Source organism: Lepidochelys kempii, chromosome 6, assembly GCF_965140265.1.
Source record: "Lepidochelys kempii isolate rLepKem1 chromosome 6, rLepKem1.hap2, whole genome shotgun sequence".
Classification (NCBI taxonomy): Eukaryota; Metazoa; Chordata; order Testudines; family Cheloniidae; genus Lepidochelys; species Lepidochelys kempii.
This window is the reverse complement of record NC_133261.1, coordinates 27,235,328-27,307,416: the sequence shown is the minus strand read 5'-3', so window position 1 is coordinate 27,307,416 and position 72,089 is coordinate 27,235,328. Positions and strand designations below refer to the sequence as shown.

At 43.9% G+C, this 72,089-nt stretch overlaps 1 long non-coding RNA gene across 3 annotated transcripts; it reads left to right on the top strand.

Moving 5' to 3' along the window:
* Positions 1–24,498: 24,498 nt before the first annotated feature.
* LOC140912598 (uncharacterized) lies at positions 24,499–65,278 on the top strand. 3 transcript variants are annotated; one of them, XR_012159324.1, is made up of 6 exons: positions 24,499–24,781; positions 28,453–28,572; positions 34,324–34,502; positions 47,725–47,939; positions 63,146–63,265; positions 64,181–65,278. It is a non-coding gene; the product is annotated as an uncharacterized lncRNA (long non-coding RNA). The 3 variants fall into 3 exon arrangements; XR_012159323.1 differs by lacking the exon at positions 24,499–24,781 and adding an exon at positions 26,555–26,642; XR_012159325.1 differs by lacking the exons at positions 24,499–24,781; positions 47,725–47,939 and adding an exon at positions 26,555–26,642.
* The last annotated feature ends 6,811 nt before the right edge of the window (positions 65,279–72,089 follow it).

Genomic DNA, 72,089 nt, shown 5'->3' with positions numbered 1-72,089 from the left:
TAATGTTTCCATCTCATTAAATGCATCCATCAGTAATGGTTCGGGAAGGAAATGAACAGTGAAAAAACCACAACCAAAGCAGAACACAATGCTTTCCAGCAAATCCTAGCTGCTTATACATTTCAATATATTGATCACATGTAAATATTCCATTGCATATCTATGTTGGGGAAAATACAATTCAGCATTTAAACAGGTGACCACATGCACATCCCAATCACCTCCTCATCTCAGCTTTTTGCTTATAAGGGCCACCCACTGGAAACAATCAGAAGTGTGGAAGTACACCCGCATGCCCAAATAGTTATCCAGTTAGTAGCTCCCCGCAGAGAACTACCCAATTGCACATTTATTCATGCAATATTGCTACTTAATTCTTAATTTTTTTTAAATAGATCTATTATCCATATTGATAACAGAGGAACTACAGCAGGGCAACCTGTTCACAGAACACAATTTATTAAATAATGTAACAGCTTTTTCTGGCACTATTTTAGCCAGATCCTTGAGCACATATCTAATCTTAAGCACACAGGTAGTCCCGAGTAGCTTTCTGAACTGGGGCCTCTGTTTTCAAGTTATCCAGGAGCAGACTTTCCAGATGTGTTTGATATTTAGCTATTCCCCATGAACGGTTTGTGAGACCACATGTCAGCCTATGGGTTGTTTGTAAACTGTTCACCTATTGCTCAAACATACCTCATTTGCCATTCTTTATTTGTGCTTCACATGGTATCATTTCTCATCCTTGATTGGATGCTTCCCAAATCCACAAAAAGCTTTCAAAATGGTTACATGAATACTTCCGGCTCAAACAGTCACATGAAAATAGTATGTGTTTCGATGAATAGTTACAAAAGTTTTTGCAACACTTTTCCTTTCCAGGAGTATTTTATTGAACAAAATTTTGCCTGCTCCATCATTCACCAAAGAAAATTAAAAGGATCACAAATACTGTCCAAGTAAATTCACGTCTGTAACAAGGTGCTGCAGGGCCTTCTTGGCTCCTGCTGATAAAGTCACTTGGAGACCCTGGGTGCAGTAACCACTGGTGCAGTTTATTTACAGGTTGTGCTCCCACCACCTTTTCACCATACAAGTAGCCCTTTACCACCTGCAGGGAGGACTTCAGTCTCCCCAAACCTGTCGAGTGGGACCCGGATCTCATCTTCCAGGGGTCCCCTTACAGGGAGTTTGGTGGGGCCCTTCAACTCCACTGAGGGCCCTGGGGCAGATACCTCCTCTATCTCTTCCTTGTCCCATCCTTCCTGGCTCAGGCTGCGTTGTCTAGGGTTTTCAGCTTCAGGGACCCCTTTCCCCTTCCTTGGGGGGGTCTCCCCCTTTTCTTACCGTGGGTTTCCTCCCCCGACCTCCTTTCCCTATTGGTCAGGGGTTCCAGTCGATGCCCACCACCACTGGGTGTGGCAGGCCCAATACTACCCCAACCTGTTTCCAATGAAACCTGCCCCAGCCCGTAAGAGGCAGCTGGGCCATGGGGCACTGCCTCTTATCCCTGTGGATACATTCCAAATTCACTTTGGCACCAGGAATCAGCCCCCTCCTTACAAGACAACAGGCCGAGACCGTTTCCACCAGACCACGCTGGGGTCTCCTCCCCACCATCACAGAATGTTGGACAGTTTCCACCCCTTCCCCTGCCCTCCAGAGTTGGTCCACCCACAAAATTCAGCAAAGACACATGCCATGTCCGGGTAGTCCCCCTTTTTATGTCCTGGTCACCTGCAGTGCCAGCAGACGAGTGGCCTGGTCCCAATGGAAGCTCTGCAGTGGGTCTCCCGTTTTTTCCTCCGGACCCTTCCCAGTCAGGGGTTCTCTGGATTTTCTCCCGGTTTTCTCTTCCTTATATGAGTGTCCCTCCTTCCTGGGGAAGTCTGCCTCTGCATACTCCTCTGTCAGCTTTACTGCTGCATCTACCATACTTGGTTGGAGTCATCTCACCCATACCCTTATTTTCTCACGGAGGCCCTGTAAAAACTGTTCCAGGACAAGCATGTCCATGATTTCCCCCACTGTCTGGGCATCACGTCTCAGCCATTGGGTGGCCCAGTCCATTAACTCCTGGGAAAACTCCTGGGGCTGCAAACCCCCTGTCCACTTTGCCGTCCAGAACCTCTGGCAGTACTTTTCGGCTGACAGCTCCGCCCGACCTAGGATGGCCACCTTTACCACATCATAGCTCCTGGCCTGTTCCTCAGTCAGGGCCAGATAGGCCACTTGGGCTTCGCTGGCCAGGTAGGGAGCCAGCCGCAGGGCCCAGGTTGCCCTATCCCATCCTGCTCCCACATCTGCCCACTCAAGAGTGCCTAGGAAGGCATCGGGGTCATCTGCAAGGCCCATATTACAAAGTCCCAAGCCCAACACCCACATGCCATCCCCTACCATGGGACTCGCCATCTTCTGGAGGAGCTGCTGTTGTATGCTGACCTGCTCTCGTATAAAGTCTTGGAGCCTCTTCTGCCGCTCGGCTTGCCAGTTGAGCAAGACCTGCCTCTCCAGCTGGTGGGACTGCTGAAAGGATTGCATACCCTTCTGCACCTCTTCCTGCTGCTTTACCAGCCACTGCAGGATCTCCTCCATCTCCAGGCTGCCAAACTCTTGCTCTGGCACAAGATATCCCAGACAAGCCCTCACGTGTAACAAGGTGCTGCAGGGCCCTCTTGTCTCCTGCCCCTGTTGGGCTGATAAAGTCACTCAGAGATCCTCGGTTCAGTAATCACCCATGCAGTTAATTTACAGGTTGTGCTTCCACCACCTTTTTGCCATACAACTAGCCCTTTACCATCTGCAGGCAGAAGGGGAGAGCTACCTCCCTGCTTCCACTCCCTGCCTTTTCCCTTTCTCCCTGCTCCCTTCCCCTGAGGCTTTTATACAGCCCCAGCCTAATTAGGTGTCAGCTGTCTCTGCTTCCCCAATTAGGGCCAGGTGGTCTAACCAGCTCCAATTCACTGCCCTTAATTGGAGCTGGAGTGACAGAGGGCTGGCTCAGTAGTTCCTGTTCAGCGCCCTGTCACAATGTCTTTTATTTGCATGAATATTTGCAAATACTTCTCCCCCCCCCCCCCACAAGCATTCTAAGTGGCATATACTTTCTGGATAGTGTACTCTGGTTACAGTGAAACGCCGTTTGTAGTGAAACAGAATAAAATTAATGAATTCTTTCAGTGCATTGCAATGTGTAAATTCCAGTTAAAATATATCTCTGCTTCTGCTGAATTTATTGTGAGAACGACACAACTCCAGCATGAGAGTATTCTGCTGTAACACATGCTGTTGGAGGGAGTTCCAGTGTTGTCTGAGTAGGAAGGGTGCAAGATAAATGGATGAGGGATCTCCTCTATTAAGATGAAAAATTCTGGCATCCTCATCACAAACACGAGGACCTTCTCAGATCATCACCAGCTGCAGATCCATGATATGTTCTCTGGCAAAATCATAAGACATGAATGCCTATAAATGCAAAGTCTGGAAGAGGTGGTCCCAGGAATGGTGAGAATGCAGATAAATTCCAGTTCAGTCTCCCAAAGGGAGTCCTTTCAGGGAAACATTGAGGATTATTTTCCTAGGGGTTGTGGGATTGCAATTCCAAGAAGTAGCACAGACTGCAGAGTGAGCCATAGGCCCAGCACAGAATCAAGCTGATTGACACTCTTTATCCTAAGCATGGTCTTTGCCACTTTGGGCTGAATACTCAAATGAAGTGGGGCTCCTAACTTCATTTAGGCTCCTCATTTATATTGAAATCAACTCCTTTTGGGCCTTCAGTGTTTTGTTTCTTCATGCTAAAGGCAGCTCCTCCCATACACAGAGACAGCTATATTTTACCACTGATTTCAGCATCTTACAATAGTGAGATCTGATTTTATTGTAAGCAGCCAGGGCAAAAGGCACATTGTTCTCCCTGGTTTCTCCCACTTTCACTGAGTTCCAGAAGTGTCAGAACTAGGGAGGAATTGCTTTGAAGATTGCATGTAATTACACTGGTGAGGGAGAAGGGAAGGCTGTGTTCTCTTTACAAACAAATACATAGCAGCCCTTATGGGCCATAACAAGTGGTTTCTTGGATCAGACCGTACCCAGGTGTCTCTCAGACTGCAGTTACCCGAAGCCAGGCGTTTGTGTAGCTTTAACCTATGTTGAGGTCTTTCCTCCAGTGAAATATCAACATCCATAAAGAGGAAACATTCTGAGTATGTGGATCCCAAAGGAAACTCCAAGGACACATTATAAACCATGCGGTTTGTAAGTATTCTCACTTTAGGACCACATGCTGTACTTAATTATGCTGTTATAAATCCAGAGCAACTCTAATGAAATCAATGGAATCACTCCAGATTTACTCTGAGACTAGAATCTGCCTTTGCAAATTTGCCCAGCTCTGTGATAGTTTCACGCATACCTCAGATGCAGTCCTGGCCTGTGGCAATCGTGGCTTGTGGCAAAGCTAAGTGGCTTTCTGTGATCAACAGATACAGGGTTACCTAACAGTCTGGTGCTACGTACTCTCACTCACCTGAATAGTTCTTGCTCAGCTAAAACTTCTCATTAACAGAAGAAGGCCTCCTGGTTGAAAAGTGGCAGTTATCTTTACACTCAGCATGCTAACCCTCTTCTTCCATTGGATGCGGCCTCTTGCCTTGCCCCCTATTTTCTTTTTTTCACGTATTAAAAACCCCACTCCTTATCCGTCTACATTTACACCTCTTCTTTTTAATGCATTGGGGCAAATTGGCTTGAATGCATTTCTTACCTTAAAAATTGATTGTCCTACTGCAGTCAATGAAGATAGTGTGGGGAAAATGCATTCATATTTTCATTGTTATCGCTAAGGACAACTATAAATAAACCGTCCCTTACAGTATTTATACATTATTACATCATATTGCCATTTAAAAAGAAAAGCCATTGAAAGTGCTGAATAATGTAAGAATAATTGCCTGTACATTAGTTCCGCTGTCATTGCCATTATGTTTGGGTCTGTGACATTGCCATATTTGTCATTCCACCCAATGTTGCGTGGCATCCATGGTGACATTATAATATCTGTGTGCTTTGTGTAATAAAATGCAGTGGCTTTCATGGTATACTGGGATTAGCTATTATATAATGAGAAGGCTTTTCTGGAGAAGTTAGCCAACGTATGTTCTTTTTTCATTGGTTTCTGTTGGGCTGAATTTCTATGTACTGAAGGAAACTTGTTTGGATCAAATAGCTTCTCAAAATAGCTCATGTAAACATACTTACTGAGCCAGATTCTGATACCCTTATTCACACTGAATAGTACCTTATTCCATGGTTATTATTTGTTTGTATTACAGGAATGCCTGCAGGCCCCAACCAAGATCAGAACTCTATTATGTTAGGCAAAGAACAAACACAGAGTGCGAGACAGACCTTGCCCCAAAGAATTTACAATCTAAAGAAACAAGACAGACAAAGGGAGGGAGGGGAAACAAAGAAATGAACTGACTTGTCCAAGGTCATGCAGCAGGTCAGTTCAGAGCTGGGACTAGAACCCAAGTCCCTTGAAACCTTTATTGAAGTCCATGGGGTCCTTTGCAAAATACTATTAAAGCCAATTCACAAGATCAGAATCACCTCCATTGCTTTTTTTTCTTGCCTTCCTGCTTCCTTTTTTTTGTCTAGGGATGTGTGTTTCTTATATGACTTGGTTATGCTATGGTTAAGTTGCCTTCATGCTGAGTCTACAGATTTTAATTTCCTCACTTATGACTAGCTTCCCTTTTTTGTTTTTATGTTTTATACACCAAAACAAAAACCTTTGCTAAACTTTAATGCCACAGTGCAAGTTTTTATGGCAAGGTTGTTCAGCTTGACTATGTTGTAGTCATTATTACTTAGTGGCTCAACTATAGTCACTTTCTGAACTAACTTCCGTGGTACTTAAGACTAAGCCGAGAGCAGCCTCTCCTCTTGTGTGTTCTGGAAATATCTATTCCAAATGTATTCATTTAAGATGCTGAGAAATCACTTCTCTGAACCTTGCCCTAACATGACATATGACCATTTTATGTATAAGTTACTGCAGTCATCTTTTATTACTGCTTAGATTTAGCTGCCTCTTTGATCTACCTTTACAATACACATTCAATATCTTTCCCCCGATCTGGGAGGCCAGAAGTATAACCCCCTATGAGTATGTTTGTATTCTTAGGGTTTAGGATTTCATAGATTCATTCATAGATTCATCGAGTTTAAGACCAGAAGGAACCAATAGAACATCTAGTCTGACCTTCTGTATATCATAATCTGAGGCCATTATTGAAGTCATCAAGAGATTGATAATTCACCACTTCCTTTGGCAGTTTGTTCCCAAGGTCAACCACCCTCACTGTTAAAATGTATGCCTAATATCTAATTTGTCCAGCTTCAGTTTCCAGCCACTGGTTCTTGCTATGCCTTTGTCCACTGGATTAAAGAGATCCTTAGTACCCTGTATTTTCTCCTCATTAAGATACTTATACACTGTAATCAAGTCATATCTCAATCTTTTTGATTTGCTCTTTGATTGAACTCTTCTTATGACTTTCACTGTCAGGCATTTTGTCCAGCCCTCAAAAAATTTTTGTGGCTCTTTTCTGCAACCTCCCCAATTTTTCAACGTCTTTTTAAAAATGTGGACACCAGAACTAGATGATATTCCAGTCTCTGTCTCACCAATGCCATATACAGAGAAAAAAAATCACCTCCCTGCTCCTATTCATTACTCCCCTGCTTATACATTAAAATATTGCATTAACCCTTTCCACCACACCATCATACTGAGAGCTCATATTCAGTTGCTTATTCACTATGACCCTTAAGTCCTTTCCCAGAGTCATTGCATTCCAGGATGCAGTCCACCACTCTGCAGGCATGGCCAGCATTCTTTATTCCTGGATGTGTAAAACTTTCCTTTTCGCTGTATTAAAATGCATGTTATTTGAATAGGCCCAGTTTACCAAGTGACTCCGATTGCTCTGTGTGACTGCCCTGTTCTGATCATTGTTACCACTCTGCCAAACTTTGTGTCATCCACAAATTGCATCAGCACTGATTTTACATTTACTTCCAGATCATTGATGAAAAGGTTGCCTAGAACCAATTGCTGCAGAACCCCACCGGAAACACCCCCATTAACAATTACTTTCTGAGATCCTCAGCCAGTACTTAGTCCTTTTGACATAAGCTTTACTGATGCAGAATAATTTTACAATCAGAATGTTAGGTGATATTATGTCAAACACCTTACAAAAATCTATTATAGCTACACAGTGACCTTTATCAATCAACTTGTTGTTTGATATGGCTTCGACTAAATGATCCTCTCCAGTCAGAAATTTTATCTCATTAGATTTTAAGGACTATTTTAGGTAGACTGCTTCTCTCTGAACTGCAGGACCCAATCTGTCCTCCTTATATACTTTATACCCACTTAATACAGTTTCTTGTTGATCTCACTGGTTTTTTTTTTTATTCCACCATGTTTCCATGAATACCACAAGGTTTTCTTCCATTGCCAGGCATGCTCGTTCTCTAATTTTTACTTTTCAGATTATTTTACTGGTACATGGACATTTAAAGTAGAATTAATGTTAATTAAAATTGGGCGTCCAAATCCCCTTGGCAGTTTTGAAAAATCTCTGCCTTAACGTTTGTATTTTTGGCCACGTGCCCTTTTTTGATTGAACTCCTTTAGCTGACAAACTGTTATTTTGTTGGAATATACTTCTGGGATCTCAACTTGACCCTCCCGCAGTTCAGCTGTGATTACTGCCCTGTCCTGGGTCCTTTGTATCACTGAGAACCCCAGCATGTCTTAGCCTGATCTGAGTGTTCCTCAGGGCCTATCAGCCTCTCTCAGTTCCTCATGTACATAATCCGCCCCAAACCTTGTTAATCTTCTGCACCAGAGTCCTAGCTCCTGTTTGGTTAATAGAAAAGGAGTACTTGTGGCACCTTAGAGACTAACCAATTTATTTGAGCATGAGCTTTCGTTAGCTACAGCTCACTTCATCGGATGCATGCCAAGATCTGTACGAGTTTTTTCATGAAGTTGATAGATTTCCACTCCATACGGCTAAATTCAGTGCCTTGCACAATGACAGGTTTCAGAGTAGCAGCCGTGTTAGTCTGTATCCGCAAAAAGAAAAGGAGGACTTGTGGCACCTTAGAGACTAACCAATTTATTTGAGCATAAGCTTTCGTGAGCTATAGCTCATTTCATCGGATGCATGCTCAAATAAATTTGTTAGTCTCTAAGGTGCCACAAGTCCTCCTTTTCTTTTTGTGGCTACAGACTAACACAGCTGCTACTCTGAAACCTGTTTGGTTAATGTGGAGGATCTGCCTTCTTCAAAGAGAACAGAGGGTCCTGTAGGATCTGCCATCCCTCAGAAGTTACCAGTAAAGGATTTGCCTTCTCCAAAAGTTCCCCACTTTCCAATTAACTTAATTCCCTCCTCTTTACTCTATTTTCTTATCACAGGCCTTGACGTTTCCCCTATTTAGCTATGTGCATGGAACAGAAGCAGTTCAGAAAAGCTACCATAAAAAGCCTGGACTGATGTCTTTTTCCTAGGAATCTAAATTTAGCTTCCAGGACCTCTCTCCACACTTCCCAGTATCATGTATGATGACCACAGACTTCTCTACAGCACTAAGCAGAAGCTGATTTTGACATCTAGTGAGATCCTTCACCTTGGCATCCAGTCACCAAATCGTGTTCTTCATTACCCCATACACAGATACTGTTACTTCTAAAGATTGAATCATCTGTCACCACAGTCTATCTACAAAGATAGAATCCTCTGGTGCTACAGCCATCTCCATCTCCTGTGGGAGCCTCTTTGGTGCATTAGATCTGATCAGACTTCTCAGTGTCTATTGGAAGGCAATTCCTGTCTAAGAGAATTTCTCCTCCATACCTCCTATTATGCACAGTCATAGAATATCAGAGTTGGAAGGGACCCTCAGGAGATCATCTAGTCCAACCCCCTGCTCAAAGCAGGACCAATCCCAAATTTGTTTTTGCCCCAGATCCCAAAATGGCCCCCTCAAGGACTGAACTCACAACCTTGGGTTTAGCAGGCCAATGCTCAAACCACTGAGCTATCCAGCAGGTATTCTTACCGTAATATCTGAGTGCCTCACAATCTTAAATGGATTTATCCTCACAACACCCCCATGAGTTAGGGAAGTGGTATTATCCCCAGATGGGGAACTGAGGCACAGAAAAGCTAAGTGACTTGCCAAAGGTCACACAGGAAGGCTGTGGTTCAACAGGGAATTGAACCTTCATCTCCTGCTAATGCCATAACCACAGGACCATCCTTTCTCCTCAGCCTTCAGATAGCCTGGGGAAGAAAAGAGTTTAGAGATGGGCCAAATGCCATGAAATGTCTATGGGGACCTGGCTCCAAACTTCTCCAGCCTTTGAGGGGCCTTGGATTGGGAGTTCCAGTTCAGGCCCATCTCCAGAAGAAAGGGTTGTAAAATAGCCATGAAGAAGCCAAGGCAGAAGTGTTTTTTCTCCTTCTGCCGTTCACCTGTGCCTTTGAAACCTCTGCAAGATCATTTCCAGAATTCTAGGCCTGTCACTCAACTCCCTTGCATGCTTGGGACATCACCACTTCTCCTCCTCCCCGACTCCAGAAAAGTCCAGCTACAGCCTTGACCACGATGCCCAAGGGGCTTTGGAGTTTGTCTGAAACAAAAGGAAAACATTGCGAAAGGCAGTGGTGTCAAATAATGCTTCCATTTAGTAGGAATTTTTCTCCCCTTGCATTTCCAGGCAGCACCTGCTGCGTGAGGCTGCTGGCCAGCTCCACTGAGCCTCTCTAGTAAAACAAACAAAAGCATCAGGAAAAAAAATCCTCTTTATAACGCCTGTTATCCTCAGGCTACCTTCCAACACTCTCCTTTTCTCCCCCATCCCAATCACTCCCTCCAGGGAAACTGACTATTACAAAGCCAGAAAGCCTTGTACAAATGGCCAAATGACTGATGCACAGCTCTCATCTTACTGAAAACAAGACTATTTTCTTTCCCCCTCTGCCTTGTCTAAGCCGAGAGACGTTTTTATTGATGTCCCGGCCAAAACAAGAGAAATGAAATGTTATCACTTCAATAGCAACAGCAGAACAGAAACGGGCCTGAAACAGACAGAATGAAAAGGGCTGAGGAGGAGGCATAAAGGGGAGTGAGTGAAGCTGAGCCCTTGGTGATGTTTATTTCCTAATGATCCATTCTCTCATCATAAATGTTTATATGCTCCTCCCTGTGACTTGTAGCTGCAATACAATGTATTAGGTAGTTAGTGATTTGGGCAGAAGATTATGTTTTGGAGCTTGGTGGAATTGTTGGAGAGTTATTCTTATCTATCCAGTGTCTGGGCACCTGCTCATCCATTCACTCTGCTGGAAATGTTGGTTAGGATCTGTGCTGTGCTAAGGAAAGAGGTGTCCCTATTCTTTCAAGCCACAGAAAGTTAAAGAGAGAACTGGTGACCTGACTCTCTCTTCACAATCTCCCCATGAACTCCACCATCTTGACTTCGGCTCCCACTTTAGCCTTGGAAGAAAAAAAGAAAACTTGCAGCATCATGTGTTTGTACTTTAGGCACCATCTTATAATGAGCTTCCGCTAAACAAAGTAACCCTGTGTGCAGCATGAATACAGAGTCATAGATTTTTAAAGGGACTGCTATGCTCATCTATTCTGACCTCCTCAATAACGTAGGCCATAGAATTACATCCGACGAAGTGGGCTCTAGCCCACAAAAGCTTATGCTCAAATAAATTGGTTAGTCTCTAAGGTGCCACAAGTCCTCCTGTTCTTTTTGCGGATACAGACTAACACGGCTGCTACTCTGAAACCTGTTGTTATCCGGAAAGTGGATACAAAAAACCATTGGAAAAGAATGTGGAGAGAAGGTCTCAGAACTGTGTGGTAATTGAAATCACCTGCAGACATTTGAGAGGGGAGAGTGGAAGCACTGACTGTATTTTCCTGCTTCAATAGGCTCTGAGATGATATAGTTACAGGGATATTGTTATGCAAACGAGGACAGCAGCAGCAAGGGAATAAACAACTGCTAACTGGAGTTGTGGGTTGTTTCTTCATTGGTCTACTTTGGCTCTTATAAACTAAAGTTGACTCTGTGTTCATCATATTCAAAGATACCAACTGAGAGCCAGATCCTACCCTTCCTTCCTTCCTTCCTTCGCTAGGTATAAAGCCCTATCTAGCTAATCATTGGCACAGGGAACTGCTAGGGCAAATTGATTTGTGTGCCCTTTGGCTCTCACTCTCTTTCTCCACCAGATCATGGTTCTAGCCTGTCTGGGTCTCTGTTAATCTTTACTCTGCTCATCTGTGCCCTCTTGATCCATCCCAAGATATTTCAATAAGGCACCAAGTCAAATTTTCTGTGCACATTCTCAGAACTGCACTTATAAAAATATTACCCCCTGCTTTGTGGGGTCCATAAGTGGTAGCGGGTGCAGGAATGCATGCATATGTTTGGTGAATCTGAGGTTTGTGGGAGTGTAACACTGATAGCTCTGGCTAGAGCCACACATGTGCTTTTCAAGTTTCTCCCCAACCATAGCTCTCTGGCCAAAATCTATGTGAAACGCACTGCGGGAGTGTTAGTTACAGGTCCCAGTCTGTGCCCGATCCACAGAGGATGTAAATCTGCTACAGCCCCAGCTAGAGGAGCTTGGTTCTTTGGTGCATAGAGGAATCTGACACTCAGGCAGCCACTTGCATTTTCTTATTTTCACGCGTGCATCTAAAAAACTAAAACCAGAAACTCAGGCCCCACCCAGACACTGACCAGGGTCTGACAGCAGGGCCTAGCCTTTGAGAAAGGCTGCCTTGGGGAGACCCTTTATTAGTACATTCACCATGCTGAATATTGTGATATCATTGTTGTACGATCTGAGTCTAGAAATGGTGTTCAGTGCTGGTGCTATGACATGGCCACCACCCCGGGACATTGCGTGGGAGGAGTTAGCTATATTCCCACCCTCCCTGTGGTCACCACATACCCCCCCCCCCCCCAGTCAGCATCTCTAGATTTAAATCAACACTGGGTGTCCTTCTGAAAGAGATGCCCTCAGTATTGCCAGCTCCAAATGTTCAAAAACCATGAGATCGTCTTTAAAATCATGAGATCACATAAAGATAATAGAATTGGGTGTTCTTTTTATTTGCCTCCTGCCTTTTGAGCCTTTAGGGTGCACTGGGGTCACATTTTGAAGCTTTCTCCCCAACCATGAGGGCTGGACACTTACTTTCTCTTTAAGAATGAAGGCTGAAATCATCACTCATCTGCCTGATTCCATGAGCTGGGGCTTTACAGAACACAATAATTATCACGAGATTCATGACAAAATCATGAGAGTTGGCACCAGGTAAACAAACATTAGCCTGTGTTTTGTTTGTTTGCACCGCCCCTCAAGTCAGACTTAGCACATTTACCTTGCTCTGCAGCTCTGTAATTTCAGGCTAGGGTTAGCATGTAACTAGTGTGACAGGGTCGGGTCATATGGCTGTAGGAGAGTAATAGAAGGCAGATATATTAGCCCCAGGTTAAGTAAGTCCCTTTTCCCTGGGTAAGATAACAGGGAAGGTTCCAGAACAATCAGGAACCTTCTGGAGACAATTAAGACAGGCTGATTAGAACACCTGCAGCCAATCAAGAAGCTGCTAGAATCAATTAAGGCAGGCTAATCAGGGCACCTGGGTTTTAAAAAGGAGCTCACTTCAGTTTGTGGTGTGTGTGTGAGGAGCTGGGAGCAAGAGGCACTAGGAGCTGAGAGTGAGAACGTGGACTGTTGGAGGACTGAAGTGTACAAGTATTATCAGACACCAGGAGGAAGGTCCTATGGTGATGATAAAGAAGGTGTTGGGAGGAGGCCATGGGGAAGTAGCCCAGGGAGTTGTAGCTGTCACACAGCTGTTCCAGGAGGCACTCTAGACAGCTGCATTCAACAGGGCCCTGGGCTGGAACCCGGAGTAGAGGGCGGGCCTGGTTTCCCCCCTGCAAATCCTCCCAACTCCTGGTCAGACACAAGAGGAGTTGACCTGGACTGTGAATTCAGAAAAACGGCCAGGCTGAGGGCTGCCAAGGTAGAGCAGGAACTTTGTCACACTAGTCAGATTGGGGCAAGCCCTTATTATTATTGTTCTGCTTGTGCTGTGTGAGCCTCGTGCACAGAACACGCCTCAGAAAACCCAGCTTGAATGTCAGAGCCGCCTATGGTGTATTTTATTCCACACACTGGCTGTGGGAGGGTTTGCCCAGCGGAAGTTAGTATAACAAATGCCCAGTAGGACTCCATTGCATTAGTGACTCTGGGGCATTGACTACAATGAGATACTTCATATGGTTGCCTCCCATACCAGAAATCATGGTAGGGAATGCTGTAAAGAGGTGAATACTTCTCACCCTTTTCCATATTGTGACCCATGTTACAGTAGAAAGGAGGTTCAGGACTGCTCCCTTTCTTCCCCTTAGCCATAAAGCAAGGGAGGCCAGGTGCAACTCACAGACTGAGAACCCACCTTGTATGGCCTTCAGGGGTCACTAGTGAGAATGCGATTGGATTACTGGCTGTGGGGAGCTCACGGTTGTTCCCGTACCAGACTCCCCCACAAGAAATAATTGTAGACAATACTAGGGATACCGCCTGTCCAGGTTTTCCCAGGACTGTCCCTTTTTTGAGGTAGCTGTCATGGGAAATCTCTACAGGTGCTCAGTACGCACTGCCAGCTGTCCAGTTTTATGGGCTCGGGCTCATCCCAGATGTTCCGTTTCTTTGTACCTCAGAGGTGGCAACATTAGACAATATCGATGTACCTCTGTTTCTGTGGAGGCACCAGTGAGTACAGTTCCATTGTATCCCAAGACCCACCAATTCCAAAGCTCACACAGAGGACCTACAGAATTCTCTTCTGAACATCATGGGGCTATGAAGCCCAACACCAGGAATCTGTAGGATTCCCCATCTATACCAGAGTCCTGAACCCTATCCAAAACTCCCTTGTGAGGGACAGAGGGTCTTCCATGAAATGTCTCTCCCCTCTCTTGTTATCTTGCTTTCCTTGTCAGTCAGTGAACTGTGAAACAGCAGAAGAGAGAAAAATGAACTCTGACCTCATTTTTTCTACAATTAGCCAGAACTGGGCTTTTATTTTTTATTTTTTCCTCTCCACCTTTTAAATGATTAATAGGATAAGTTGGTCCTTAGCTTCTGCAGCGAACCGGGTGTGCTGACAAAGCATTACATTGCCTCTTCCAGGTCACCCAGCAGCAGGCCACATCTTTGTGAAAACACAGGAATCGGATGGAGGAATTCAGAGACTGACATGCAGGAATTTTTGCCCTTCAGACCCTGGCAACTGTGTAGTCTGCTGCGGTCTCCAGGCATTAGTGACTGCCGCGGGAAAGGAGCAGATGGTGAACCGCAACCTGCGAACTTTTCAAAACAATTTTTTTTCTTTTTAATGTGCAGCCAGTGACCCTCATTCTACTTTACATAGTCATGGTCTCTGGTGTGCAGTAAATTGTATCGGATGACAAAACACAGGCCTGTAAACACCCTTCAATTTCAGTGCGCAAACAGAACCTCACTCCAGTTAACCCAGCATCTGAACATGGAGTTCAGGCTATTTCAGTACAGCACATACACTTTCCCCCACCTCAGAACATATTCAACTTCTGCTGATGTGTGACCCAAGCACTTACAGTTCCAGGAGGGATGAGTTAGCTCCTTTCCTGGATGGTCCCCTTGACGTTTGTGTTTGTGATGCATATTGCTAGATATCACTGACCAGTAGCACCGGAATGCCCCCAGATGGTCTGGAAAATTCCCAAGCCACTGGATGTTCAGGCAACTTGGGCAGAGCCAAACTCCAGCTTTGGGGACCCCCCCCCCCATGGCATCCCACTCCCATTTGAACCTCCAGGCAGCCACCTGAATGGCTCCCACACGAATGTTTGAAAATGGTGCCTTTAACTTCTCTGTGCAGCAGTTCTCCCAGCTGTAAACAGGAAAGGTGGTGTCTTCGCTGAAAATAATCTGAGAAGGTGGGCTAGGCTGCTCCCACACTCTGTAGCCACCTGCCACCTGCATCAAAAGGCCTTTCCATGGGAAGCCGTGGCTGTCCTATTGACTGACACATTTGAGATGGCACTGGACAAAGCCCTGAAGAAACACATTGTATGGAACAATCCTACATTGGCCTCTAGTGGATGGCTTATTAGTTTTTCCATCTCTTCTACTTGTCTACTTCTATGGCTGCAGACAATGCATCCTTCAATTTTGTCAGTTAAAAAAAACAAACCCACAGCTTCTTTCCAGGCAGCTTCAAACAATTCTAGCCAAGTTGGGATACTTTTCCCAAAGGGAGAAATTTACCCCTGTACAGAGGGCTACATACCACTTAGGTCCTTAAAATAGCGCTTTTATAGGACTGAAGCGGTGCATATATAATCATCAGTGGGCAGGATTGAACGTGCGGCCTCTGGAGCTTATGCATGAGCCTCTACCGCATGAGCTAAAAGCCAACTCGCTGTTAGCTAAGGCTGTAGAGCAGACTCATTTCATCTGTTTCTCTACGTGGTCTCAGTGACACTAGATGGGACAGACCACCAGACCCAGAAGGTGTGTGGATTACACATTGGTCTTGTGTGGCTTGCTATATAGGGGTGAATTTCACCCCTTCAGAAAAATATCCCAACTTGGCTGGAATTGTTTGAAGCAGCCTATAAAGAAGGGTCAGCTGCTGTGCTTTATTGTTTTCTCTTAGGATGCATACCAAGGCCAGAAGAATGGCTGGGCTTTTGCCCTTATGAAAACTCTTCCAGCATTCTATAGTAATGGTCCAATACCCACTGCTTTACCATAACGTTACTATAGTCACCATTGCTGTAGAATTTTGTACCTCTCCAGTGAGTGATGCTGCCTCTCGGTGTAGCCCAGTGTCACTGCAGGATCTCACTAAATTACATGTCCCCAGCAAGAGCTGGATGAGAGGGAACGTGCTGTTGCATGGATTCTGGACACATGTGCCTACCAATGAGGCACGTGGGGGTGAAGCTTTGAACAGGGGAGAAAAAGGGTGAACGACTCAATAACTTCAGAGCCAGATCCTCAGCCGGGGCCTGATCTAAAACCTCTTGAAGACAATGGAAAGACTCTTACTGATTTAAGTGGGCTTTGGATTGGGTCCCTGGTATAAATCAGCAGAGATCCATTGACTCCAGTGTCGCTGCACTGATAATCACCAGCTGAGGTTCCGCTCCTCAGTGTTTTTAGCTTTCCCTATTTTTTTGAATGGCTGGGAAGTGTCCCCACAAAACAAAGATGGGAAGCTCTGGAAAAGGAACTTCCCATAGAATTTATGCTAACCCCCAGTTAAAGGGCTGTCATCACCCGTAAGGGGTCGGGAGTGGTTCTTTAGCTCTGGACAAGCATTTTAATTGTTGATGGATTCTTGAAATCTTTTCGGAAATGAGTGTAGGTGAAAGGCATCAGACTGACACAGCACAGGAGACTGACTGAAATCCTCTGTTTATCCACCTATCCGATATAATATGGGCAGTAACTGTGTAAGCCCTCAGTATCACCATGCTAATGTGCCCACACTCTGGTCTAGAGAAGCAATTATCTGTTCGGTAATTCAGGCTCTATGTTCAGTTCTGAGATACATACCTACTGCTTGCCGACCTATCTACCCGTCTATCTCCCATGCCATTAAAGCCAACAAACACCTCTGTTAGGCACCAGTCCTACAAGGTGATGTGTGTGTCGTAGGAGACCCACAACTCCTTCAATTTTCAACAAAGGCCATAAGAGTTGAGACAGTTCAGTACCTCGCAGAATTAGGCCCTTAATATACTATACATTTAGGGCTCAATCTTGCTGCTGCTGAAATCAATGGCAAGACTACCACTGATTTCAATGGGAACAGGCTCTAAATTAAGATTTCTTGGCTGAATTCAACCCTCTAGTCTACAGATGAAAGCCTCTGTCATCCTGTTCATAATTCCTGAGCTTTCCAGTCCCCGAGCTCTGAACTGTTTCTAAGTTGAGTGTTTTTAAGAGATTTCAAGGAGGACTGGCCTGCTCTTAAACCTTCCTCTGAAGCAGTGTTATCTGTCCAGACGTTCAAGAGGGGAGGAATTTGATTGAAACCTTCTTCATCACCTCTAACAAACACTCCCATTATCTGGCAGATGCCTCCCATTCCTCTCACTCCACAGCTGGGCAGCTGTGAGGAACATGCCAAGATACATGGGGTGGGGTAGATAAGGCATTCTGTGGAGCCAAGGCAGAGGGAGAAGCAATCAGTGCCCCAGCACCGATGAGCTAAAGTAACAGTGATGGGCTGTTAATTTACATAGGGCATTTAACTTGTTTTAATGCATTAAAACCCAAGTATTTAACTTTCTATTAAATGCTTATTAATTATTATTATTTATTACAGTAGTGACTGCAGGTCCCAGCTCTGACAGAGGTCCCATCATGCCTCGCATTGTGCAAACACATAGTGAGAAACAATCCCTGTCCTGAAGAGGTTTAACAGACAAAGGGTGGGAGGAGAAACACAAGCCCACAGAGGTGACATGACCTGCCCAAAGTCACCCAGTAGCTCAGTGCCCCAGTCCGGTGCTCTATTCACAGGTGCAGTATGGTCCAAATTAATTCCATTAGACACAGAACTTCCATCATAGCCCTCCCAGCGCCATTGCGTTCTTCAGCTTGTGCAAATAAGAAAACACAGATAGATAAAGAAAGATGCACTTGGGCAAATGTTACATTTTTAGGACATTGGTTCTTCAGATTAGTAAATTTAGAAGAATTTTGTATAGATTATCTAAAGCTGATATATATAAAACATATCAGTGATATCATGAGTTAAGGGTCATTGCTCCATAGATTTTGATGCTGAAGACTTGAGGTTTGGAGAATTTATGAGTAAATGTCCCAGAGGTGCTCACTAACTTCCTTCCCATTGCATTCTGGGAGCAGGGGAAGCTGAGTCTAAGATGAAAGTGAAAATGATAGTCCTGAGGGGATCTCGGTGAAAGAAGAACCCTCTTTACCAGAAAGGAAATCAAGAGCAATGGGAAGATGGGTAGAAAAAGATACCATCCTATTGTGACTAATGATGTCGAAGAAATCAGAACTGGTACATAGCCTCTCTCTCTCCTCTCTTTTGCTCCAGAGTAAATAATCAGGTGTAACTCCACTGCAGTCAATAGATATATGCTAGAGTACAAAACTGGTGTAAGTGAGAAGAGAAACAGGCCCTCTGCATGAGATGCTGTCAAGTGCTATATCAGCCCCTGGGTATATGTCCACACTGCTATAAGCAAATACCAACCTACAATAGCCTGACTGAAATTAAAATGATCTCCTTCCCTCAGGGTATAATCTTTATAATGGAGCTTGCCAATGAGCACTGTGGCATCATGAGAATGTGTTTGTGAGAATTAGCTGGAGGCACTAGTATTCTTGTTTTTACATTTGATGAAATATTCTTTCATTAACAGATGTTCAAACTAGGATTTTCCTTCCGTGTTATTTTCATCTGTAGCACAAGGGAATCTAATCTGCTCATTTACAGGGTTAGGAAGGTGGAATCCATTCAAGCAGTCCTGGTTGGCTGAAACATCTTTGACTGTTTTTAATTTTCTATAGAATGTATAGTATCTCTCTGTATAATGTATTATTTTGTTTTGAGGGTCCTCTGAGGACACTTGACACTTCGATAGGGTCAACTCTGCTACTATTAGACCTACCTGACTCCATCAGTGGGGTTATCATTACAGTAAGGTGTTTCCCAAGGCAAGACGGAGTGGCAGCGTATGAAGGGGCTAGTTAAGTGATTTTCCCAAGAATTTAAAAACTTGGGAAAAGAACACAGGAGCCCTGACTCACGCCCCAATCACTAAACTGCACTCAGGCCACGGGACGACGGTGGCACTGTAGTTGTACTGCAGTGTAGACTCTCCTTACAATGACGGAAAGGGTTTTTTTCATCGCTGTAGATAACCCATCTCCCTGAGCGGCAGTAGTGAGGTGGAAGGACTCATTCTTCCATCAACCTATCTGCATCTACACTGGAGATTAGTGCAGAGCAGGTCTCGTTCCTTTGCATACAGGAAAATCAGAATGACCCATTGTTTTTCTGCACTAATTCACATAAGCCAAGGTGGAATCAAGGGAATGTTGAGTCAGTTCTTGTCCGATAAAATAGGAGGAGAAAAAGGGAGAAAAGAAAGCATAAAGCTGGTTATTATTACTAGCACAGTAGCTTAAGAACAGATTTCCACAAGAGCTCAGGGCCACAGCTGGGGCCAGATTTTTGAGAGCTCATACCCTATCCAGGATCTAAATCAGACTTAGCTTTCCAGATGCACTCAGCACCCAGCTGCTCTCATTGGGGCATCTATGGCCAGCTTTTCCAAAGACCACAGTACCCAGCCTGCTGCTTTGACAACCTAGCTGCTTGTGGCTAAACTGGAGCTGTGCTCTCCTGAAAACCTGGTCCTGACCATGAAAATTCAGGCCTTAGTGTAGAATGACTTTTTGTTTTTTTAACACACGAGTTCAAGGTAGACAAAACCAGTTGGGATGTGTAACTCTGGCCTAGACTGTAAATTCCTTGTGTCCCAATCTGATATTTTTGTTTAGCGCTGAGCACCCTATTAACATTCAATTAATGTGAAATACTGTAATGAATGGATTTCAAAAGCTTCAGCAGTTTGGTGTAGTTGAGCAATCAAAACTTTAGAGGCCAAATCCTCAGCTGGTAACAAACTGACATAGCTCCATTGAAGTCAATGGAGCGCCTTTGACTTATACCAGGCTGAGGATCTGACCCTAGATGTTTATTTGAACCTTGTCTGAACTTCTTCGGCCTAGAGATCAAGCTGCAAATCTTAACAGAGTTAAGCAGGGTCAGAAATACTGGTTTCAGCAGGGTCAGAAATACTGCAAGACAGCATTCCTCAGGGTATTTCAGTGCTCTTACCTCCAGTCAAGTCTCAGAGAGGGCAGAGGAATGTGAAAGTTTTTTTTTTTTTAAATGTTAACTGAACTTTTCAAACTTGAAAGAAGGGTCAAGTTCAGAATGGTTCAAGTTTCAGGTTAAGGTTGAGTGCAGATCTTACTCTATCTGAGCAGGTTCATACATCCCTGGTTCAAATATAACTTCATGATTATTAGTCAGAAGTAATAGTGAGCTTCTGGACTGAACTTAGCCCTCACTGAACATTTGACTGTAATAGAAAAACCAACACTCAGTTTGGCAAATTTGCCACTATCAGCAGTCTGGTTCCAGTAGAGGACTAAGACTGCAATTTAGCAGATCAGGGCCACAGCCCCCCAACTGGTGGCACATCACTAGATCCTAACGTACATGTAGAGTTCCAGGCTGGTGCTAGGGTCCGATCAGGGCCCAAGACTAGCAATAGCAAAATGCAATAGCAAGTTTGGACTGTGATATCTTAGTGGATCTATGTGGGGCTTAGGACTGGAACTGCAGGAGAGATTGCACTTTGGATTGATATCTGTTGGTGGAGCTGTAGGTGCCCAAGGTTGAAACAAGAGGGATGCTCCAGACTTAGGATGTGGGTACATTGGCAGGACTGTGTGGGGCCCAGGACTAAAATAGCAAGGGCATCACTGATCAAGCTTCCCTGACCTACTCAGCTCCTCCCACACTCTACTTATTTCTAGCCAGTGTCCATAGCCCTTTCCCCTCATCTGCACTGACAATGCTTCTGAACTCACCTATTCACAAGCCAAATAATAGATCTTAGAGAGGGAGAATATGCTACCCGCAGGATACTTGAGGTGCTGCTTTAACAGGCTGCTTGCCTAGAGCTGTAGAGAGACAGAAACAGCTTTTTCAGGGAGAAGGTGGTGATTCTTATTCAAACAGCTCCCATCTGTGGGGGAAACAAAAAACCATTAAGGAAAGCGAGCTTAACCATTAATGAGGATGGGCAATGATTAGGAATGTGGCTAAGTTCTCTGTAACTTAAAAGCCTCTTTCTTGTCTCAGTGTAGTTGAATTATTTTTGGCGGGCCGGGGCTGGTTAAAGTGTTTTCAAGAGTTAATGAGCCAGAGGAGAGCCGTTTTCCAGGGGGCACTGTTTGGAACCCTCAGTTTTAGCATCAGGAACACATACAGGCAATGGTGTTACAGCACTTGGCATGGTGTGTGTGGGGGGGGTGGTTCACGGTTTGGGGGAAACAGTGGTCACACCATTTCAGTGTCGGGGGGGACCTATACTTAGACTAAAGATTTTCGGTCAAACCCTCATCTATGGCTAACCCCTGCGGTGTTAAGCAAAGGTGCTTTAAAACACTCCATTGCACTTCCTGGATCCTGCTGCTGCCTCCCCCTGCAAGCCAGCACCCATGCACCATGTTAGAGCAGCCTAATGGATACCCTAACTTACATCAGGCTGCAACAGCCACAGGGGCTGAAAACATAGCAGAGGACTGGTGTGATATAGGAGAATCCCAAATCATGGCAAGAAACAAGTGCTTTATGCCATTTGAAAGGGGACAGTCTCACTTCCCCAAAGGGATACACCCTAGAAGAACCCAAGATAATGCACTTTAAAACTGTGACACCTCCCCCCCCACCCACCCACCCTGCTCCTGAGCCCTGTACAGTGGGACTGCTGGTAACCAATGCACATGTGCTTACAGGGATATACGAAATAAGTCCATTATATTTTTTAAGATCCCTAAAACAGTTTTTCTGAAGCATGTGGCACAGACGCTATACCTGATGGTGTGGTGTGGTAATATGGTCATACTGGCATTCATTTGGCATGTCCTGCAGAAACCACCCTGGCTTCAACACTCACGAGTATTATGCCCATCCTGAAGTTATGTCAGCAAGACTTTTTTTTTTTTTTTAATCGTTCGTGATAGATAAATAGATAGATCCGAAACTCCCCGAGCTAGGCTTCACAACTCCCCGAGCTAGGCTTCACAACTCCCCGAGCTAGGCTTCACAACTGGCCAATTTTTCTGTATGAGGCCAAAACCCAAATCCAAGATATGAACTCTCCCAAGTTTAGATCTGGACAGATACGGCTGGATGTGCACGTGTATGTCCTATTGTAAATATACTATGTACATGCAAAATACATAATCTCCTCAGCTATCCCTGAAGTGCACTGAATGGGAATGTTACTGCTGTTTAACTGTGCATAGCAAATCTACCGACTACATAACAGGAAGTAAAGAGGAATGACACATCCAAGGGGGTAATTGATGTAGGAAGAATGTAATTAAATTATCCAACTGAGAGTTGGCTCAGACACCAGGCTTGGTTGGCTAATTTACCGGTGGGCAACAGGAAATGATTGAAAATGTTTTCGTTGTTCTGTTTTGTCAGGCAGGGCAGGAGGAGCCAGTGGTGGCAACTTGCACTGTGGTTTTGAGAAAGTTACCACTCAGCACATTTTACCTCATATTCAGTTGTCTAAACTCCAGTCAGCTGTGGGGAGGGGACAGATAGCACATTTCTAATGGATGCTGTGGCATTTGTTGCTGTTCTGCCTTCCAATGGGTGGCCAGAGAATGTAACCAACTGGTGAAAATCCCTATTAAGTGGCTGGACTCACTGTATGGGCATATTCTGTGCATTCCCAAAGCTGAGCCTGCAACCAGGATGCTTGTGGGTGACAAGGAACAGCTCTCCCAGGAAATTCCCTCTGGCCCACCTGTCTCAGCTGCAAGTGTCTGATCTTAAGAAAAGTTATCCATATATTTTCTTTTTGTGTATGAGTCCACAACAGAGTTCCCTTTCCCCATCATGTCATCACTTCCTTAATGTGACCTGCCCTGGCTATGGAATGGGTGGAATTTCTTTCAGAGCCCATCACCATCACGCTTTGCTGAGGCACTGTAGGGCAATACAAGTTGCTCCAGTGAGGACACTTGTAGCCCCTGCTAACCCAGAGTGAAGGAGGCAAAAGGTTGGAATCAAACCCAAGCCTTCATTGGACACTTCAGTTTGTTAGCTACAGGGTTACTTGGCAAGCCTCGGTATACTCCTTGGTATTAAAGCAACACCAGCAAGGTGTTCTGCCCTCACTATTATAGCTCGTAGTTATAGGAACACAGGAATTGCCAGACTGGGTTGGACACATGGTCCAGCTAGTCAGTATTCTGCTTCTGACAGTGGCCAGTGTCAGGTGCTTTAGAACAAGGTGCTAGAAGCCGGTTGGTAGTTAGTTATGGGATAAAGCTGCCTACAGGGAAAGCTTCCTTTGGATCCCAATAAGTGACTGGCTTATGTATTGCAGCATGAGGTTTTTTTTATCCCTTATAAAACGAATTAACCTATCTACTGTAACTATGGATGAAGTCAGAGACACTGTGACCCAGGAAGCAAATATTTGAAATTACGGCGGATGGTTTTGGGCTGTGATTTGGGAAAATGTGAACTTCATGCAGGACATGGAGATTCTGTCCAGTATAATCATTTTTTGTAAAAGGTAACAGTAGTTGACACTTTTCCTCTTCAAAGTGCTCTAGAAACACTAACTAGTTAATCCTCCCAATTCTCCTGTGGAATAGGTGGCGTTATCTCCATTTTTGAGGCAGAGAGGATAAGTGGCTTGCCCAAGGCCATAAGAGAAGCATTAGACCTGAGATAGGAAGTCAGCGTAGCCAATCTCCAATAGACAATGCCTCGCTCTCTCAACGTGTGGCACAGCTTGACAATGTTTCCACCAGTTTCTTTGTTCTTTGTTAGACACAGGCCCCTTCATGCACCCACTTGGGTGATAGAGAAACAATAATGGGAAACATCACTGGCAAAAATGAGGGCCAGTTCCTCAGCCAGCATAAATCAATGTAACTCCATTGTCATCAATGGAGCTTCACCAGTTTATTCCAGCTGGGATTTCTTTCAAGTTTTCACAGACTTGGAACAACCTTTCCCCACAGAAACCACCTTGTGGCTGACGTACTTTGAGAGAATCCCTTATGGAGTGAGGTTATGGTCAGTCAAAGGTCTCTAAGCATGACTATTCTGTGTTCCATATCAGACTACTCCCCTTCAGTGATTTCTGTCCAATATCAAAGTTGCTCAGTGTTTATAGGTTGAACCAAGGTTTTTGTAGCCAGAAGCATTGCAAGTTTCACCTGGTATCTGAAAGATAAGATAGGTTCCTTCCAGCCATGTATGTAACTCAGAAGCCTGAATGTATTTCCAAATGTTTCCAAACTATATGAAACTTTTTGAGTCAGCAAACTTGGACAGAACTTTGCAAATGATTGACTTTAGGTTTAGTTTACATTCTGAGCAAAGGCACAGGGTGGTTCTTATTTTATTCATTCTCTTTTAATCACCCCTTCTGCTCTGCAGTCATCCCCCACAGTGAAGGTGCCAAGATCAGGACTTAGCTAGTAGCTTTATTGATGGGGAAAGCAGACTGGCACACAGCTCCCCCTTCTAGCATTGCATTGGCTCTGGAGTGGTGACTTGAGTGAAAACCTGTTTTTGCAGTATTTGGAGCAGTTTTCATGTTACTCAAAAGGCACAGAGGGAGCAGATGCGGAGAGTGTGTAGTCAATTCTCTGATCACAAATATGAAACTTTCTCCAAAGATGCCGACTTGACTTTGTGAAGGAAGGCAGAACTGACCAGCTGCAACCCTCCTGCTCACCCACCATTGAACTCAGCTGACAGATGGCTTGGCATTTTTTAGGTCAGTGAATCAGCCTTTCCTACCCTCACCGCTTTCCTAATATGTAACAAATATCAGCTAAACACCATGCCGAAGCATACCATAGAGTCCTTTTTTAATCCTAATACACTTGAGTTGTTTGAACATACTATTGCAAAACAATCCTAGTTCTTAGACATATGTGTGCTACTGTGTAGCTCCCGGCCCTAGCACCTTGGCAGGTGATCTGGTCAACTTACGTGAGCAAGATTTCATCAGTAATTTTATGGGAGACCTCAAAGGAAAATCCAGTTGCTGCAGGAAGCATTGCTGGTAGCACTCTTGCCTTTGGGACAATGGTGAACTAAACAGTACAGCTAATGGTAAGAAACCCCAGATCAGAACAAACCATAACAGCGAACACCCGGCTCTTGACAAAGGATCAGATTCCCCAGTGCAGCCACTTTGCACCATTCTGTTGGTATCTTCTGGCCCTACAGCCCAGGAAGGATTGCTCCAGGCAGGGGGTGACCCCACCCTCCTGTGACTTAGGGCAGCTGTACACTACCGGTTAAGTCAATCTAACTTACGTCGCTCAGGGGTATGAAAAAGCCTTCGCCCTGCCTTGAGTACTGCAAGTTCCGCGCTGTCCACACTGGTGCTATATCGGCGGGAGACGCTCTCCCTTCGACATACCTTCCGCTTCTTGCCACGGTGGAGTAATTATGCTGATGGGAGATTGCTCTCCTGTCGGTATAGTGCGTCTTCACCAGACATGCTGCATCAGTGCCGCTGCGCCGATGTAGCGCTGTGGTGTAGACTTGCCCTTAGAATTGATGTCACCACTTCTCTTCTGTGCTGGGAGCATAGCAGAGGAAAGGGGGCTGACTTCAGTGGCAACTGTTCTTAGAACCACTGAACATCAGGTGCAAAACTTCCCGTTGCCCTGGACTGATTTTCATCCAGCTAAATGACTGTGATTTGGAGAGAGAACCCAGATGGGAAAAGGAAACCTTTCCGTGGCAGGTTGATTTTGAAAAACGGCAGCTGTTTGAAGCAGCTGAAGAGGGAGACATTGGGAATGTTAACAGTTGTGCTGCTGGAGAGGGAGAGGTAGGCAGAATGCAGGTGAGGCTGCCATAGGAACACTTCCTCAGATGGATGACACTGTCACCGATGTGGTATCTATATCAAGTGTGTACACTGCTGCAATATCCTTTGAGATGCAACATGGACGTAAGATAATATTGTTGATAATGATGAGAAGTAATTTACCACAGTAATCTGCAAAATCACATTCACTGCTGGTGTTTACCACTGAACTTCCTAAAAACGTTGGTGCTGACTTGAAAATCTAGACTTTGTCATTGATTATTGGCTGGCTGTTTATTTGTTTTTCTTCTTGTATCCTATCCTAGTGCTAAATCCTGCAGTCAGGGCTGGGTTTACAAGTAGGTGGCATAAACCTAGGGTGCTGAAGTTTTAGGGCCTTCCCACTGGCCCCATGCCAGCTGGGATTAGCGGCAGCCAGGGTTGGAAGCCACGGCTCCAACATGGTTCTAGGCCAGCTTTAAGAGTAACCCATTATTACTGCTCCACACTGTGCTTCTGGTGTCGGACCGTCTAGCAACCAGCCCTGCCCGAGTCCTTCATCTGTGACTTTAATAGGAACTTTGCTCAAGCAGGGGCTGCCGCAGACCATGGCCTGAGATTTCACTTCTGTTGGTGCAAACAGAGTAAATGAATAACAGGAAGCGGAATTGAATCAAAGTGAGTGAATGTAGAGATAGGGCTTGAACCAATGATGTGCTGAGCAGCCTCCTCTCCCATGGGAGCCATTCGACTTGCGGGTGTGTAACAGCCTGCTGAATTGGGCACCTGCAGAATGCTCAAAGGCTTTGGGGTAGGGAGAGGCATGTTTATATAGTTATACACTGCTGTTTATACAGTTCCTGAAATGGCTGGCCTATCTTTGTCTGCCAGACTTTGGACTGTGTGTTTTGGGCTAAGAGTTCTGTGTTTTCCTTGTGGGTTAAAATTAGAAAGAGGATAAAAAGAAAACAGCTCTCAAACACAGATTAGCCAGAATGAAACCGTCAAGCTGCTATGCTGGGGAGCATTGGGGAGGGGGAAGCTTTGCATCATCGGTAGCAACAACAAGCCATTGGTCTTCTGGCACTTGTATCCACTCCAGTGTTATTTACTCTGGAAAGACCTATCCGTTTCTTCTATCCCTAACTGAACACAATAATGAACAAATAACAATAGCATAATGCAAATGATTATTACAGGCCCCTGCTAAGTTTGTGCTAGGCACTCTACAGACTCATAGTGAAAGAGCGTCCCTGCCCAGAAAGCTTACATTCTATCTTTGGTAGAATATGAGTGACTAAACAGAGGAGCAGTGAAATCAAAGGGTTAGAATAAGACAGTATAACCTGTGCCTACATCATCCCAGCTCCTTAAACTACGAGAAGATTCTCAGCCTCAAAAATGTGCCAGTTTTGACAGTCCCAGCACTGGGATGAGGAGAAGAGGAAAGATTTGATGTCACTGTGGGTTTCCGGGACCCACAAAGAGCAAACCTGCTGTCCAGCTAGGCCTTTTAGTGTTGGGAGGAGCCAGCCACAAGGAGCCCAGTCAGATACTCAGTGGACTAGTGCAGCAATTCTCAACCAGAGGCCTGGGGCCCACAGGGGGGCCACGAGCAGGTTTCAGGGGGTCCCACAAGCAGGACCAGCATTAGACTCACTGGGGCCCAGGACCGAAAGCCGAAGCCCTGCTGTGCAGGGTTGAAGCCCAAGACCCTGAGCCCTGCCACCCAGGGCTGAAGCCAAAGCCTAAGCAATTTAGCTTCGCAAGGCCCCCTGTAGAATGGGCCCCCGGGCAAATGCCAGACTTGCTGTCCCTTAACCCGGGACCCATCAAATGGGAACAATAGATCTTTCTCACAAAATGCATTAAAGGTACTTAAATACTATAGTTTATGAGGAAAGGGCAGTTAGCTATTTATTTTTCTCTCAAGATATATCTCTTTGTCACTTTTTCTTAATCTCCCTCTTTTCTCAGTTTTTCATTCTTTCTTTCCGCTAGCTTACCCCCTTTCCTCTTTCTTATTCCATCTTCCTTGTGCACCTGTCACAGGCTCGCAATCTTAACAAATCAACTCTTTCTCTGACCACCTAACTGAAGTGAATTTGATTCTCAGGATATTATGGTGCTGGTGTCACCCCAGGGCCAAGAGAGATAAGCAAAAACAAATACGGTGGTAGCTTCCCGCTTAGACCTCAGTGCTGACTGCAGCACCCCTCCATCTCCAGCTCTGGGCCTCCTTACGGGGCTCTGCCGGTACAGACCTCTACATACTATTCCAGGTCGATCCATCTCTTGAGCAGAGTAACTACTCATTGTACCAGAAAGTGTCACGTTTTGTTAGTCCTTTCTAAAATAGATATTTTCCTGTCTGAATGGAATAGCATTTTCATTAATAAAGCACTGGTTATATGCAAGGCAACCCATTGGTTTCTCCAGTCAACACACAAGTGCCCCAGGCATTTGGGGCATGGCCTTGGGGGCTTGACCTCTGAGCCAGTATCACTGTTTAAGCAAATGAGACGGCCTCCTCCCGGCTGTTACAGGGAGATAGGCCTTTTGTGAGACCTTGGCTTGACTGTCCTTCCGGTGATCTTGGAACCAGATTTTTTTCCCTGCAGCTGAACAAATCAACACCAGGGTGAGGATGTGGGAAGAGAAAGGAAAGTGGACATAGGAGCAGACTATGCTGCAAAACATTCACTTTCACCACGGTAGCAGAAGACTCGCAAGCGTCATAGGTGAGTGAATTGGGGTAATTAAAGTAGGCTGCTGTTGGCAGGGGAAGCTGTGCTGTCCCCCCCAGTTAATAGCAGTAGTAAATAATAAGAGTTTGCACTCCCTGCCCCTTTCGTTTGATCTGGGGACCTCCAAGGGCTTAACAAAGGTGGGAAAGTGTAATTGTCCCCATGGAATATTGATCATAGTGCTGTCAGAGGACATTCTCCGGATTAGACATTCTCTGTGTGCTTGAGGCTGTTCCTGAGAGCTCAGTTAATATAGCAGCCGACTGAAAGGAAAAATTTTCTCCGTGGGGAAGCTGGTGCTTGTGCTGCTGGTGAGAAGTGGGAGGTAGGGTTCCTGCTGTTGGTGTTGCAAGTGAGCACAGGTGAGATCAGAGATGTGGGACTCACAATATGCAGGTGCGTAGGCGGGGCTCCTGCTGCGGGTTGGGGGGGGAAGTGGGACTTATCATGCTGGAGGAGGAGGCAGGTCTCGCATCATGGGTGAGGTAGGTCTCGTGTTGCGGCAAAAGGCAGGGCTCATGCTGCAGGTGCGGTGCGGGAAGTTGGGCTTGTCATGGGCCTGATCCAAAGTCATTGAAGTCAGTGGAAAGGCTTCCCAGTGCCAGCAAAGGTGGGGAAGCATGATTATCTATGTTTGCCATGCAGATGCCATGCAAGTAACTCCTGAGGTTCAGCAGCACCTGGCTGGAACCCCATTCACAACGCTGAATATAATCACGGCGCTTTCTGTGTTCTCTTTACAGACTGCAAACGTATAGAACATGACCATATAGATGACCTTCCAGGCATGCTGTAAAGCCTCCCTTTTTCCCCACAGGCATCTGGAGAAGACAGGGGTTTGCAGACAGAAGAAGAGGGTTGTATGTTGGAGATGGATACAGGCGCAGTCTTGCAGTTTTCCTGGGGGAATAGAGGGTTATTGGCTAACTGAAGAATTGTGTGATTGGATTTTGGAAGGACTGAATTAGGATAGTGAAAATGTAAAAGATTGTAGTTGTGTGTGTTAATCAATATAAGATGCCCAGAGCTTAGGCTAGGTTCTGGATTCATTGAACTGATTAAGTATTATAGCTGGTGTTGGTCGCTCCCACTATAGTTAAACAGTTTTCACTGTAACCCTTTGAATTCACAGAGTCCTTTCCTAGATTCACCTTTGAGGCTGAAATTTTCCAGACTTGGTCTCTGCCAGAAGGTGAACTTTTATTCTAATTTGAAGCTGTATGAGCTTTTCTTCAAGGCACCTTGTGCACTCGGGAACCCCTTTAAACGGGTGATCTTAGAGGCCAGGGAGAATTCCAGTGGGACAGCCCTGCCAGGGCATGGAAGCAGAGCCGCAAAGGGGATAGGTCCATGCAGGGGCATGGAGAGTCTCAGCAGATGATCTACACCCCAGTGTATGGTTTCAGAGTAACAGCCGTGTTAGTCTGTATTGGCAAAAAGAAAAGGAGTACTTGTGGCACCTTAGAGACTAACCAATTTATTTGAGCATGAGCTTTCGTGAGCTACAGCTCACTTCATCGGATGCATACTGTGGAAACTGCAGAAGACATTATATATACACACAGAGACCATGAAACAATACCTCCTTCCACCCCACTCTCCTGCTGGTAATAGCTTATCTAAAGTGATCATCAAGTTGGGCCATTTCCAGCACAAATCCAGGTTTTCTCACCCTCCGCCCACCACCCCCCCCAAACTCACTCTCCTGCTGGTAATAGCTCATCCAAAGTGACCATCTCTTTAAAATGTGTATGATAATCAAGGTGGGCCATTTCCAGCACAAATCCAGGTTTTCTCACCCCCCCACCCCCCTCCAAAAACCACACACACAAACTCACTCTCCTGCTGGTAATAGCTCATCCAAAGCGACCACTCTCCCTACAATGTGCATGATAATCAAGGTGGGCCATTTCCAGCACAAATATAGGTTTTCTCACCCCCCCACCCCATACATAGCCCAGTGTATGTTGAGGATTTGACAGGGTTTTTGGCCTGGACCCCTAAATACTTCTGTAAGGAGAGGTGGACAAGTGATGCCCCCTAAAGGAAATATGCAGAGGAAGTTCTATAAGGGCCTCGTGGATTTTTCTGGCCCTCAGTCCCTAGGACCCATGAATGTCCAACAGGGGTCTACTCTGTGTCCCTCCCCTCCCCCCCAGTTAAAATCATGAGTAGTCACTGGATCAGGTCCTGTGAGAGTCACTATAAAATCTGACATGCTTAGAAGAATATTAGACCTACCAACTTAGTTTAGATGATGGGAAGTAGTAAGGGCCATTTTTATGTATGTCACAAGAAAACACAAAGGTACCAACATGGTGTTACTTGACTAGCGCTGTAGTATTTTGTATACATATTTTTTTCTGGTTAAATATTTTGCTTAATACACATTGTTTTATTTTTCTCATATACTCTAAGAATACAGGCTGTATGGTGCTGTTGAATTAACCTTGCTGTTGGCACCTTAACTTCCTGCTTATTTGTGATTTTTAACTGTGCATACTGCACGTTACAGTAAACTAACTGTTTGCCTTTAATATATATTGTATAAAAAACTACCTTAAAAGAACATTAAGACTGCAAGGTCAAGTACTCAGAAGGTAGGAAGTGCCAGAATTAAGGTTGTCCATAGCCACTAATTGTGTGTGCCCAGAATACATAGGGTTAGATTTTCAGAGGATCTGAGCACTCACAGCTGTAACTGAAGTCAATGGGAGCTGTTCTTTGACCGCAGAAAGTGCTATCAAAAAGCTAAGTGTTCTGAAAAATAAAAGCCTGCATGTCTCCAATTGGGCACGCAACATTTGTAGAAATGTCTGATAATTTTTGCCTTAATCTCTCTGTGCCTTAGTTCTCCAGCTGTAAAGTGGGGAAAATTATAACAGCTAATCTCACAGATCTGTTGTGAGGATAAATTAATTAATGTTAGGGTCAATGCATTTTGATAGTTTGGTGAGAGCACCATAGAAATGCCACAAAGGAAATGAATAATTCAGTGCAGAGTTTGGACAGTGTAAAGAAAATAAGGCCTGGGGCCACATATTGAACACAGAGCACAAAAAAGTCTTGAATAACTACCCATTTGCTAAATAAGGCAGGAGTCCTGTGGAAAAAAATGGCATGTGATTGTGTAATTAAAGACCGTAACATAATGCATACACAGAAGGAAGCAACCTTAAGCCTGGCATTTCCTAACTCTTGAGCACTCATCTTTGCAACCTTACTGTTCTTTTAATTTAGTTTTTTAACATAATTTATTATAGAATATGCTGACTCCTCATGTGGCACAATATGTTTTGAATCTATAAATTCACCATTAAGATTTTGTATGAGAGTGCAATTTGGATGTGAATGCCTTATGGAGTGCAGGAGTGCATTATTAATAGCATTGTAGGCGATGTGAAGGCGGCAAGCAAAAAATGCTAGAGATTTTCCCCCTAACTTCATATTTCTGTGCTTTTAAGGTTTCTGGTGGGCAGGGTGTGGTGTGATGAAACCTTAGCTTGTCACTAAATGTAATTTTTGGTTGTGTTAATACATATTTATGACAGAATATGCCGACGCATCACATATACAATATATTTTAAATGTCATGCAAATCAGCCAGTTTGGTGACTGGAAAATACACATTGCATATTTGAGAGAGAGGATGTCTAAGGGGTCTAGAACATCACCATTACAAGATCACAGTTTTCTGAAGCTAGATTAAAACTAGAACCTGAGATAAGACAATATTTTTCAACTGAGACACATTGATCCTGTGACATTGTTTGGTGACAGTGACTTTATCTCTACTACAGCAGTCAGTTTTGATCACTGCATTTGATGGATACTGGTGGAGTAGAACCACAATTTCTCCTTGTCAACCAGATCAAAAGGGCTTCAGGGGGCACTGGATCAGGTCCTGTAAGAGCCACTATAAAATCTGACATGCTTAGAAGAATATTAGACCTACCAACTTAGTTTAGATGATGGGCAGTAGTAAGGGCCATTTTTATGTTGGTCACAAGAAAACAAACTCATCCTCACACCATCATGATTTTGCTTCACAAAGCAAAGCAATCTTAACAACACAATGAGAGATGACATTGTGCTGGTCTGATATAATGTTAAGGGAATGTCATAGAATCATAGAATCATAGAATATCAGGGTTGGAAGGGACCCCAGAAGGTCATCTAGTCCAACCCCCTGCTCGAAGCAGGACCAATTTCCAGTTAAATCATCCCAGCCAGGGCTTTGTCAAGCCTGACCTTAAAAACCTCTAAGGAAGGAGATTCTACCACCTCCCTAGGTAACGCATTCCAGTGTTTCCCCACCCTCTTAGTGAAAAAGTTTTTCCTAATATCCTAATGTCCACGACTCTGCACACCATTTTTGGAGTACTCTGGACTGCCCCATTTAATCTGTCATCTCACAATATTGGGGAAACATAGTAATCCTTAACCCATAAGAACATGTTGAACCTCTGCTGCTCGACCCACTTATGAGGCCTGGCATAAAATTTAAACACACAGAATTCTGTCGCAGATGTAAGCACGTTGTTTCTAGGAGCATAGAAACATCGGAATGGCCACACTGCATCAGACCCATGGTCCAGCTAGTCCAGTAACCTATCTCTGACACTGGCCAGCACCAGATGCTTCACAGGAAGGTTGATGAAGACCCTACACTGGGCAGATGTGGAATAATCCAAATCTCTAATAGTCCGAGATGGTCTTAAACCCTGTGGCATGAGAGGTTTTTTTTTAATCTCTTTCTAAAATTATTGTGAGTGTTAACTATATAAATCCGGATATTTCTGTTACCCATATAAATGTCCAGTCCCTTTTTGAATCTAGCAAAGTTCTTGGTCTCAACTACGTTCCTACTATTTTTGCTCTAGTATTACTATTTTTATAGTGCCATAGGCATGCTTGGCACTTTATAGGTGTCAAGTAAATTCTTACCCTGAGGAAGTTACAACTGAGTTGAGAGTTTGAGAATCCAAGGACAGAACCATACCTTCAAATCAGAGAAGGAGAGATAAAGGTGAAGAGAGAAGGAGAAGCAGAGGGAGAAGAGTCAGAAAAGAATGGAGGGCAAGTGAAACAAGAAAGCAGGCAAGGAACAGAAATTGAGGGAAAGCCACGGATTTTACCCCAAGCTGCCAGCACATTAACATTGAAATCTCGACTTGGATCTGGATCTGTTGACACAAACCAGATGCTTGCATAGGGGTTGGAAGCAATTTTACCTGTTACATTCCAAGTGCTTTCCATGTTAGCAACATAAACTTCATGGCCTGGAGTGATTGTATTACTTCTGCCTGTCCCTTATCTGCTATGTAATCTCATGGCCTAAAGACATTATGTACTCTCTAGCCTCTCTCTGATAAAAATAAAGCATATAAAAACACACACACACACACACACACACACAATCCCAAGCCAAAAATTCCCTTAGGGGAACATGTTGTGACTAGATAAGAGCAGGCTAGATGGCACATAGCTACCTCTTGTGCTGATTGGGACAACTGGTGAGGAGGGGTGGAGGACAGAGAATGGAATGAGGTGGTTGGGGGACAGATAACGAGAGAAGGAGTAGAGAGGATGGGAAAGAAACTAAAGAGGGAGGCAGAATGGAGCAAGGAGAAGGGAGCCAAAGGAAGCTGATGGGGACATTATTGGTCTCTTGGAATTGTAAAAAGTGGCTTTAAACGTAAGTATAGTGGCTGAAAAGTAACATTTAAAAAACTGACATTTCAGGAGCATGTGCAACTGGCCCTTCTTGAGCTATCACTGGAATATGAAAGCAGGACCTTCAACACCAAAAGGATGAGCCTCTATCAGTTGAGATAAAGAAATACATCCCATTATAGGCACGTATAATGGACTCATTATGTGGACCTGCTACTAGAAGGCAATAACCCTTGTGGGTTACACAAGTATGTAACAACTTTCCCTGATGTTCTTTGTGCCACATCCTAAAACCAATGCTTTATTATGTGTAGTGCATGGATCTGGTTTGGGGGCAGATACTCCTGAGTTCTAATTCCAGCTCTGCCACTGATCTCCTCTTGGGCCTTAGGCAAGTCTCTTAATTCTGTGTGTCCATATCTTCTGTTGGAAAATGAGGATAATCTATACACTTCAAAGAGGTGCTGGGAGGGTTCTTTAGTTAAGGTTTGCATAGTTCTTTGAAACATGATGGACTAAGTGTTACTGAGGTGGAGGGGAGGAGAATGAGAGGTAGGGACGGAAGGATAGATGATAGAGAAAGAGATGGAGAAGGATAATGAGAGGAGGTGGGTTGAGACAATGTGAGGAAAGAAAAAAGAAACATGGATAGCTCAGCACCTCTGAAAATCAGGCCACTGGTCTATGCCTGAATTTCCACACCTGAGTAATAACACATGGCCAGATAGCGCCTTTGGATATCAATATGCTACACTAAGGTTTACTCCCAATTTAAGGCCCTTTTGCACCACCCAAGCAGTGTAAAGGGGCCTTAGAGTACCTGAGAATCAGGCCTATTGTGAAGCTTAATTGGCCAGTAGTTGGACAGTGACTTTAAAATGTAAAGAGCCATCAAAATGCTTATTACTTGATCATGTATCCCTATAATGTGATTGTCAATGATCATACCATTAGCATAAACTTTTCCTAAAATAGCAACCCTGCTCACTTTTGAAGTGTGCTTCATTCAAAGGCAGGTAAGCACTGTATTGTCAAACTCATTCCCATTCCCCTGCTCTAACCTCTAGACCAGGTGCCCTCTCTCATTTCCTATAGTAATTGAAAACATCTGAAAATTCTTCCTTGGCCCTCCCTCTGCTTTGCTTTCCTTTCCTTTCCTTATTCTTCAATATTTTAAGGAGAACATTAATCTAAAACTTGGATTACATCCTTATTTTATCACACTAACAGTCACCACCATGCAATAACTTGAGTTGCAGTTTGCCTGCTCTTTGACAAACCACCACAAGAGAAGAAGACAGTCCCTCAGTGGGATCTCAGCCGCATGCCAGTGGGATATTTTATATTTATATACTTGACTCAACCGGTGGGAGCATGTAGTTAACACAGAAGACAACTATTAGTGGACAGAGCTATGTGAAAACATTCCCACCTCCTACTGGTTTCACTGATGGGGGATGAACAATTTTTTCACATATGTTCTTTGCATAGAAAAACACTTCTTGTTTTTGTCTTGAGCTGAAAATGCAGAAGGTGTGATGGTTTTGCATGGATCAGTTTATGGACCTTCCACTGCCCCCACTCCCTGCTTCCATGCACTTATTAATATTCATATTGCAGTGGAGCATAGAGATTTCCACCACTATCAGGGCCCTGTTGTACTAAGTGCTGTATTTACCCGGCAGAAAATGTCAGTCTGCCCCAAAGAGCTTACAATCTAAGTAAACAAGACAGACAAAATGTGAGAGAAAGAAAGGATTTATTAGCCCCGTTACAGAGTGGGAACTGAAGCACAGAAAGATCAAGGGACAGATTTTCAAAAGAGCCCCTTTCCCAACTAGGCACCAAAATAAATGACCACTGGGTGCTGAGCTCTGAAGACCTGGCCATAAGTGTCACAAAGGGAGTTGCAGCACTTTTTGGAAAATGTTGCCAATTTTTTTGGTGCCCAAATGGGAGCTGAGTTCTTTTGAACACCTGACCTCACCTCTTGGATGCAGGACAGCTGAGTGGCTCCATGTGACTTGCCCAAGGTCACACAGGTAGATTAGGGCAGAGCCAGCAATTGAGGCTCAATCTCCTCAGGCCCAGGCCAACACCTTAACCACAAGAACAACCTTCCTCACCATTTTTGCCCACCATGTTATGCCAGTCATTTGTGCCAGGAAGGCCCTGCCATACATCTGTTGCCATGGGAGAAGGTTATCCAGCCCATGGCATGCTACTGTGACTTATGTCCATCTCCACTCCTCCTCTGGATATTCTGCATGAGACTGTGAGAAAGGACACAGACCGGGGACAATGATTAACAAAGCTTTTCTTGTAATCAACAAGCTTCAGGCCATTCTGAATTAGTGTAGCGTACATCCCCTGGGAACGAATAGTCCTCATTAACTCAATGTAGGACCAGTTAGAACAGACAGTGACTATAATTAGCATGCTCAGGAGAATACATCTAAAGCTGTTTGGACACATTCCTTAGACCAGTCAGCAGCAAAATTGTTCTCACAGCTGTTCCACCCCCTACCTTCCTCAAAAATAAAGCTCTTTGGCCTTAACTCACCAACCCACAAAGCCTGCCATATCAACTCTCAAGTCCTTTAGCTCCTCTTCTGGTTCTCAGCCTCAGACACTTTCCACAGACTCCTAGGGTATTGTATATTCTCTACACGTGGAGTTCCAGTCTGAGCCCCACCATGTCCCCTTTGTTCTGCTTTGGGCCCTAGAGCAAACCTAAACTGCTAGTTGGGGGTTCCCCAAGTGTAAGGAACCAGCATACCTGGCCCTGTGTCATCCACCTGTACACAGTACCTTTGTGCACACAGAATAGAGGCATTAGACTAAAGAACCACTATTCCAGCAAACAAAACCATTTTACGTGAAGAATGTTTCCCAAGACTGAATATTAATGGCTCTGAACATATCTGACGGAAAGTGGAGTTTAGAATTTGAAGAGATATTGGTCATCACTATTTTTGCAGAGTTCAATCAGTTCTATTCTTCACCCTGTTTATGATGTAATAATACCTACCAAAGCACCCTCACTTGGGGGAAATAAGTAAGGCTGTGTGAACATGGCAATGTTCTTTCTTCATGATCTTTCCTTAGAATTATTTCTTGCAATTCTGCTGCAGGCCTTTGTAATGGAATTTTTAGCAAATGGCAGTTTCCAAATCAAATTTCAAGATTTTGCATCTTTTTGTGGCAAAATACCCAACGCTTTGGGTTTCCCAGAAAGAATTTTCAACATTTTTTTTTTAATTTAAGGTGGTCACTTGAAAATAGCACTTCTTCAGTCTTATGTGCAATTAAATGGTCCAATTTGACATAATAAGCTACCCTTTCTCAAACAACAGCAGCAAACAGATGGCACCCAACCAAAAGGACATTTTGGACCAGTTTTTCAAAACTGAAATTAAACAAATCTATTTTCAAAGGTTTAATTTTGTTGTGATGCTCTCATTGCACACAGCCATTGAAATAAACAGAAGGAGCAGGGGAACAAAGAATGAAAATATATGAGAGGGAAACAGATGTTCTTTGCCTGGTCACAATCGTCCTGCCCTTCCCACCTTGCCAAGTGGGAGATGGGGCCCAGCTAGATCTCAGCTATATGTGAAAGGGGTGCTGGCAGGAAGCAGATCCTTTGTGTAAAAGGTGTCTGGTTGGAGAAGACTGAGAACCCCAGCCTCTTTTGCCCCCCTGAGGGACAGGGAGAACCTAGCTCGGACAATTCTTTTCGCACTGGTTGCCAGTGCTGCTCCACCTACTGGAGGAAAGGCTTAGAGCCCTAGAAACTCGCCAAACAGTCACCAGCTCCTCCTGCTGGTCTCACTTCATATTCTACCACCTGAGTCGTCCTCATGTCACCAGCCAGTGAAGAGGCAGAAGGAAGGAGATGATGCAGTAGCTGAGTGCCTGCAAGACATGGAGGCACTTCAATCTTCCTATGGCAGACACCAGGAATGGAACTGGGGACATCTAGAGCTAAAAAAACATGTATCTGTGGCTTCAGCTAAAGAGACAGCCTCTTTTGCTGAGAGCTTTAATAGAGTCCCATTCTCTGTGGATCAGGGACAGACGGGGACACCTAACACATACTGACCCTTGGGTTATATAGCATTATGGCCAGTGCAGGGACCGAGATGGAAGGCTTTGCACCTTCTCTATTCAGCAGCAGGCAGGGGCTGGATCTGGCACAGGCTAGACTCCCCTAACTTGTGCCCATGGCTACCCTCCCTTCTTTGTTGCTGCAACCAACAATCACCTGAGCACTAGACTGCCCTGGTCACACCTCCTCTGCCTTTGATCCATCCCCCCTCTGCCTTCAGTATACCCCCCACTCCATCTTGAAGTTCTCCTTGCAATAAAGGTTCCAGTGAGGAGCTGGTGAAGAGGCCCTCTCTGGCAGTGTTATTCATTATGAGAGTGTGTGTGTGTGTGAGCGGGGTGGGGGAAGAGAGACACCCCTTAATTCCCACTCCTTTGCAATGCTCAGTCTGTCCCTGTGAGTTCAGCTCCGGGAGCTACGCCACTTCTGAGCCATTAGAATTGCCATAGGCCAGCCGAGATGGAGCGCGAACAGGCTCAGGCCCCCTGGGACAATGGTGATGCTGTAGAGTGGGCAGACCACAGCAAATACATACAGCTCAGCAGCAAGGAAAAGGCACTTTGTTCCTTTAAGTTTTCCACTTTGAGGTGTCAAAACAAATCCAAAAGAGTGTGCATGGGGGGGCATAATCTCTTATCCGGAACACCTATGAGCAGTGCTGTTTTTCAGGAACATGGCTTTCAAGGTCTTCCTTGCAGTGGCAGCAGCTTGCAAAGAGGCTATGTTGTTATTAAATTAATGGATTACATTTGGAGACCAATTCAGAAGAAGATACTGGGTGCTAAAGCCATAGGTCCAAATCCCTGAAAAGAGCCTGCTGCCAAGCCCCAGTGTACTGAGCCAAAGCACCTGGCTGGGTGCCCACTCCATGCCTCTGATTCCACAAGTAAAGGCACACCGAGAATTCTCAGAACCAGGCTAGGACAATATTTGCTCACAATATGTTAAAGCTTAATTCCAGTGATCCCTGGGGCTTCCTGAACATGTCCCACATATGGCACATTTCCAGGCTTTATCTGACCCTCCACCTCCTCACACGTTCACAACTGGGTGATGAGCACGAAGCAATATAGTGCCTCACCCCTCGGGTTAGATGGAATGAACGCCGCCGCCTAGCTAAAAACAAAGCCCTGCACTAGATCTTTGTATTTGAAATGGTAAGAAATCCCAAAGGATTTCTTGGGGACCAGATGGCACTATGAAATTAGCTTGGATTGAAGCGGAAGGATGGTCTATAAGGCACAGGACAGGAAACCTGCATTCAAGTCTTGGCCCTGCACTGATTGCCTGTCTGATCTTGGGCAACTGCCTCAGTTCCCCATCTGTCAAATGGGGATAATAATACTTCCTTAGTCTGTCCTGACTCTTTATATTGTAAGCTCATCATGGTAAGGGCTGTCTCCTGACTGTGCATAACCAGCACCTAGCACAATGAGGCCCTGATGCTGATTGGCTATGGAGCTCTCTTTCTCTCCCTCCCTCCCTCCCTCCCTCCCTCCCTCCCAGAGATCATCTTTCTCTGTCCACTCTCAGCCAGACTTCCAAGCTTCTGAAGCCTTTTAGTTCCTCTGACCCTTCTGAGCACTCTGCAGCAACAATAGCAGTGAAGGCCTTTGTCAAGAATGGGATGCATCTTTTGGAGGGCATACAATGAGGCACTCAGAGTAAAGACTAACTCACTGGCTGAGGCTATGCCCCAAGTAAAACCAGTGTATGCCAATTGAAGAATGAAACAATCTAATCAAAGGTCTGAGGTGACAATACCCCTATATTCCAGCCCTGAAGAGAAAAACGGCAGCCATGCACTGGTCTTTGTGGTGGAGAGAAGGAAGAATCCAAGTCATAACATTCCCCCCTGCTCCCATACAGGAGATGTACCGTCGGAAATAACCCTTGAAGACCACCACTGATGAGATGATCGGTCACCTGAGGGACTTAGAATAAAGGCAACTCTCACAAGGCTAAGATGGAAAGAAGGTGGAAGGAGGCTGGGAAGTGACAGAGGAAGGATATGAGTGGCACTGGTGACCTGAGATCAGCTGACATGGTGATAAAGGAACTTCTGTTGACCTGGCTGATAGCCAATTAATTAGTGCTGCCTCACCATATCTGAGAAGGTGGCAGGGGACAACATCAACTTCCAAGCACGGAATCATGGAGAGATGCGTTTCACACCATTGCATGCTTGGAATGTTGCAGAAGGCTAGAATGTTAAGATGGCCACATGATACAAGGAGCATCTTGCTGATCCGCAGCTTGGGGTTGGTCATAGTACTTTTGAGTCTTTTGCTCCAGGGCCTCTACGGGACACCTTACTCCTGGGCAATCTGACTGTTCATGGCAGGAGTTCAGGTCACTCATGGACCTTTTCAGAGCCCAATTTACAGTCCCCTTGCCTCTCGCCCCTGGTGGCACTTCCCAAGTCCCACAGCTGGAAGCAGCCCTAAAGGGCCTTCGCTTATATTGAGTTTGTAGTGTCAATCTGCCCCAGACCAAAGGGGTTGAATGAAAAGGTTAGCAGCTGCCTCTCACTGAGGCCCCTTGCTACTGGATCTCACTAGAAGTCCCCAGCAGCCTCCCTTTCCTGGGAAAATCCCACCCCCCACCCGCCACGCACACTTTCTGCTGCCAGTCTCATCCTTTTAAGCTCCACTTCTCCAGGTGAACCATGTTCTGCTGGTGTGCCTAATTGATGCTGCCTGAGTGCAGGCATGCTAGCTAGCCTTTGCACAAGTGGGATGGGGGGGGGGAGGTCCTGTCACACTCACAGATAAGCTGAAGGCACAAGGTCGTCTGGGAGTTAATCCTGCCAAAAATAGTGACACCAACACAAAGGCCTTCCGGTGGTAGTGCTGGGATTAGCAACACAGAAATCCCAAGAGAAGAATTGAGTCACAAAGTCTCTGTTGAAACGTTTTTTGCTGGAAAATTGGACGTTGGGGCAAATGAAATTTTTTTGCAGAAAGTATCTGCCTTGCTTGAAATTTTTGAAGTTTTTTTTAAGTTTTTGTCCCACAACTGAAACATTTTTGGTTTTCTGATGAAAAGTTGAAATTTTCTGATGAAAATGTCTATGAAAACAAACATTTTTTTTCACTTTTGTCAACATTTTCCATGGGAGTCGGGGGACAGGTACATTTTCTGACAAGCTCTGCTGCTTGGCAAAGCTCTTTAATCAATGGGTCAGGGTCAGGGAGCAATATTCCAGCTCCTATAGCAGAATTGCTGGTACTGAAAAGCTGATAGAGCTCTGGCTTGTTGAAGTCTGGACATAGGCAAGGAAGCATTAGCTTAAGATAAAGTCAGCCAGTCCTGCCACACCAATGGTAAGCAAGACTCCTAAAGGTTTTATGACAAAATGCAAATGCACACATAGAAAGTTGACCAATACGGAATTTGCCAGATACGGAAGTACAAATTAGCCACATCCCATAACACTATTCTGCTCCCAGGGAGTGAAGCACAGAGGGGAAGTCTGTTCTGTACATCTTTCCTTGGTAACTATAACTTGATGTCCAAGGAGACAGTTCCAATAATGCATGTAAGCTGGATGGTGCAGCAAAAGGGACTAGAGAAGAAGTGACTATCAAGAGTACAGGGATGGAGCAGGCTAGAGGGATCAGTAGTGACAGTTTGGCAAATTAAACAGACACTAGACAGTGCTCTTAGCCTAAAGAAATGTACAGCAGAGAAACTCAAAAGCTGGCCTTTGTAAGAGGTATGATGGCCATATAGCCCCTCCAAAAGATGGTGTGACATACCCAGGTACCACAGAGACAGTTGTAATGAAGAATTCCCAGTGGAAAAGCAGACTGGGGAAGGGGTGGAGGGAAACAAAAGGCTTGATGGGCAGGTTTGTGGGAAGTGGCAGTTTCTATAGCAGATAGCATGCCCCTGTGGGATGCTGAAGTTCTGGGAGCTATTTAATGCCCTGGCTTACAGGATATTATTCAGGGTGCATGCCTCCTCCAGGATGGAAAGAGGTGGAAGTAGTTGCTCTGTAGATGGTAATCTGTAAAGAAACGAAATACTCTTGGTTGCACTAAATTGTCAAAACAGAGGTCCGCCCAAAGCAGAGCCCTGGCTCAAATAGTGCAACACTGCTATTGGCCTCCAGTGACAAGCTACTACAGAGCTTGCGACCTGCACCAGAAGATAGCAAACATAGCCAGATGTACCTCTCATGATCGGAATCCACATGGTAGCAGTCAGGGCCTGGATTTGGAGGAAGAAAAGCAAAAGGAGAGTTTCCTGAGGGAAGGGTGTGGAGAGAGGAGCCACAGTGTAAAGGGGCCTTAAAGGGGGCAGAAAGAGCCGCTTGAGAATATCCCCTGCACTGAGGATCCCCCACCACATCTGGTGAAGTGCTCACATGAGCTCTCTACATTAGCCCTGCTCCCAGCTTCGGGCATTGGGGACATGGCCAGAGAGCCATGCATTTCACCATTCTTTGCTTCCTAGGGCCAACAGGAGCTCATGGGAAGCAGAGCATACTTTAGAGGATACCTGAGACTAACCTATACTGGAGGCTAAGCAGGCCCATGCATTACCCCGGAATAAAGGAAACATAAAGGTGGCTTAAAGCGGGGCTGTGGGCAAAGACATTTTTGCCAAGTGATTTGCATGATAATTTTGTGGAGACTTATCCACGTAGTATACACTAGATGCCAAAAGGTTATGAGACAAACAAGTAGATTTATTCACAAACAGTGCCCAGGGGTGAAGGCGACCAAATATTAAGTATACAGACATGGCATAGAAAGAGACCAAGAAAAATAAATATACACATGATATTTTTAAAAGGCTTTGATAAGGCAAAATAGGTCAAGGACCAGTGAGGTTTTCACAGAGGCTGTTAGAATCCACAGGGCAGTAGGGGTTACAGAGCTGTTCTCCACCCTGAGCCTAACCAAGCTGCTGTGACACAAGAAGTAAAATGGTTAGATTGCCTCAAAGGCATTAGAGCTGCTGGAAACTTGGTGGTTCTGCTCTGCTGGAATTCATACAAACAATTTCTTGGGTTTCAATTATTCTTATGGGTTGGCTTCTGAACCCTATACCCACTCTGTTTTTTTAAGTATGGATGATCCCCAACCAAATCCCTTGATCCTGATCTAGGTCTGGGATTTGAGTTTTCAGTGCAAAAGTGTAGAATGGTCTGAATCCAAAAACTGATTCTAAATACCTGGAAGATTGGGGGGAGGGATAGCTCAGTGGTTTGAGCATTGGCCTGCTAAACCCAGGGTCATGAGTTCAATCCTTGAGGGGGGCCATTTAGGGATCTGGGGCAAACACTGGGGACTGGCCCTGCTTTGAGCAGGGGGTTGGACTAGATGACCTCCTGAGGTCCCTTCCAACCCTGGTATTCTATGGTCTTTCAAGTTTATTACTAATTGAATGTATTAATGGTGTATCATTATAGTATTTATTATTATTTATAACAATGGCTTATTTTATGTTATTATTTAGTCCCTGTATAGGTCCATGCCCCTAAGAATTCATCTTTTATAATATAGTGTAAACAAGAACAGTACATGGAGACAACAACACGGGGGGCAGGGGAGGCATGCAAAGGGAGGAGAAAGGTGCTAATAATATGAGTATGCAGTCAGTTAGGACCCTAATGCACATATGTTACATGGGAACCTGGGACTTGCCATAGTGGATCAGACTTAAGGTTCATCTAGTCCAGTGTTCTGACTCTGACCCTGGCCAGTACCAGCTGATTCACAGGAAAGTGCAAGAAACCCTTCACTTGGCAGTTATGGGGTGACCTGCCCCCAAGGACAGTTTCCTCCTAAGCCCCACAAGTTAGAGTTGAGCTTATGCCCTGCAGCATGAAGGTTTATATCCCTTTCCAACCTCCTGTTTATTTTCTTAATATTTCCTCATAACCTCTGATTATTCTTGCAAATTACATTGTAGCTTGTTTGGAAGGTATTTTTGAGTCACTACAAATTTTGAACCCACCAGTTTGGAGTATTTGGATCCAGTAGATTGGTTTTCCCCATTAAAGAGGCATGAAGCTTGGATCCTTGGTTTTGGTTCAGCTTATCTCTAGTTTTAAAACCAAATTCCAAAAATGCAAAGCAAAACTCATTCAAAACTATCGGTTTCATCTGGTGCCAACCATAAAGCAACCAAGGTTCATTGACATCTGGAGCTGAGCCTGTTTCCCACCTCAGCCTACTGCAGGGTGCCCCCACCCACTTCCAGATGACTTCCTTAATATATGGTGCTGGTGCAGGACCTGTAAGAACTACTCCAGGGTCTCTGTTAAGCGTATATACCCTGGAGTAAAACCAAGATCTGACCTCCATTCTACCCAGCCTTCATCTGGAACTTGAACCTGTAGGTGGTTTAAAGACTTTTGGATAATAAATAATAATAATAATAATAAAAAGAGCAAAAAGGTTTTTTTGTGCAGCTTTAGTCTATGCTTTCCATTTCCAGTTTGCCCATTCCTAACAGACATAGTAAAATAGACCAGTATATGACAATGCAGTTCACTTCATTGTGTTGCTAAAGGGCTCGGTCCATCACACTTTTATTTTGCTTTGGGGTTTAATTTTATTCTCTTTGGCAGTGGAAGTTAGCGGTCTAATTAAAATTGGGTTAAAAATCATTGTCTGTCACCGAATGATGCCGAAATGTGACCTTTTCCACAGTTAGGGACACACACCTGGATAGGTATAATTGTGTATAGAAAGGGTGCCATCTGCTGAAATGTCTTATGCTTCACAAGACTGCAAGGCAGTTCTTTGCTTCCTTTAACATCAAGAAAGGAGAGTGAGAACATGGGGTTAATGTACATAATGCGATCAGGATGGAGGCAGCTAATTTTATAGTTCAATGACAAGTTTACAAATAGCCATGGATAATTTTCCCAAAATGGTTCTTACAAGCAGAACAGTTCATGCAGTGGCTAAATGCACAATCTTTTCACCTATGTATAGTGATTTGGGCAAAAATAAGAACAACTGGAATCTCAACCCAACCCTTATACAGAACTTGCTCCTATTTGAAGGTTTAGATACTTGATCCAAGGTGCGTTCTGACCCAAAAAAGCCCCGTTAACATTCATGATTTCCTGGGCTAGATGCTGTCTTCAAATCTCATCTTTGTGGCATCACTAGGTTCACACCATGGTGTACTTGATATGCCACTGCAGCCAGCCTGGGCCCCATCGGCTGAGATCCTACAACTGGAATATCAACAAAAGTAGGGATCCTTTCTGGGAAGAGAAAAAGGGCCAGGGGAGGCGATAAAGTGAGGAACAGAGAATGGGGACTTACTAGCAGTCCAGGCCAAGGAACTCAGCCAAAGGGCTGATATATTGTGGGGGAGGAATCAGACCACAGGAGTACGTTGGGTGTGAGAAGGAGTTGATAAAGGAAGTAGGTGGGAACTGGAGGAGTTTTAACTAGAGCTGGTTGGAACATCATTTTGTCATTACATGCGGTTTTGTGTGGAGATCTATCAATTTCTATGAAGTTTTCCTCTGGCAGGTTGTTTTGGAGGAAGAGGGGGTGTGAGCCGGAGGCTTTATAGCCCAGTTGCACTGGCCTGGGATATGGGAGACCCGGGTTTAAATCTCTGCTCTGCTTCATTCAGAGTCATCTGGAATGAAAAACACTGCTCTTAACCTGGGTCTTCCATCACCCAGGCTGGTGCCCTAACACAAAGCTAGAAAAAGAGACATCACTACCTCTCTTCACGAATTGAAAAACTCTAGTTTCGATCCAAAACCAAAGATTATGACACAATTCTGCTTTCATGAAAACATTCAAAAGGTCTTGGCTTCATTTCAATGTGGAATGAAAAGAAAGGTCCAGAGCTGCCACAAAATGGAATTGTCATCTTCTAGACAGTTCCAACATTAACCCTTGTCAGACACATTAGGTACTGGCTGCTGCTAAAGACACTGGACTAACAGAACAATAGTCTGATCTGGTATGATAAATCTTACATGTTCTTTTTACTCCTTGAATTTATATATTCCCTCCCGCACCTCTCCCCAAAACATTGTTAACACTGAGTTAAGGTTTCTAGACTGCATGTCTCACCAAAACAAACATCACTGCAAACGTGTACAGCATGTCTTGGTCTTAGGAGAGCTACTTCTGCTGCCAGTCTCATACAACACCCCCTTAATGGAGTGAAACTAGGGGTGGCAGAACTTTCCCACAGATGGAGAAACAACTGCTTCCATTCAGCCCACACTCCCTACAATATTGTATATCAGTAGTGCCCCCAGTGTAGTCTGTGAGCCACTGGTGGTCCGCTGAGACCAGGTGATCATCACATGGTTCTAATTCTCCTCCTTGTTATCACCTGCTAAATTACATTATAAAATATATGCCAAAAATAGGATCCTTTTTATTTTCCTCCTAGTGTTGGAGTGTTTAGGGTTTTCATCAAGCTTTGTTCTGCACCCAGAAGGGCTAGATTTTTTTTTTAAATAAAGCTGAGATTTTCAAGTAATAACCTTATTCCAGGAATTGAGGCTTTAAGAGAAAACACCAAATATCATGAGACTTGGGATGAAATTAGGAGAGTTGGCAACACTTGGATTTCAAAAATGTTTTCCATCCTGAACTGGGAAGAAAAGATTCAATCTTCAAATGTTCACTAACTGAAAATCTGAGAAAAAAATTGAGGCAGGTCAGCTGAAACATATTGTTTCAATTTTAACTTTTCAAAAATATTTATTAAAATGTAAATTAACTTAAATGTTAAACCAAAAAGTCATTTTGACCCAAAACCCAGAAACCTTTAGCTTATAAAATGTTGAAACATTCAACAATTTTGAACCTTTAAAACACACACACACACCGTTTTTTTAAAGAGGAAATTTGTCACAACTGACCCTTTCCTGCAGTTTTGGTTTGGATGAATTGGCATTCTCCAGTAAAAGAAACGTTACATGGAAAAAGTCTTGATTAGCCCTAATATATAAAGAGACATGCTGTACAAATGTAGATGTTACATGATTGCAAGTGGGAGGGAGGTATCCATGAGACATTCCATCCACTAAGATATAATCCACACTATGAAAAAGTGTGAGAATACCTTTTTTTTTTTTTTTTTGGTGTTACTGTTGCAGGAGAAACACAGAAACATGAACTCAGGTCTTGTCAGATTTTGATCATATGCAGCAACTACTCAATGACATATCATTAATTACTCTCACTATTAAAAAATTATGCCTTATTTCCATTCTGCATTTGTCTAGCCTCGACTTCCAGCTCCTTGAGTCTATCATATAAGGCATGTTTTCTAATCATGTAATCATTCTTGTGTCTTTTTGCTGAACTCTCTCCAATTTATTAACATCCTTCTTGAATTGTGGAAACCAGAACAAGACATGATATGCAGCAGCCGTCGCACAAGTGCCAAATTCAGAGGTAAAATAGCCTCTTTACTCCTACTCAAGATTCCCCTGTTTATCCAAGGATTCCATAAGCCTTTTGGCCACAGCATCACACTGGGAGCTCATGTTCAGCTGATTATCCACCACAATCCCCAAATCTTTTTCAGAGTCACTGCTTCCCAGGATAGAGTCCCACAATATGTAAGTATAGCCTACCTTCTTTGTTCCTATATGTGTACATTTACATTTAGCTGTATTAAAACACATAGTGTTTGCTTGTGCCCAATGTACCAAGCGATCCAGATCGCTCTGTATCAATGACCATTCCTCTTCGTTATTAGTTTTCTTCCGGGTTGTTAATAAATATGTTAAATAGCGTAGGGCCAAGACCAATCCCTATGAGACCCCCACTAGAAACATAACTGTTTGCTGATGATTCCCCATTTACAGGTCCATTTTGATAACTAACTGTTAGCCAGGTTCAAATCCATTTACTGTGTGCCATTTTAATTTTATATCATTACTGTTTTGTAATCAAAGCGTCCTGTGGTACAAAGTCAAGTGCCTTACAGAAGTCTATTACATCAACAACTCTTACCTTTATCAACCAAACTTGTGATCTCATCAAAAAATCAAATTCATTACTATCAACTTGCCTTTTCTTCCGTTTGTTATATATATATATTTTTTAAATTTTTTATAGCTGCCTTTACTTCCCCTCTAAACCAGGTCAGTTTTTTAACCAATGTGTCCTTCTTCCTTTATTCTTGCTTTTTGGTCATCTAGTAAAGTGTTCTTAAACAATTCCCAATTAAACAATTCCCAATTAAATTAAGTGTTCTTAAACAATTCCCAATTATCATTCATTTTTTTCTGAATAATTTCTTCCTCCCAGATGATTTGGATAATTATTTTCACAATTTTGTGAAATTGGCCCTTTTAAAGTACCAAGAATATATATTACTGGTCTGGACTTTATTTTGCTTGCACTTTTTAATCAAATGATGATCACGTGTACCTAAGTTACTAGTTCAGGCCCTGTGTGCCATATACAGCGAGAGATGCATAGGGCTTTTTTCCCCCCTTGCCTGGGGTGGGGTGCAGGGAGGGGTAGATTTGCTATGCAAACAATGAAGCAGTTAAAGTTGAAAATGAATGGGCCACCCAGCTCTCCCTTTAAAACCTACTCCAGTAGAAAAGTCGTCAGGGGCAGCCAAATCTCAGCATTTCTAGGAAATATAAAAAAACAACAACAACCAACAAACCAAAACAACCCCCCCCCATTTTCACAAGAATCTGTCCTTGATTCAAACAGAAACATGGCAGTTGGGAGAGAACTGATTGTTCAACAGAAGGTTCAGAAGAACAAATAAAAAAGCATATTTGTTCAGCGTGTGATGAAGAAATTTATGAAGCTCAAGGAGACAACTGTAAATTGTATCTATTAAAGTTCAGACATTTGCCACTAGGGTGAGGAATCAAAGGGGAGGCGGTGGGACAGGGAAGAGTGGAGTGATATCCAGGATTGAGTGTAAGATGTTTCTTACAAAATTATTCCATGGATTTGTCACATATTGTATAAAACATGTGCTGATTTCCCACTCATGCAGTTCTCTAATGAAGATGTTCTTCACAAGAAAAGGGGCAGAAGTCTGCTAATGAGACCAACACATTTGCCCATCAGACTCTTCCAGAAATGCAAGGGGTATCATTAACATGTACCAAAAATGTGAAGTAATGGGAAACTGCTAAGATCTTTTGACAAAACACTGCAATGACGGTGTAGAAAACATTCCAATTCAGCAAATCCAGTTTTTCTGCATGCAGGAAGTCAGCAAAATGTCGAGGATCATCTTGCTCCTCTTATTCCAGGCAAAGCTCAGCTAGGTAGCAGTAGAACCATTTTTATTGGCTGGTTTGGGGAGTGCCCACTATTAAGAACCATGTCTAATCTCTCTCCTGTTCATCTGACCCGAATTTAAACCAGCCAGAGCTGAGATTAATTACCCTTCGTGGTAGCAGATCAGCAGCCGCTACACAGAATCAATTTGGGCAATAGGGGGGGTTGATCAAAAGAAAATGCCCCCCAGGTAGCGTTTGAGTCTGCTGCTGTGTTATTGTAAGAGGCTGGGTGCCAAATTGTTGTCCAGGGATGGTAGGGAGGGTCCTGTGATAGTCATTTTCATTCAGCAAGCCTGGCAAGAATAAACTGAACATATCCAGACTTGCACAGAGGAATGATCAGGGTTTCCGGCATTCACTCACCCCGGCATTTCTTGCCAAAAATAGAGGGAGACATGTTGAAAACCAAATCCCAGTCCGCAGCAAAGCTCTGTGCCACTCAGTCTGTGCCACTCAGCCTCCCCCTTCCCACTGCCCTACCCTACCCTGAACACACTCCACATGCCCACCTGTTGGCCTTTTGTATCTACCATATGAGGCCTTAGCATCTGCTCCAGTGCAACCACAAGTTGTGGAGATGGAGGCAGGAATTACTGTTAGAAATTCTATGGCTCATCTTTCGCCAAAGATCATATTCTATTACCATAATGGTCCCTTCTTGTCATCAAATGTCTGAGTCTCGGAGCCTAAAATATGGCCTGCAGCCTCTCAGGTTTTCTTTCTCAAGTCCTGGCACTTCTTAAATACTAAGAGTCAGGTTCTCTGCTGGTGTAAATCAGCATGGCTTCACTCAAGTCAATTGTGCAATGCCCGATGTACACCAGCTGAGGATCTGGTGCTAAGGCTCTCGGATACGAAGGAGGTAGGTACCTTTTAAATAATAACTGGGTAGGTAGACTTGTTATGCTTATATCAAGCCCACGAGATTTTTTTTACAGGGGAGATGGCAACACACTGCATTTATTGAAGATATAATAATTAGCATATGCTTTTTAGTTTATATATATATACACACACACACACACACTATGCACACTGTTTTACCAGTTCATGTTAGATCTATCTCTGTTCCTTCTGGGGGAACAGCTTCCATTAGCTGTATTGCCCTAATGAGGATGGGCTTAAGAGAAACATTTTGTACAAATTTAACATGTGCAAAGGGAATTTAGCATTTCAGTTGTTTAGTGGAAACCACAATGAAAAGCAAGAAATGCCAAGTCAGTCCCCAAAATATCAGTGAAGGTCTTTGTGGTTGCCCAAATGGCCACTGATGCTTTGGTGTACTATTCACAATGGAAACAGACCTTGTGACCCCAAAAGGAAGCATGGTAGTATGAGGCAGAGATGCTGAAATAATAGGAAAATGTATTCAGGGAGGACAGGAAAGATGGTCTAGAGGACAAGCTGCTGGACTGGACCATGAGACCCAAGTTCAGTTCCAGGCTTAGCCACAGTCTCCCTCCATTATCTTGGGCAAGTCATTTAATCTATCCTGTGCTGCAGTTCCCCACTTGCAAAATAGGGATAATGCCTCCCTACCTCACAGGGATGTTGGGAGGATACAATCCATTAATGATTGTGAGGAATGGAGCTACTATGATGATGAGGGGCAGATGGGTAAATGATTCTGCAAATGATTTCATTCAGCCATATTTTTGCCACTTGCTATTCATTTTTCCTTCAGTGTTTAGAAGTTCAGTCTCTGTTCACACGAATATTTGTGGAGCTGCTGTTCATTATACAACTATCTGTATTCACATCTGGATAACATTCATACATGAGGAAGCTATTCACTATCCATTATTTGTTCTTTGTTACTTGCCACTTATTAAAAAGTTCCTTTTTAAGAAGTTCCAGTCATCCAATCAGGAAATGGAAACAATATCATGTGACTTATGCACCTAATCACATTGAACTGTTAATTCTAGTGCTCAGTTTGTCAGTAAACCACAAGCTGCAATTTGTTTGGATGACTAACTCAACAAACAACTTTGAACAATGAACACATTTGGGAAGTTCCTCACACTTTGTGCCCAGGAAAAGGGAAACATTGGTCAAATAATTTATTCATTATGAATATTTCACCAAGCTTTAACAGGAAGCTTTGTTGGGTAACAAGAGAGCACGAATTCCCTGACTAGCCAAATCTCACTCACTATTTAATGAAAAACAAAAGCTAGCATTTGAGGTATGGTGCATAAGGAAAAGGAGGATTTTTCACATCCATAACTGCTGGTTTAAGGGGGCAGAACAATGATCAAATATTATTTTTAATACGGTAGCACCTAGAGGTCCCATCTAAGATCAGGATTCAATTGTCAGGCACAGTCACTGCCCCAAAGAGCTTACAATAGAAACAAATAAGACAGAAGGAGTGGTATCCTCCTTTTACAGATGGGAAACTTATGCACAGAGAGATTAAGTGACTGCCCCAAGGTAACACAAGAAGTGTGTGGCCGAGCTGGGAACTGACTCCCAGGTCTCCCAAGTCGCAATCCAGGCCTTAACAAGAAGTTTATTCTCCTGAGAGGCACTGAGATGTGAGTGTCCTTTCAGCCCTGATGCCCCATTTGGCCACTTACTGAAAAGGCTTATGAAGGCTATCGCCGGGTATACAAACTAATGCAATCCCTGCATTATTTAATCAGAATCACTAGTATAGCTATTTATTGATTACTTTTTGCGGAGGAGGTTGAGCGGTGAATAGATTGCTGGGTGAAGGACTACAAGATAAACTTATTTATTCACACGCTAGATAAAAGCATGAGAGAGGCAGACATAATGTGGGTCTCCTTTCCACACCCACCAGAAAGAACTTTTCAACCGTGCCCTAGAGGGATTACCTTCTCTCCAACTAATGATAGGGGAGATCAGTTTCCATGATCCTTTATTCTTGGGCTTCTGCACAGTCTGCTTCACAATGGATCCCAAACCATGATCTGAAGAAACCACCTTCCACTAAAATGAAAGGGGAGTTAAATTAAATTAATCCATACGCCACCAGCATGAACATGCACCAACTCCACCCTAGTTACAGTTGACCTTTGCTTTCAGTTTAAAGGTGGACAGCTCTATGCTTCTTTGGGTTGTCTTGAATTTTGGATTGTCTTTGGATTGTCTTGAATTTTGCTGATGCCTCATGTGGGTAGTGTTAGTAATCCAAATTTGGGGTTGCTTAGGAAGGGGTTCCTCAGATACAGCCCCTTTCATGCACCCACAAAACAAGAATCCAGCATTTTACAAAATAGATTCAAAATGATGGATTTTGGACAAGGGTACAAGTCATATCTTTCCTGAAGATTCTTTAGCGAATCACAAGGTATTCAGCTCAATACAGCAGTAACTGGATAAAATTCTATGGCCTATGTCACACAGGAGGTCGGACTAGATGACCTATTGGTCCCTTCTGGCTATTAATCTATAATAAGAACATATGAGGAAGCAGTAATAGAATGTGTTATTGCTTGTTACATTCCTCAGATTTGAATTGCAGCATTTATCTGCATGTACTCCAGCTGGGTTCACTGTTAGATGTCACTGTACTGACTGGTGGAGGGATTGGTTGGAGCAACTTGGCAGAGCTATCACTGTGAGGTAATGAGAGGTCCACATATACCCTGAGGCATTGATTATGCCTCATTTCAGCACTGTGGTTTGTAGGTCGTATCCACAGAAGTGCTTAAGGGTTGTTGGTTTTTTTGCCATCTGGTGGCCCATAGGACACTGGTCTCCAGGGTTTAGGGAGGAGTAAGTGAAGGAAATGTCTCAGCAGGACTCCTCAGGGCACGGGTGAAGGTGAAAGGATGATGACATTTAGTACGCCTGCAGTGGTTTTTATAGAGTTGGCTCAGTGTTTGAGTGCAGGACAAGTGTAGGTAGTTCCTGTTTGCTACACTTCACCTAAACCCACTTTTTGTCCTACAGTTCTCATGTGCTCTTGTCCCAGAGAGTTCTGTAGCGTATGTGAAGAAAGAGTGCTACTAAGTGTGTTGTTGGCATACTGGGGCCGTGATCAAAGAGGGCATAGGTAAGGTGGCATTACGGGGGTGGCATGTTCCTGGTTTTCAGAGGTTTAAATGTGTGTTACCTTAACTCTTCATTTCCTGGTCTTCAGACCATTATGTTTTGCCATTCTTCGCATTCTGGAAGGGCATGAAGTACCACAGCACAAAAAACTTAATGGTTCCTGGTTCTTTAATTTAATAGTCACTAACCAATTTGTGCATCAAAAGCCAATGGTTTGCACACTCCAGTGAAAAGCTAGAGGCAGTGTGATCCTTGGGTAGGATACTGAATTGGAAACATGATTCTATTTGTGTGACAAGGGCTCTATTTGCAGCACTGCCATTGGCATGCTGGATAATCTTAGCCAAGTCACTTCACCTCTCTGTGTGCCTCTATTTCCCCCCCCCAGCCCCCCCCCCCCCACTCTCTCTCTCAGTCTTGTCTACTGCACTTGTAAGTTCTTCAGGGTAGGCGCTGTCTCTCCCTATGTGCTTGTCCTGCACTTACCACAAGGAAAGTTCCCACAAGGGAACTCCTATCTTAGTTGGGGTGGCCTTCAAGATGCTACTATAACACAAATCGTTAGCAACACCAATAACTGAAGAGTTAAGGCTAAACTCTGGAGGATCTGCAGTCTTCTTCTTTTTCCTCCACACCTTAAAAAGACTGTCTATTTTAGAAACTTCATAGGTGTCTCCCACATGACCAGAGGAGTGGATTTCTCAAACAAAGGGTTAAAATAGCCAACTCCATTAGATAAAGAAGAGAAAGATCTAACAGGGATGCAGCTCATATGCCAGTCTAGGTACCAGCTAATCAGTACTATTCAAAGGTGAAGGCCAGACAGAGGAGCCAGGAATTGTTGCACAAGTTAAGTAAAGTTTAGTGAACGGCAAACCTGATAAAGCAATGGTTTGACTCTATTTTCTGTGAAAAACTCCACTCTTCCTTTAACCTGGCTCTGGAACAGGGGCCACGTGGACTGATCCTCCCAGTGAATCAATCTCAATCTGTCAATATATATCTCCCTCTCCCTCTCCCTCTCCCTCTCTCTCTCTCTCTCTCACACACACACACACACACACACACAGGTTTCAGTGGAAGTCCTCAGACTTTCCCACGGACAACACCCCCTTAATACCCTTTTAGTTCATACACTATCTGTTGCATGTAATTGTCTGTTTAGGGAGCTCTGGATCCAAACTCTTCTGGTAAAAGGGCTTGTGAGCAGTTTACTTTCTCTGCAATGACTTCATTGCAAAGGATTTTTCTTCTGTGTCAAGTTTGCCACGTGCTGGCTTTCCCTCCTCTTGTTCACCGGAGCGTCCCAGTTTCTGGAAATAATTTGTGGTTTGGAAATCGCCTCTGAGGCTTCAAAGATCTTAAAATTTACCATACCAGATTGGATTGTTGGGTCCATCTAAGCTGGTGTCCTGCTTCCAGACATGACCAATACCCAATGCTTCAGAAGAAGACAGAACTCCTTCATAACAACAACAACCCTTCACTCTTACATAGTGGACCTAGCCTGACTAATTTAAGGAATTGGCACCCCCTTCATGCACTACCATGCTAGATTGCACTAGACTTTTGGGGAAGGTACCTCAAGAAAGCACACAAAACATCAGTGGGGGAACCTCACAAAGATGAATAGATTGAAGGGAGACACAGATTATCAAGGAGGACTTCCCAAAACACAGCACAGCATTGCATAGTGCCTTCCAGGCCTGTTTTGGCTCATTGTCCCTCATCAAAGGAATTGGCAAGCAAATCTTTATTGTAAAAGACAGAAGAGACGCTGTGGGGGAGGTATTGAAATCTGGGGATAATTCACAAAATTCCAGCCCGTATTATAGAAGAAGCCTAAAGTTATATATCTCACTGGTTCTTATTTCTTTGGTTGATGGATTTAAATGGACAAAAGCAACCCATTAATGGCAACATCCCATATTCAACCACCATCCTCCCCCACTCCTCTTACATTAATGGAAAGCATGTGCAATCTAAGGCTGGCATTTTATGACCCCATTACTCATGCTGAGGTAGTGCCTCACTCCACAAAGTCCTGTTTCCTTCCGTTGGACTACTATTTGCCGAGGAAGGTGCTGCTCGGTGGGAGTAAGGCTGTCAGGATCAGATCCTAGGGAAAATGACTACCCTGGAAAGAGGACTGCTGCTGGTCAGCCCTGGCACTTCTCTGCAGCAGTCATGCATGGCATTATCATATGGATGTCTACGAGGGTCACCTAGAATGGACTCTGAGAATAGCCCTGGGATGACAAGGACCTGAACTGGATTTCTCTGTCCCGGTGACATAGATTTGGCACCACCCTGAGAGAATATTGTCTGCAGACTGTCTGGACTCCATGAACATGAACTGAGTTTGTGTTCCAGCCTGGATTGGATTCAGGGTACAATTCTTGGCAGCAGAGAGACCAGCATGGGACTTCTCTGCCAAAGTGGAGTATGTGACGTGCATGGTGTTATATTGCCACCTAGAGGTGAGAGTGCATAGGCTACAGCTGAGTAAAGATGGCTGACAAACAAGTCATGTCCGTGGCTGTGCTGTGGTTAGTACATGCTGTAAAAAGTGGGATTAAGGATTTTGGATGCTCATCACTCACCTAAAAAGCTACGCCCTGTTGTGAGTGCTCACAAGTTGCCATTGGTTTTCTTCCTGGAGGTGAGATGGGGCAGCTCTGTGGCAGGATGGTAAAGGCTGAAGGTTCAGAAATATGGAGATTTTATGTCAATGACTTAAGATCTGGGTTTGCATATTTGATGTTAGCGTCTAACATCTTGCTAGCCTATGTGGATTTCTGGTCCCACCCCCCCACTTAGGGGACAGGCCTCTGCCCTCAGAGTTCTCACTAGTTGATCCCTGCATGGGGACCCTCGTCTCCATAGAAACCAAGAGAGGATGGTTAAACTTTAGTCATCCCAGATCTTCTCCACAGGAATCTGACAGAGCAATAAATGATAGAATATGCATTTTGTTTTGTTCAGCGTGGAAGAAGTCTCTTGCTGTGATGGGCTTTATGTTAGCTGGTGTCCCAGGATACAGACACGTGGTGATACAAGAAGCCTGCTATTGCATGATGGAGTGCTGTGGTGACAGACTGGAAGACAGTTGCTACAAGTGCAACGGCTCACTGTCGCAGTGAAGTCATGCACTGATTTCCATCTGCTCAGATATGCATTCAAGGCCGCCTTGACACTCCCTTTTAAAAATCTGTGGCCTGAGTTTTTGGAATGCAAAGTATATGGTGTGGTATAAATAATAAACACTGCTGAGAGGCTCATGACATTCCATAGTCAATTACAAAAATCACAGAACCCTGTCCCCGGACTCTTACAATCTAAATTAGACACAACACACCAAGAGAGGACAATCAAAACAGGGCAGGGAGGTGGCTATCAAAGGACAAGGCATATAAACCGCGAGACATGCTGTTGTTATTCAGATAACTTGTTACTGATTACATATACATCATAGATTGGAGGTCAGTGTGGAATGAAGGCTGGGAGGCACTAAAAGACTGATAGCACTGGGTAGAGCATGGTATAGTGCAGATGGGTTCTGTGAAAGCTTCCTCCATACATCTCCCCAGTAGCAACCTGCAACACCCGCTGCCAATCAAAGGCTCCATTCTCCTAAGAAAGACCCACTCAGAGGGGAGACTCCATTTCTGGGAAGTCTTCCATCTGCAGGGCAGGGTTCACTCTGCTGTCCACCCCTGGGGAAAAAGTCATACTTAATAGTCAGCCTACCCAACGTCCTGCATGAGCCATGCTTCAGGGGGTTTCCCCTTCCATCTCTGCCCCTAACTAAGGGTTTCACACCATGCAGTGGGGGTACTTTATAAGTAAGAAAGCTCCTTCCATGGATTTAGGGGTAGAGGGAAGATTATACGTACAAATATTTGAAGGGATTTTCAAAGCCACACAGGAGTTAGGCTCTTTGAGTTTCAATGGGATTTGGGTGCCTAACTCTCTTAGTCTCCTTTAAAAATTCCAGCTATAAACATCAATTACCATGTATAAGTTCTGGAACTAGGGGTGCTGCTGCACCCTCTGGCTTGAAGTGGTTTCCATCATATACAGGGTTCACATTTGGTTCAATGGTTCTCAGCACCCCCACTACAGAAATTGTCCTCCCATAGAAGCCAATAAGAGTTTTGCCATGGATATCAGTGGGAACAAACTGAGGCTCTAAGGATTTGATCCCGAGAGATGGTGAAAAGCCACAATTCCCGCTGAATTCAACTCCTCCCAGGAACAGCCTTTAAGGAGGAGCAGAGTTACCTGGGATGGTCAAAAAGAGTATAAAGTGGGTGTTGGAATCCCCATTATGACAAAAAGAAAAGGAGTACTTGTGGCACCTTAGAGACTAACCAATTTATTTGAGCATAAGCTTTCGTGAGCTTTGCGAATACAGACTAACACGGCTGTTACTCTGAAACCCATTATGACAGTTATTACCTGAGGCAGTACCATTTGCTGCAGAATCCATCCCACTCTGCAGAATTCAGCTCTAGAACCTACGCTTTCATTTTTTAAAACTGCTCCCATATTATTTTCCAAAGTCTGCTAAAGGTGTTAGACTTTCTGTTTAGGGGGATAGAATTCTACCCTCTGGGCAGATATCCCACCCACCCCCTTCTCCTCAAGCACATAGGAACTCTGAACCTATAGCCAATAGGGGCAACAGCTCTGAAAGGTCTGAGCTCACCTCCCCCACCCTTCAGCACCATGGGATAGTAAGTCTAACACCGAAAGCTGACAGTTTGAATGTCAGCATTGGTAAGGCTGATCACTTTAGCAGAAATTGCCAGCTACTGTGATTTTCCCAGATTCCAAACGGTTTCCAATGCTTCCCCAGGTCCTAAAAGCCTATATTGTGCCTACCCAGATGGCTAAAGCTCCAGTTTCCTGCCTGACAACTTCTACAATGCAGTTCTGCATTCCCAAGACATAAATCTGCAGCATACTGAAAACGGATCATGTGGAGACAGCATAAAATGAACTGAATCTCAACATGACACAGAGGACACTCTACTGAGTACATTATTCATTCCCATCTTTAATCATTACATTTCTCCATTTTTTTTTCCAATTTACATGGAGCTGCAACACATTTTCCAGCCTGCTGTACTGGAAAGCTGCAGAGCGCATGGACCTTGCTATTGAATGTAAGACCTTCTTGTCATGTTGTACCTTGGGCCTTTGTCCTCAGAAAACAAGATAGCAATAGGTAGTAACCAGTTGTTATCTACCTGGGAGCTAAGTGTTTGTAGAAGCAGGTACTGGGAAGTAAAAGCAGGGATTCTGGCAGCAGGGGGAAGGGCAGGATTCTTGCCTGGAATAAGAACCACCTTTACTGAACCTCCAGTCTGCATTCCCCAGATGGTCTGTCCTACCAGTTCTTGGCCTGGAAGGGGAGACCCAGTTGTGGCTCTCACAGCGGGTGAAGGAGAGATGTTAGGTTGATTAGGAAGGTAAGATGAGGCCCTTGCTGCTGTGGGGAGGGAAAGAGAGTACATTTGTTCTGGATTGAGCTGTGACTTTCATTACAGATCCTCCAAGGGTTAAAGCTAGTTTGAAGCACACAATGTAGGGAAAGACTGTTACATGGGTTGCAGGGAAGGCTAAATTGGCCTAATACAGTATTTTTTCCCATCCTTGATTTCCATGATTCCGTAATAAACATACTCTGAATCAGCAAATGATATTTCCCATTCACATTCGCTATTTCTTCTCTGAATTCACCGCTCGCCTCTGGAATGATCTGCAGCTTTACCTTCCTCCTTGGAGAAAGACAGCTGGATGACTTCACTCCGTGCCTGGAAGCTGGCAATGAAGTTATCACCCCTTTTTGAGCACAGTACAGTTTCTATCACCCTCCGCTCAGGATCCACTGAAGCTCTGGAAATTCTTTTATATCCTTACATGAAATAACAACACAGTCCCTTGGTGACATTTTGTTCCCATTAGCACATGCAAAAGAGAAAAACAAAATACTTAATCCTGGCCAGATGAAAGAAAAATCTAACTGGGCTCCTGCACTGTCTCGCATGGACCAGAAGTCATCTTCTGTTGTCAGCTGCTTGACAGATGGCTATAAATGTAAACTGAAGTTATATTAGCTAGTCTTCTGCTTAAGAGTCGGATTCTGCTCTTATTTTAGTCAATGGCAAAACTTCCATTACAACTGGGCTGTGCTCAGGAGAATCATGTCTTAACTTTTTCACAAATCACATTGCTAAGTGTAGATTGTGTTTAGATGTGGGTAGAGAAGTGGTATTTGGATCTGGAATTGAATTAGGCAGGGGTTTCAGGCTGGATTCACTGCTATTGAAATCTCAGACAGTTTTGACCCTCAAATGGTGGTAACTTTGTAAGAACAACTAATCTTGCGAGATTTCTGCCCTATTAAAAATGGTAGCAGTCTCATGAAGTCAGCTGTTTTCTTTTATGAAATTTCTGCCATTTTTGGCAGAAATCTCATGACTTACCACTCTTTTCAAAAGATTGCAGTAGAGGTGGATGGGAAATTGTTTTCCTATTCTGAATTTTTTGAAAAAGATTTAGAAAACTGTTCCTATTCTGAATGCAGATGAAAAATCAAAATCTCAAACATTTTCACAAACCAAACATTCAAAATTTTGTTTGGATCAGATCAACCTGAACATTTAGTTTCAATAATTTAAAAATATTTCATTTTGATTTTGACCTTTTCAGAGGATTTTTTGTTTGTTGGGGGGGGGGTTGCATTTTTTGCTATCATTGAACCTAAATTTTTAAACAAAAAATTATTTTGAACTGAAACTTTGATTTTTTTTGTTTAGAAAATGTCAAAAAAATTCAACTTTTTTGAATTGGGAAATTCATCAGAACTGATCCTTCCTTGTGAACAGTTTTGGATTTGATGAAAAGACATTTTGCTGAAACATTTCCCCATGAGCTTTAGATTTCAGCTCAGTCCAGATCAGAGCAGGGGGGAAAGGATCTACTATTTTTAGATCTGACCTAGAACCAAAACTGAGTAAGTTTACTTTGGAGCTTAAATTTGAAGAGGTCAGGATTCTGGTTTTGATCAGTCACTGGTTCTGTTGTCTTTGTAAGGGAACTTCTCTAGGACTCTTTTGCTCTGATTCTTCAGACACTGAACTTAATTCTGTAGCCACAGTCACTTTGCTGATTATTTATTTTTTCTGTTTCTAAGATGGCTTCCTGTTTTGTTTGATCCTTTGTTATTGTCCAATTACTGTATTTCCTGTGCCCACTCTACTGATTTCTAACTTAATCTTCCTGGTATTCATAGACATTTCTGTGGCAGGAACACTTGATTTTGCTTTACAGCTTATCGTTGGCAGGAATTTGACTTTGTATCAAACTGCAGCTTCTGTCATGCAAACTGATGTAGCTCTGTTATCTTCAGTGGAGATACATTGACTTCCATCAGCTGAGGAGCTGGAATAACATTGGCTGGAAGGATTTCTAATACAGTACGGGGCCTAAAGGGAAGTGTAAAAGTGGTTCAAGGAAGAATGATGAATTATTGATTATTAATAGTAATTAATGAAAGTATACAATACTATAAATGCACACAGCACTTCTAAGACACATTGTCCCACCCCAAAAGCACTTAGCGTCTGACACAGAGAAGGCAAAACATGGGATCCCAATTCATTTAAGGAATAGTGAGTAGCGATTAATGGGGAAGAGAGACTCACATAGTAAAAACTTTAGGAAGAAACAGGTTTTAGGGAGGGATTTGAAGAAGGGGACTTGGTGCGTAGAATCAGGGAATCTCTTCCAAGCACACAGGTCTGAAAGCTGGGAGTGGGAGGTCACTTCTGGCAGGAGGCTAAAGAGGTACAATCAGGAAGATATTTGAAGTGTATTACAGCAACTTTATTGACCCTTCTCAGCCATGTGACATATTTTTACATGCCAGCTGGAAGCGGCAGCCAGTACATCCCTTGGCCCGCTCCGCTTCCAGCGGCTCCCATTGGCCTGGAGCAGCGAACCGTGGCCACTGGGAGCCGTGATCGGCTGAACCTGCGGACGTGGCAGGTAAACAAATAGGCCAGGCCCACCAGGGGCTTTCCCTGCACAAGCAGCGGAACAAGTTTGGGAACCACTGGATTAGATGTTACTTGCAGCCCCTTCAAACCCTATGATTCTATAATTCTATGATTCCAAGGCCAGAAGGAACCATTGGGATCATTGGGATCATCTAGTCTGACTTCCTGTATAACAGAGGCCACAGAACTTCCCCAAAATAATTCCTAGACCATCTCTTTTAGAAAAACATCCAATCTTGATTTGAAATTTTCAAGTCATGGGGCATCCACCCCAACCCTGGGCAAATTGTTTCAATGATTCATTACTCTCTCTGTTACAAATATACACCTTATTCCCAGTTTGAATTTGTCTAGCTTCAGCTTCTAGCAATTGGATCGTGTTATACCTTTCTCTGCCAGACTGAAGAGCCCGTTATTAAATATTTGTTCCCAATGTAGATACTTATAGATGGGAACCAAGTCACCTCTAGACCTTCTTTTTGCTAAGCCAAATAGATTGAGCTCTTTGAGTCCATCATTGTAAGGCAGTGGTTTTCAAACTTTTTTGTGGGGATGCCCACAACCCAGTGGAGCTGGGGATGAGGGGTTTGCGGTGTGGGAGCGGGCTCTGGGCTGAGGTAGGGGGTTGGGTTGCAGGAGGGGGTCAAGACTCTGAGCTGGGGTGCAGGCTCTGGGGTGGGCCAGGGATGAGGGGTTTGGGGTGCAGGAGGGGGCTCTGGGTTTTGGGGGGGGGCTCAGGGCTGGGGCAGGGGATTGGGGTGGGGGCTTACCTCGGGCGGCTCCCAGTCAGCAGTGGTGTTAAGGCAGGCTTCCTGCCTATCCTGGCACTGTGGACCGCGCTGCACCCTGGAAGCGGCCAGCAGCAGGCCCGGCTCCTAGGCGGAGGCACGAAAGTGGCTCTCGCCCACAGGCGCTGCCCCTCCAACTCCCATTGGCTGGAAACTGGCCAATGGGAGTGCGGAGCTGGTCCTTGGGGCAGGGGCAGTACGTGGAGCCCCGTGGCCCCCGCACCTAGGAGCCAGACCTGCTGCTGGCTACTTCCGGGGCACAGCACAGTATCAGAACAGGTAGGGACTAGCCTGCCTTAGCTGGGCAGCACCGCTGACAGGACTTTTAATGGCCCAGTCAGTGGTGATGACCAGAGCCGCCACGACTCAGTGCCTTACATTCCATGACCCAGTACTGGGTCACGACCCACAGTTTGAAAACCATTGCTATAAGACATGTTTTCTAATAATTTAATGATTCTCGTGTCTCTTCTTTGAACCCTCTCCAATTTTTCAGTATCCTTCTTGAATTGTGGACACAGGACTGGACATGGTATTCCAGCAGTGGTCACATAAGTGCCAAATATAGAGGTAAGATAACCTCTCTACTCTTACTCAAGATTCCTCTGTTTATGCATCCCAGGATTGCATTCGCACTTTTGGTCACAGTGTCCCACTGGGAGCTTACGTTCAGCTGATTATCCACTGCGATCCCCACATCCTTTTCAGAGTCACGGCTTCCCAGGATACATTCCCCCTTCCTGTAAGTATGGCCTACATTCTTTGTTTCTAGATACGTACATTTACATTTAGTTGTATTATAACACATTATTTGCTTGGACCCAGTGTACCAAACAATCCAGATCTCCCTGAATCAGTGAAATGTCCTCTTCACTATTTACCATTCCCTAAATTTTTGTGTCATCTGCAAACTCTATCAGTAATAATTTTATGTTTTCTTCCAGGTCATTGATAAAAATGTTTAAACAGTGTAGGGTCAAGAACCGATGCCTACGGTACTCCACTGGAGACACACCCACTCGATGATGATTCCCCATTTAATATTACATTTTGAGACCTATCCATTCGCCAATTTTTAATCCATTTCATGTGTGCCATGCTAATTTTACATCGTTCTAGCTTTTTAATCAAAATATTGTGCAATACCAAGTCAAACACTTTACAGATTATTGCCTTTATCAATCAAATTTGTAATCTCATTAAAAAAATCAAGTTAGTTTGACAGAATCTATTTTCCATAATCCCACATTGATTTGCATTAATTATATTACCCTCCTTTACATCTTCATTAATCAAGTGCCATATCAGCAGCTGCATTAACTTGCCCAGGATCAATATCAAGCCTATAATTATCCAGGTCCTCCAGTTTTCCCTTTTTAAAAATTGGCACAATATTAGCTGTCTTTGAGTCTTCTGGAGCTTCCCCAGTGCTCCAACACTTATTGAAAATCAATATTAATGTAATGGTCCAGTGAGCTTCCCAGCCAGCTCTTTTAAAACTTTTGGATGTAAGTTGTCTGGACCTCTAGTTTTAAATTTTTTTAACTTTAGTCTGAAGAAGAGCTCTGTGTAAACTCAAAAGCATGTCTCTCTCACCAACATAAATTGGTCTAATAAAAATATTACCTCACCCATCTTGTCTTTCTAATATCCCCAGATTGACATGGATACAATGCTGCTTATAACTTCAGTAACTTCTGTTTAACATCCTCCAGAGATACTAGTGGAAAGATTATCATCATCACCATATGATGAGACTATATCATCTGTTTTTCCCCAAATACAGAAGAGAAATTTTATTGAACATTTCTGCCTTTTCTGCATTATTATCAATAATGTTACCTTTTCCATCTAGTAAGGCACCAAGACCATTGTCAGGATACTTTTTGTTCTTAACGTATTTTAAAAACTCCTTATTGTCCTTAACTCTGCTGGAATAGATGTCTCTCTATGTCCCTTTGCTTCCCTTATCAATTTTATGCAGTTCCTAGCTCTGATTTATATTGATTTCTATCAACTTCCCCTTTCTTCCATTTGTTTATATATAACAAATGGAAGAAATTATGTTACTGTGCCTTCACTTCCCCTCTAAACCAGGTCAGTGTTTTTTTAACTAATATGGCCTTCGTCTTCGATTGTGGCATTTTGGGTATTTACTAAGGTGGTCTGAAATGATTCCCACTTATAATTCCCAAATATGCATGTCCTTTATATAGAACTCTGATAATAGGAGAAAAACAGAAGATGAAGGGAAGACCTTACACCCCCTTGCCCCCAGCAACTGCAAGTTTCCACTCTCGGGCTCCTTCTGTTCCCCTTCTCATCAGTTTTGTTTTGCCCACACCACAAATTTCCCCTTCCCATTTCCTGAATGGGAAAGCTAGAACTTTTTAAAATTAAAACAAAGACTCTCCTTTTGTCTGTCTCTGTGGTTTGATCGGCTGAAGAGGGGACAGGGCAACGGCTATGCTGTAAGAAGCTTGGGGCCAGGTTTGAAAAATCCTCGGTATCATAGCTAGAAACTACTCATTTGAAACCCCATATATGTAAGTAGATCAGGAAATGTCTAGGAAGATGCGATTAGGTTTCTCTCTTTTTATTTCTTCATGGCTTGTGGATTCCTCTGTGCTAAACCCAGGTGTTTTTGTTTTGCTTGTAACCTTTAAGCTGGACCTAAAGAAAGCTATTCTTAATGCTTAATCCTTGTAGATTTTTTTTTTAAATCTAGCAAATGCCTAAGTCCCCAGATGTATTTTCTCTCTCTTTTTTTTTTTAAATAAAATTTACCTTTTTAAGAACAGAATTGGATTTTTGTGTCTTAAAAGGTTTGTGCACATGTTGTTTAATTAGCTGGTGGCAACAGCTGATTTATTATTTTTCTTTCTCAGCTCTTCCCCAGTGGGGGAGAGGGGTGAAAGGGCTTGAGGGTACCCCACAAGAAGGAATTCCCAAGTGCGCCTTCCTGGGCTCTCAAAGGGATTCTGCTCGTGGTTGGTGGCAGCATCTACCCATCCAAGATCAGAGAAAAGCTGTAACCTTGGGGGTTTAGTACAAGCCTGGAGTGGCCAGTATTAATTTTTAGAATCCTTGCGGGCCCCCACCTTCTGCACTCAAAGTGCCAGAGTGGGGAATCAGCCTTGACATTGTCCTTCACCCTCTCTCATCTCTGCATCTTCTTCCCCATGTGCCCTTCCACCTGGAACCTCTTCCATCACCAGTTTTGCCACATCTCCCCCCTCCTTCAGATGTGCTTTTTCCAACAGGCCAGCTGGTCTCTATCCCTCCCTTGAGGGAATTGCTCAAAACAATTTTGTAAAATAAAATTAATCCATGCCAGGCATTATAGTACTTAACTGCTCATTCATGCCCTTTCCCTGGGTTTGTATATTGCTTGCCCAAATTGCAAGCTCTTTGGGGCAGGGACCCCATTATTGTGTGTGTGCAGATCCTAAGTCATGGTAAGTAACAGCAGAGTTTTAGACAGGGATGAGAATCTTGTAGATGAATTGCAGCTTGGATATGGTGAAAGAGAGGAAATCACTGAAGGAACTGAAGGATGAGGTGATGTGGTCAATGCAGGGAGAAAGGATGATGACTTTAGCAGTGGCATTTTAGAAGGACCAGAGTGGGAGTATCAGACAGATGGGGAGGAAAAAGTTTATAAGGAAGAAACATAACCCAAGGGAGGACAAGCCTGTTGGGACAGGGAAGAAGGGCTGATTTTTGAGAGGTAGTGTCGTGTAGTGAATAGCCCAGCGACCTGGTTTTTATTCTCCGCTCTGCCACTGACTTGCTGTGTGACCTTGGGCAAACTTCTGTATGCCGCTCTTTCTCCTTGCACCCCTTTTTCTATTTATAATAAGCTGTTTTAGGGCAAGGATTGTCTCTTATTATGCGTTTGCACATCACCCTGTCACAGGCTTGCCTGAGCGATGGGAATGTCTCACAAAACAAGCTGCTCTGATTTTACAGCAGTAAATTGATATTTAAATCAAAATGGCCCCCTGAGCTTTAAAATTCTACAACATAAAACAACAGCCCTTCATTGACCTAATCAGCAGGTGTGTCAGAGTTAGTCCCCTAAACAAGCCCGGGTTCTTGGGTTAAGATAAGGGAGATTCTTCCATCCCCCATCCCACTTTCACCTAGAACTGGCCCCTGGAAGAAGCAGCCAGCCCCTTTTATCTTGTCTGCTGGGCCCTGATTGGCTTCTGCCTATTCCTGGCCCTTCTAGCCACTGGAACCAATCTTCATTGGTTCTGCCTGCGGCTGATCCTGGATGGACTCTCTATGCAGTTCTTGGAGGACTGAACTCAGTGCTTCTCTTCTACAAAAGGACACCTTCTTTCAGTGGGGTGTGACAAGTGAATGGGACCTCCAGCAGGGGGCAGCAAATGCCTGGTAGACCCCATCCCAGGCCTGAAATGCAATTTAGGCCCCTAAGCTCTACTGTATTATGAATAATAATACTGATGATATAGCTGGGATGTGACGGAGAGAACAACAGAGAGAAGTCACATATTACACTGACAATGTGTGTCTGGAAGATAGGGAGAATAGACAAGATGTCAGCTGCAGCAGAGAAGGGAGAAGACAGAAAGAAAGATTAAGGAGAAAGATGAGAAGCTCATTTAAAAGGAATGGATTACCCACTCAGAGGGAGGGAGAGTTGACTACAGAGGGATTGTAGAGAACCACAATAGGGACAAAGAAATGGAAACTCCACCACTAGAGGGAGATAACCCAAAGCATTCTGGGAAAAATACTGGAGCTATCAGTTCTCTGCATCCATGTCCTCCTGCCTTTTAAATCCAGCATGCTTCCTGTTTGTTGGCCACTGAAACACTAGGTTAACAAAAATAAACCTAACTTTATTATTTCCATGCATCCCCCAAAACTTATTTCTAACACAGTTGTCATACAACTGCTGATATCTACTCTAAATCCATATAATATTTACAGAATTAAAAAAAAGAAAGAAAGAAAGAAAAGATGTGTTTTTAAGCCAGTCCTATTTTTAAGCACACCATTGGTTTCAGCAAGAAGTATCTTTTTATATTGTTGTGTTCTTATGGAACAAATAGTGTTCAGTGAATCCTATGTTTATTCTTCTATTGTGACATAAAATGTATCAGATAAAAGTCAATCACAAAGCAGTGCACATGTTGTAATGGATCATCTATGCTGAAAGCCACTGCAGAGGATGCGTATTTTACGTGAAGTACTTGAAAAGAAGATTGTTTGGTGCACAAAGGATATGATCCAAAGCCTATTGAAGTCAATGGCAAGTTTCCCATAGAGTTGAGTGGGCTTTGGATCAGAACTAAGGAGAGGGAGCTAGTTCCAACCATAAAGGGCACCATAAAAGGCAGCATGAAAATTAAAAATAAATATAATGGTGAAATCCTGGTTGAATTAAAGTCAAAAGGAGTTTATCCATTGATTTGAATGGGGTCAGGATTTCTCCCAGTAAGCCATTAAATGATACTGTTAGTGACCTACTGATAAAATTATTCATATTGGTTAAAGGTCCCATGAGACATGCAGTGGCCATACAAGTTCCAACATACATGCCTCATCCCCCACTGGAAAAACCACTCCTAATGGTGAGGAGGTCATTCACCCTCTCTGCCTTCTCAGCAGCTTCTCTCCTGAGACTGCCAAGGAGGGTGCCAAATGTGATGTGTGCACCTGTCCCCCTAGAGTAAACTGCAAACATATAATAGAGGCCACTGAATGGTGATCAGGTGTCAATGGCTTGCACTCACCACTGACCCAAGCTGGATGTGAGCTAGTGACTTAGGGTCTGAGTCAATGCCCATAGAAGTCAATGAAAAGACCCATTGGCTTTGATGGATATTGGATCAGTTCCACTGACTGTGATGGACACTGGATTAGCTCCTTGGCGGTGGAACTGTACTGTGTTACCAGTCCCTTGAGCCATCATGGCTCACTGCTTTTGTCTTTCCTACCTTGTTTTGTGTGTGTGTATGTATACTTTGCCATGTACATCTCTATTTTTCTTTTATTCTCCCTCCTTTTCCAGTAAGGAATGTTTTTAAAAGCAAGTGTCTCTATCTGAGCTCCTGTGAACTCTGACTCTCTTTGAGAAATGTTCGTGCTGTTTAACTTAAAGAATTTCTGAAAACGTATAAGGAAGGAATTTCATAAACTGTTCATTGAAAAACATTCCATACATTCCCTCTCCTCCAGAGACACCCGTGTGTGGTCTCTGTCGAGGTCAGATTAGGGGGCTACACAATAGGGACCAAGATTCCAGCACTCAGAAAACAGCATATTGTCAGCTGCTCTGCCAGGATGGAGAAAGATCTGATGTCTCCCATTGCCCAAGGCTGGTAAAGATCAGACATGACAAATGGATGGTAAATATATAGGCTCTCCCAAGGTAGGAGCAGGGAAGTTCCAGCCAAAATGCTCATGAACACTACAACATAACTGTTAACAGATTGACATTAGGCCACTCTCCAAGCATATCATATCTTCAAGGGACAGCAGGTTGATCTGAAAGCAAAACAGACATTTTCAGTTATGGTTTTACCCATTAAAGATAGAGACATTCCAGGGCTCACTCAGAAGTCAGAATGGGATTCCTAGCACACTTGATGGCTGGACAGATGTGTGCAGAGTGGGATGAACACAGAAGCTGGGTATTAACCAAAAATAGGAAGATACGCCCAGAAGAGGATATAAACTTGTTTTAAAGCTCCCTACCCCATTTGAAAGTCACTTGCACTTGCAGCATGGTAATCTCGCTGAACAGTCTGAAGCTGCAGAATGCAATATGCTGCCAGTCCTCGCTATCCACTATTTTAAAACACCCATGTCTTTGTTATTTCAAAACTCAAGTACTCTGAAACATGCCAAAGGTACCACTCCTAAGCCAGTGCAATGGAAATGACACATCAAAGGTTTTAAAACAAAGCTATCTGAGTTAAAGAAAAGCATCAGAAAAATGCCTTTGGTAGAAACCCCTTTTCTGTTCACCACTGAATCACTCCAAAATGGACTTTTCTGAAACTTCCCCCTAGTTCCACCAGGAGAGGTTCTGAGAAAGCTATACAAACTGACAAACCTGAACTGAAAACCCAGATTTGAACAGCCTGAACGTTGGGGAAGTCTGAATCCAAATCTGGACCAACGGCCTGATTTGCCACTGCCCTGCACCTTGTGTCATCATTTACACCTGTAACAGATGCCACTGGGCAAAGCATACAGTGGCCTGACTTGGCAGGGCTGTACACCTTCTTTGCACTCATTTTGCTCATTTGTAAATAACAACGTCTAGGGAGGTGGCATATCAGGCCTCAGATCTTACACTTGATCCCCAGCTCTGGAATTTGGTGAAGAAATCTCCTTGCACTAAACAGTCTACAGAAGTTTGGGAAGGTTATAGCTCTAGAGCCATACTTTCCAGCCAGGACCTCTCTCTAGTTTTAAGCAACTGGAAAAAGAGACTTAAGATGGAGATCACTTTTTAATGTAACTATAATATCACAGTGGTGACATTACAATAAATCTATCACAAACAGTGGCACAGGTTAGATTTCTAAAACAAAGCACATGTAACATGGGAGATAGCTCTGTAGTGCCCATGGTATATGTAATAAACATCAAATCTTATTCTAAAAGCAATGGACAACTGAGCCAGCAACTTCTGGTAGAGACAAAATAGAAAGAATCCTTGCAAATAATTAAACATTGTTTTTCTGAATTACCTTGAATGAAAGAAGTGGCTGGCACGAGACCCACAGAACCTTGGAATGATGTTTTAATGTCACAACTTCCCTGCTGAAGGTTATCTTCTGCTCTCCTGTTTGTCTTCCCCTAACTCTTTATAAATTTGATCCAGCTATTAACAATGTCCATTAGCTTCCTCGGAAGATTATCTCAGCTTTGGAGACTGGAATGTGGGGCTCAGAAAAAAAGTTCAGTTTTGTTTCTAATAAAAATGTACATTGATTTAAATTGCTGGCTTTTAACATCAGTTGTGCAAGCCTTCGTGGTAATAGCCGTGAAAGTTGGTAGATAGAGAAAAAAGGGAGAGAGTGTGCAGTAGGTAGGTAAGTAGGTAATAAACTTAATTAAATAAAATGAATAATATTCTGGAAGGGGAGCTAAAATGGAACAGAGTGAAACTTCCACTGGTTTAACAATTGCTTTAGAAGAGCTAAAATTCTAATATTTTATGGGGAGAGGGTCAAAGAGGGAAGCAAAGGTGTCATGTTACTAAGATTGGCTGTGGCTATGCAAATGAGATGTATAATATTAGTATGGGAGTGGCTATGCCAGTATGAAGCTTCTGAGCATGCCCAATGTGAGATAGATGTTTTCAAAAGCCAGAGCACAGTCATGCTGAGCTGGGTGCACATTCAGTTAATAGAAGTGCTGGGTCTTCACTCCTGACAACATTTCCTGGAACATTGGAGGGTTGTGGGGATGGAGTGGAACAACAGGGTGAGGTTTGGGGAGCTGTTTTGACCGAGCACGGTAAAGTTGCTCTGAGGGTCTGGAGGAGGCACATTTCATAGCAGAAGTAGTCACAAGTTTTCTGTAGAAATATTTGTTTGTTAGACAGAAAACGGCTTTTCAGTGAAGTGGAATTGTCACCAAGAAAGTTCTGTTTTCATCAACATTCTTGGGGATTCTTGTTGAAAACAAAAGCAAAAATTGTTCAATTTTCAATCATTTCCCAGCCAACTGTGTCCTATAGTGCTCCTTACTGCTGTTTCAAAGAGAGGCAATGGGTGCTTCCGCCTCATCTTTTGGCAGATGAGGGCCGTTGAGCTGGGCATCCATTCCCTATATCAGCTGACCCTGCCTCTCTGAGGCAGTTCACTACCTCCCAGTGCATTAGCTTGCCTCATCACCTGGATTTCAGAGTCGTGGAAGGTCAGCACTTTGCCTGGCTCCCGCATGCATAAACTTTGAGGAGAAGAGGACAAGAAGCTCCTGGCTGCCCTTTCTCCTGCCTTAACATCCCCACGCAGGATGGAGCCAGAATGTAGCCCTTTGAACACAGTACTAGGGCAAGCTCCACATGTTTGGGAAGAGAGTCCGAGCTCAAAACTTCTCTTCAGAAAGCAGATGAAGGGCGTGTGGTTTGTGCCAAAGCATGTTGAATCAAAAGCATCTGAAAGGTTGATCTCCCCGTGGCTTTGCGGTGATTATAAACATAACACCATGGGAAACACTCTTCAGACAGTTCTAAAGAATCCCTTTGACACTTCCTGCCCTCAGCTGGAGAACGGAGCCATTTCCTCACAGGCAACAGGGTAACAGGGGCCTAATGAATGAGATCATCAACCAGGCATCCGCAGAAGTTGGAGGGGTAGGGTGGATTTTTCCCATTCTTAGTGACTGGAACTAAAACACACACACCAATATATGCACATGCAAAGGAAGCAGCTGTTCAGATGTAAAGGTGAATGGAGCACCTGTCTGAGGCTCTTGGGTCAGTCTCTCTCTGGGTCGAGCCTCAGTTCTGATCCATACCCTCTTTCTTTTCCAGGATTTCTTCTATTTATAGGGACTGAGAGCTAACAGCC